Raw genomic sequence first — 72,089 nt, 5'->3', positions numbered from 1 at the left:
CATTACTTATTGCACACAACAATTAAGTCAATACATGCAGAAACCGCTCCTTCATCACATGAATGCAGATATTCACATACTCAAGTATCTCAAAGGCACATTGCATTATGGCCTTTATTATCCTCGTGCGAGCAACATCTCCAACTTTTCTCTACAAGGCTTCTGTGACCGTGGTTGAGGAGGATGCAAAAGTACAAGAAAGTCACCAACAGGTTGTTGTTTGTTCCTTGGTAATTGTATGATTTCTTGGAAATCAAAAAAACAATCCACTGTTAGTAGATCATCTGCTGAAGCTGAATACAGAAGCATTGCTTCTACCTGCTATGAGGTTCAGTGGATCACTTTTCTTCTCAAAGATCTCCATATCCCCTTCCAATTGCCAATTAATCTTTCTTGTGACAATCAAGCTGCAATTGCCATAGCTAAAAACCCTGTTTATCATGAAAATACAAAACATATCGAAATAGATTGCCATTTTGCTCGGCATTGTGTTGACAAAGGCCTCACCCTTTTGACTCATGTTTCAACTCATTATCAACTTGCTGATATTTTTACCAAATCCCTATCCTCTTCACAAATGTCTGTTTCTTTGTCCAAGATGGGTCTTCTTGCTCTACCATCAGTTCCATCTTGAAGGGGGGGCTCTTGGAGTTATAAGTTTTAAGGTGGATACATGCTAGTTACTATACTCCTGGATTCACCAAATTAGTTATCTTTCAACAGAATTCTGTTACAGCTCTTATTGTCAATTACCTTTTTGCTACTCACCTTTCTCTTTTACAGCACTATATTAGTTGTCTTTCTTCTTCCTGTATTTTCTTAAGTTGTATTGTTGAGATATTCCTCACATCAATTTTATATTAATCACTTTTGTTTCAAGGTGTCAATTTGCAGCCTATTTTTTTTTTTTTTTTGTTGAGATAAGAGGCTAAATTATTCCTCTAAAGGGTGGAACTTGGAGCGGGAGATGGCACAGCACATTTGGATCACCCCTATCTCTATCTTTGTTCATTTTCAAAGCTTCTATATAGAAATAACTTCTATTTTGTTATAAAAAAAATCTATCCCAACTTGGTAATAACTTTATGACCAAACTTTATTAACTAATAACTTCCCAATTATACAAATAAACCGGTCACATTTGATCAAATTACATATATTAATGAAATAATTGATTTGCATTAAATTTATAGAACATAGACTAAAATACCATTTATCTCTTATTACTAATTCTCATTTTTTATGTCACTCATTAAATTAAACCACTCTTTATATATTGAAAACTTAAAATGACAAGAAATGCAATTAATATTAGACTCACTTCTGTCATTTATTAACCATAAAGAAGGTATATATACAAAATACAGTTGAAGTTATACTTGAAGTCTAATCTTAGATTTTAAACTAGGATCAAGCAACTAATCTTATCTTGTGAGATACAGAAAATATCTAATAAAATACACATAAAATATACATAGCTAATAATTAATAAGGGTAAAATAGGAAAAAGTTATCTTTAAAACTAAGTATTTTTTTTGAATGAAATCAAGAAAGGCCGACTTGGTTTACGGACATTCCAACTATGTTGGCACCCCCGACCGTCAAGAGAACCAATCCAAAGAATAAATAAATAATAAAGAAAATTTAGTGAAATGTGACAATTATTTTGAAATAGAGGGAGTAAATAATTTCACAAACTTAATTCCTCGGTGATGTGTATTAACTACCTCTTTTAATTTTGATTTAATTAAGTTTATTTTATTTTGTTATTTTAACATAATGAGTGTTCTTAAATTGGTCTTAAAAATCGATTGATCCCTAAAATTATAAAATGTGTTATTAACATTTTGAACTTGTTTATAAAGTGTGTTATTAACATTTTTGGTGACTAACTTTTACCTGACATATTTGAATATTATCATTTTGACAGATTATTTATAACTGTGGTAGTAACCGAATAAATATTTTAGACATAATTGATGTTTGTAAGATCACATGTGATAATTAAATAACAAGTTAAATAACAGTGCAACAATCTGTTTAAATTCATGGTTACGGGTAAATCTGCACTTTTCCAAAAACGTTAGAAGTTCAATGTATAATAAATGTAGATATTGAAAATATAAAATATATGAGATTAAATGAGTTTTGTTATGTTTAGAAGTTCAATGCATGATAAATATATATATTGGAAATATAAAAACAACATTCTAATGCATTTAATGTTTATATACAGCTCAGCATCTCCAAATTCAAACACTCTTCAAAGTTGTTAAAACTTAACACATCATCTCAAAATATTTTATTTTAAGGCAAAAGCTAACTGACGCCCCCGGGGCGCTTGATAAGAAATATATTTTATTATTTTTTAAATTATTTGTTATAATTAAATTAATTCCCCTACTTGATTTTCTAAATTTTGAAAGTAAAATGCTTGATTTGAATGTCCTCCCATCCAATGAAAACATAGTTGCGATCATGGGGGAAGATCAGAATTTGAAAAATTCATTACATACTTCAATTCTAGTACAACCTCCAAATAATGCAGAAGAAACTCATGATCCGAATTTTTGGGTTATTATTTACACAATCTCCAATTCTTCACTAATTTCCTCTAATTTTAATACTTGGTTTTTTTAACTTTTTAGAGCATAAGTGCATGATTTGAATAATAACTAAATTAATTAAAGAAGAAGAAAAAAAGAGCTGATATTAGAGAAAAGTAAACGTTAGATTTGTAGAGAGAGAAACAAGAAGAAGAAGTGGTATAAATGACACCTAAATTACCATTAAATAGACTACCCAACCATATTTAATACATAGAGTTTGACTAATTACAATGTAAATCATTTAATGTGTATTATATAAAAAATAATAAAATATATTTCTTATCTAGCGCCCGGGGCCCCCGTTAGCGGGCTCGATTTAATAAGTATCATTTTATTAAACTATCTAGCTCCACAGGAATATTCACATGTGATCAAAACCGTCTAACTCCAATGGTTAAACTCTATAACCACCCAATCATAATAGATCCACCAATTAATTAAACCAATCATATTATTTTAAAAATAAAATATATATATAAATAATCAAAAGCTCAATAAACATTGAGTGGTTGATAAAAGCTCAATATATTAAACTCACTCCAATAGGAGAAAGTTTATTTAAGGAGTATAATGAGTGGTTCACTGTACTCCATTGGAGTGTAAAAAAATTGGTAACATTGCCATAATCATTTAAACCATTTTTGTTACTTCAATGCAATTCACTCTTTTTTTTTTTTATAGGAAATGCAATTCACTCTTTCAAACATTATCAAGTACAAATTCCTCTCTAAACACCTTACATTAGAGATATTCTAAACGCTGCGTATATCAAAATCGAAATACATATCACTTAAAATTTATGAAAGCAAATTTTGAGTAAGCCACGTCTAACCAAGAAGTCGTTTTTGCCTTGCCACTTAACCGCAATTCTTTTTGACCGGTTTAGGCTTCTTTCGAAAACTGATTCAAAACCTCCTTATATTGTGCAAGCTTTTATTCTAAAATAAATCTCCAGTAGTTTTTGATTTATAAGAAAATCTCTAATTAGGCCTTAAAGAATATGATAATAAATTTGAAGGCTACGATACTAATTAAACCCAATCCAATTCTATTTGGGAGTCTTAATTAATTCTGCTGAAACTAATTCCTATACTGAAAATATTTTATGATTGTATAAATAATTAAGTAGACCGTTACCTACTCTAATTAGGACTATTAAAAAAAAAAAAGCTATATATAACCACATCAACCTTATACAATTACACACATCAAAATCCGTTTTTAATAATTCAGGTCTACAAGTCATAATTACACAAGAAGATGAAGAAAGTAATTATTATTGTCATGGTTGTGATATTTCTCCTTGCAGGTCTAGCAGCTGCTCTACAAAATAACCAGGAGGAAGAGACTTTAACGACGACGTATGGTGATTTGCAAAGATGGCGAAGAGGCAAAGCAGGCGGTGATAATATTTATCAACAAGTTTTGAACCCAAAAGAAATAAATTGCTTGAGAAATATAAAGATGGAAAAAAGTTGCCCTTATCAGATTGTTTCTTCTTATTTTTCACAAAATTTCAGCTGAATGTTGCCGTACGATTGAGGATATTAAGGAGTGTGTTCATTTTCAGAATAATTCTCTCTTTGCTCGTACTTTGAAGGGGTATTGCTCTACCCATGCCCCTCCTTCCGATTTAATTTGTTAATTATTTTTAGGGATCAAATTTCTATTTTTTTCAATTATCAGTCCATTATTTTTTATTAAATTTAAACTTTAGGATGATTTGCATCTCAATCACATGAGTCTAATAAGTTCGGATCTAACAATGAATATTTGGCCATTTAGAGTCCAGATAAATACTACTGTAGTTTAATAATCATTTTCTTACTTATTTTTTCTTTTATGTTTTATTATGTGGGTAGTTTTTTTTCTTTTTACAAATTCAATTTTAAGGTCCGTATCTTTCTGCTGTTAATGGATAATTATTTACTATTTATTTGTTATGAATTATTATTATTATTTTATAAAAATGCGATATATATATGATTCCATTAATTATAAATTATAAATACAACACGAAAATAACATATACAAACTACAACTAGTATAAGATCTACAAAAGAAAGAAAATAGGTTACAAAGAGCCATAAAAAGACTACAAAGAAGAACAATAAAATCATAACAGGTACAAATACAACAAACATAGAAATCATATCATTCTCTTAAGTCAAATCTCGTTAAAAAGTCGCTGTAATTCATGCTTCACCATTTAGGCTCTTCCGGATATTCAGATCTGAGTCTTTTCTGTTTTTACAACCACGTAGATCTATAAATCTACGGACAAGATGAACATTTTCCGCTCTTGCTAAGATCGAAAAAAAAGAGTATAACTAACATGTGTAGATCTGACAGAAAAAGAAATTCAAAAAAGTATATAAATTTCAAACTAACAAGAAAAATAAAATTTAAAGTTAAAAACGAAGACTAAAACATAAAATGGAAGAAGGAAGAATGAAAACTAACTAGACCTGAAAAAGTGACGGTGATGGAGACAGCAATGACGAGATCTGAGAAGAAAGAAAAGCAAAAGAGAAGAAAAAAAAAAGAGTAGAGAAGCCTCTCTCTCTACAATAGATTTAGAGAGTTAAATGTAAATTGTCTAATATGTATAGACTTTTAATTAATTAAATTATAAAAGGAAATAATATAATATAAAAATAAATAAAGCAAACCTATGTTTTTTTTTTGTCAATGGTACACAAACAGTAGGCCATGTTTGATAAAATAACTTTTTTCAGAGTAAAATTAGAAGATTTGACTAGTCAAACCTCTAATAGTGGTGTTTGGTGAAAAAATATTTGAAAAAGTATTAGATTTAAAAAGTTAATTTTGAAAAAACTGATTTTAGTAGCTTTTCAATTAGTTTATTGCTCAATCTCTTTTAAAAGATATTTTTATTCCTAATTACTACTTGTTTTTTAACTCTAAATAAATATCTTATTATGTTCTTATTTATTATTTTACACAAATAATTATTTAGAAATCAATCATTTACGAAATCACAAGAATACAGATATGTTCATAGGAATCTAATTATAATTAAATAAATTAAAATTAAATTAAAGTTGCAATTAATACTAATTATTAGTATATTATTAAACTAAATATGTAATAATCTAATATTTAGATATACTGATATAATGTTATATATATGCCGGTAAGTGTATAAGTAATATAATTAACGTATAATATGTTTACTAATTAGGGATGACAGCGTAGATATTCAGTACTAGAACTCTATATAAAAAGATTCAGGAAATGTGATTTAAGAAAAAAACACACTAATAATATAAAATTAGGAATTGATTCAGGGTTTATGATTTATGATTTAAAACTTTAAATGTTAATTTTTTTTAATTTTATTACAATTTTTAATTTTTAATCTCCGAGTTTTTCTTCTTCTTTCTCTTTTTATCTTTCCACTCGCTGTGTGGAATTCCCCAAGCGTGTTGGCTTCGATTTACACACAAAAAAGGATTTCATGTATCCTTTAAAATTCAGCCGTTCAAATTTTTCAAATATTTGTTATAATTAACTCCTCTTGATTCCTTTTCTATGTTTATTTTTTCTCATATATTTTAGGGTTAATTACAAATAGATGTCATGTGATTACATGATTTGCAGATTGGTACATATGGTATTTTTTGCTACAAACATAATCATGTGGTTTGCAAAATTTTACATATTTTTTTTCAAATTTGACTAATAACAACCTCAAAATGAAAATTTTCAAGAATGAAAGTTGTTTAGTATTATATTTAGGCTTAATAGGTATCCAGCCCCTTAAACTTGTAACTTTTTTTCACCTGGCCCCTCAACTTAGGAGACAACCTCTCAACCCTCTCAACTCTCCAAAAACATCACATACAACCCCTTAAACTTGTAAAAAATTTTCACCTGGCCCCCTCAACTTAGGGGACAACCTCTCAACCCCCTTAACTCTCCAAAAATATCGCATACAACCCCTTACACCCCTATATCCGGTCAAAATATTGACCCATGTAGAAAACGCGCTTGACTGTTGACCACACCAATGCCACATGTCATTTTTTTCTTAAAATTTTCCATGTAAATCCAGTAAATTACCCCATAATTTGGGCATCCGTAGAGTCTTCTTCCTTGATTTGCAGGTTTCCACGAAACCTTAAGTACAACATATTCACCACAAAAACATGATTCATGAGTACCACCATGAAATCGGTTTCAAGAACAACACAAGCCCTAACCTAATTGACAAAAAAAAAAGAATTATCTCAGAAGAAGAAAGAGGCAAACCAGAAGAAGAAGAAGAAGAAGAAGAAGAAGAAGAAGGAGAAGAATAAAAAGAAGAAGGTAGAGGAGGAATAAAGAAGATTAAGGAGATGATACTTACTGTTGAACTTGAATCGGAGACCGATCGGAGACAGAAAAGAGGTGAATCGAAGGAATCGGAAAAGAGGAAGGAAGGATTTCTGAGGAGAAGAACGTTAGGGATTTAAGAAGAAAGGGGATTTTTTTACCGTTTAAGTTTCTAATTAGGGAATGCGTATGCAGTGATCTGAGCCCTTGCCGAAGAGGTCTGATGCTCCGGACTTTCGTCTCTGCGCCGGGAAGGGTCCCTGTGGGCACTCCGACGATCAAGACAATTAGTAGTTCAAGAGTGTATGTTAATCAAATGAATGAGAGTGAGAGTATATTACCCGTCCTTATTTCCTTGTCTGAGCTGTGTATTTATAGAGTGTGTTTGGGCCTTGTGGCTTCTAGTCACTCTGGACTCTTGGGCTCTTGGGCCTTTTGGGCCCTTCTTGATATCCCGAATCATGTAGTCCCCCCGCCGAACAGATATTTCGAGTATTTTATGCGAGGTAATTGGGATGCCAACGGTTTCTTGCTTAGATAATGGTGGACAACTGTATGATAAGTTCCTCGGTTTAATTAAAGAGACCTCTGGGATTGCTGCATGCGTTTTTTGTTTATAGTGCAACATTAATTGCACCTGTAATTAATGCCTCCGCATGCGCCGTCAATATTTCTCGAAAGATGCGCGGTGCCGGCGCCCCCACTATTTTTGATATAAATAGCAGAGGAGGTATTTACAAAGTTCCTTATTTCTTCCTCAACTTTTCGTCTGGAGAGTATTTGTCGTTGTTCTTTCTGTGGATTCTGTCTGCTTCCTGCATTCTTGTTGGTCCGCCTTCGTTCGTTCGTGCTAGCTGCGTTTTCGGTGGTCATCTGACCATCATTGCTCTTCGGGAGATTCCTCACGACATTTTGCCGTAACTCTTTCTTGAAGGTTAGTCCTACCTTTTCCTAGCCTTTTGTTTTGCGTTTTTTATTTTGCCTTTTCTGGGGAGGGGTATTATGTCAGAGGGTTCTTCACGGGGAGCCCTGAGAAGACTGCCGCCAGTTATTCCTGGTGATTTCACGCTTCGTGACGCTTCGCGGACGCCGACAGTAAAGCGAAAAAGGCGAGCGGAAAAAGAGGGTGAAACTAGCGCAGTGGCCGGTGAGGCGAAGAAAAGAAAGAAAATTGTCGCTCGTCCGCCGCCTACCATAGAGCGGCCTGCCGGAGGTGCAGCTGCCGGCATTCTAGAGGTGACAGTGGTTGTGCCGGAGGGTCTGATTACCGAGCAGCGTCCCTTGGCCGCGATTTACGATGAAATGCACAAGAGGTTATGGACTCGATCTCCCGGGATTTCTAATATCGATGGTAGGCGCTTCGAGAAAGCAGAGCGGCCTAAGAGACCCGAATCCTTATCGGTGGACGATGCGTATAGTATAATTGTCTCAGCGGACCTGCCGGCAATATCTGCGGTATATCGACTCGGGGAGCCTTATGAGTTGGTTGCGCTAGGCGAGGAAGATCGAGCTCACTCTGCGGGTAGGGCAAACGAGCTTATCGTCTACGAGGAGCAGTTAGAATCGGGGATGCGGCTGCCGCTTCTTCCTTTTTTCATGGAAGTGCTGAAGGAGTATGATCTGTGCCCCAGGCAAATACATCCGAACGGATGGAGAATGATGGTGGCCTTCTACTCCTTGTGTCGATCAGCCGGTTATCGAGCAACTGGTTTGGTTTTTCGTGAGTTTTTTAAACCAAGTAAAGGGCGCCTATCTCAACATGTTACTTTCTCCCACCAGAAGTTCAAAGTGATCGGTGGTTTGAAAAATAAAGTACCCGAATACCGGCACCGCTATTTCCTGGTGAGGAAACTCGATGGAGATTTTCCTTTTAGGGTAGTGTGGAACGAAGACCCCATGAACTCCAGTCGATGGCTGAAAACCCGCCCGAAGCTGCCTTTCGAGGAGAATCTGGTGAAATACTTAAAAGAGCTCCCATCGGATAAGGATCATAAAAAGGATGTAGATGAGTTAGTTCGTCATTTCTTGGCCGCCGGATACTACATCTGGAACCAATGGCGGATGGCTCAACTTGCGGGTTGGTCGGTTGCAGATTTTGAGAGATGGAAAAGGGGATATAACTTCAAGGCTGGAGAATTGGCAGAACTGGAGGCAATCTCGGTGAACGTGGCCGTTGTAGGTGAGGGGCTAGGGTTTTAGACTTGCTTTGTGAATTTCGTCGTAAATACTGTTTTCTTGTATGTTTGGAATGCCTTAAGTGTACATTTTTCTTCTGTTTTTGCAGGTCCAGGAGATCCCCATGTCAGTATGGACTTTGATCCCAACGAGTTTAGTGTTGGTCTGGAGACCACTGACGAGGCGTTCGGAGGAGCTTCGGGCTTTTTGGCTTCGTTTTCCTCGCTCGAGGATGCGAACCAAGTGGTGCAGAGTATGGGAGGGGTTCTTGATGCGCAAGAAAATGTTGATGCAATGGTCGACGTCCCGCAAGGAGTGCCAATGAGTGATCCAACCGCCAAGGAGACCGAGGGCGATGTGGAGGTGATCGTCGTCGAAGAGGAAGAAACCGAGAGCCCGAACCATGGGGTGCTTGCTCGAAAACGGAAAAGGGATACGGGGAAATCTGTCGACGAATCTGGGGCCGGGGAAGAGCCTGTTTGGAATGATGTAGCTGGGGCCAGCGAGGGTGCCAAGCAGTCTTGCACTGATGGCGGGACCGAGCTTTCTACTGATTTGTCGGATCGGGTGGGAGATCATCCGGAAATGGTTAAGAGGATGGAAACAAAAATCTCCAAATTCAGGGACTACGTCATGAATTTGTCGGTTCATTCCGATATGATGACCTCCGAGCTAGCGCGGGCGATGGCTCGTGTTGTCAGGGTTCCCGGGGAGCACCAACGGATGGAGGGGGTGTCAAAAATGAACTTGGGTCTGGAAACCTTATCGGCGCTTGGTGTGGTGGGTTTTTCTATCTCCATTGTTTTGCCTAGATTTAGCCTTCATGATCACGGAATTGACTTGTGTTATTTTATGTAGGCTATCCAGAATGCAACCAGGGTGTTTGACATGTGCGTGAACGACGATCAAATCTTCCGTGATATGGAAAACGCTTTGCAGAAATCTGTTGACGAGCTGGAGGGTGCGAGCAAGAGATTGGTAACATCCGGGGAGCTTCTGGAACGTCGCGAGGCCGAGATCACCGTTTTGTCCGAGAAACTGAAAGTAGAGATGGTCGGTCGAGTGGAACTCTCCAAGAAGTTGACACATGATGCCAAGGAGATCCGTGCTTACCGGGCGTTACTCAAGATGGCCGTTGTGTGGACTCGCCGGGTGTCAACACATTTGAAGGAGAAGGTCGGACAAGCGGATATGCTGGTGATGGAGAATAACAAACTTAAGCAAGAGTTGGAGGTTGCTCGGAAAGAGGCGGCTGATCTACGCGCCTTGGCAGGTCAACGTGAGGAGAAATTGGTCAAGATGGACCGTATGATTCTGATCGCGGCTACTTATTCTGCCGGGTACGCGGTTCCTCCGGAGGTGATCTTCACTCCGAACGTGTATGATAAGGCTGCTCAGTCGAAAGCTATGGAATTCTGTGCTCGTTTTCAGAAGAAAAAATAGTTGATAGGGTTGGTTTCTAGCTTTTTGCTATTTTCAAAGTTTGTAATGATTTCCCGTACAATCCGAATCTTTCTTGTGATTTTGTGGTATTCTAATGATGCATTTTGCATTTTGATTTGATTTGAGTTTGTTGTGATATGTCTTTCAGTCTTTTCTATCCTTGCTATAAATGGGGGCCGGCTTTTTGTGAATCTTGCGTCTTTCCTCTTTTTTCTCCTCTTTTGCTTAACTAACCTATTCGGAGAATGTCGGTTCGGGACATTGTTGATCCAGCCCGCGTGTTGGAGGTGCAAAAGGCAATATCGGCGATGCCGCATCCCTACGTTTATTGTCCGCCGAGTGAGGAGCATGATTTTGAACGGAAGGTTAGATATTCGTCCCCTGTTTGGATGAAACGGGACTCACCCTCTCAAAGAAGGAAAGTGGAGAGTGAGAGCTTCGTTCCATATACTGGATCTGTCACCGATTCCTGTGAGGTAGCTATTAGCGCGCTCTCTTCGACCGAAAAGAAGATCTGGTCCCATGAAGGTATCGGGTATCTTCAGCCTGATGAGACTGTCGCTCCGGTGCTCAATCCGCATCCCTCCTGGATAAAAAGGCTTCTGGCTGATGAGATGGAAAGGGTGATGAACTTGCCTCATGAGACGGAGTACCGGCGAGTAGGGTGCCATGCTTCGCCGACGCATCCGTATGGTCCGACGTTCGTTGATCCTGTCAAACCTCGAAGTGTGGTTTTTCTGGAGTTTGCTAGGCAAGGTAGCCTCGGTCCCGTCCCTGCTAACCTTAACCACCGTGTTACACACGTGGGAAAAGCATGCTTGTATCATAGGCAGAACGGCCATAATACGGATGAGTATGTGGACTGGAGAGCTATGCATCAAGATTTGATGGATGAGGAAGCTATCCCAAACCCTAACCGTCCTCGTTCTTCCTGAATGAATGCTAGATCTGTGTATGTGTTGTTTTAGTCATAGATGTATTTGTAATGGCTATGTTTGTAGTAGGAGCGAGCTTGTTTGATCCCCAAGTTAATATGTTTGACCTAGTTGCGTGTTTGTCTGTTTTATTTGATTTGTTTAATAGGACTTTTCCGAAAATTTACCTTGAGATCTTTGATAGTATTATGATGCGGAGAACTTTTGCGCAAATAGATAATCGTTATGGATATGGGATGTGCTTGATGACTCTGAAAGCGATCGAGATGCTCTGCTCGCTGTTAGAGCTTTACATGAGCGAAGAGCGTGTTAGAGCTAAGAGCGAAGAGCGTGTTAGAGCTCTGCTCGCTGAAAATCATCAACAATATGGGATTTATTAGATGATACCGAAGGCGTTCGAGACGCTCGAAGAGCCTTATGATAACATTTGAATGTTATATGAGCGGAGAACGTGTTAGCGTTCTGCTTGCTGTGAATCGTTAACAATATGGGATTGTTAGACGATATCGAAGGCGTTCGAGATGCTCGAAGAGCCTTATGATAACATTTGAATGTTATATGGGCGGGAGAACGCGATAGAGTTCTGCTCGCTGAGAATCGTTAACAATATGGGATTGTTAGACGATATCGGAGGCGTTCGAGATGCTCGAAGAGCCTTATGATAACATTTGAATGTTATATGGGCGGAGAACGCGATAGAGTTCTGCTCGCTGAGAATCGTTAACAATATGGGATTGTTAGACGATATCGGAGGCGTTCGAGATGCTCGAAGAGCCTTATGATAACATTTGAATGTTATATGGGCGGAGAACGCGATAGAGTTTTGCTCGCTGAGAATCGTTAACAATATGGGATTGTTAGACGATATCGGAGGCGTTCGAGATGATCGAAGAGCCTTATGATAACATTTGAATGTTATATGGGCGGAGAACGTGATAGAGTTCTGCTCGCTGAGAATCATTAACAATATGGGTTTGTTAGACGAAAAAACGAAAGCATCTTTATTAATCATAATTCTCCTTACAAGCTATTGATAATACTTCTTCAATGTCTGGATATTCCAGCTATTGTCGTAGACCAAACCGTTTAAAGAGGCAATCTTGTAAGCTCCATTATGGAGAACAGTGTCGATCTTGTATGGTCCTTCCCATGATTGGCCGAGCTTGCCTTGAGCTGATGGGGACTGTGCTGCTGCGGCGTCTCTGAGCACAAGGTCTCCGACTTGAAAAGTGCGGAGGCAGACTCTCCTATCGTGATAACGCGCTATGTTCTGCTTATGGGCCGTGATATGCAATAGAGCATTAAGGCGCTCCTCCTCTAGTCGGTCGCTGGCATCTGCGAGCTCCGCGCTGTTGTTGACTTCTTCGAAACTGGTCTGTCGGGGGGAGCAAAGGATAACCTCAGATGGTGCCATTGCTTCTGCCCCATAAGCGAGGAAAAAAGGAGTGCGTCCTATTCCCGAGTGAGGGGTGGTGCGGTAAGACCATAATATTGCCGCAATGTGGTCGGGCCATGCCCTGCCTTGGTCGGATAGGCGCGTTTTGATTCCTTGCAGGAGCGTCCGGTTGCTTACCTTGGTGAGACCGTTGCTTTGAGGGTGCGCCACCGATGTGTACCGTCCTTTGATGCCCCATTCCGCACAAAAATCACGGAACTGACTGCAATCGAACTGCCTCCCATTGTCAGTGATAAAGGAGTGAGGGACCCCGAATCGGTATATGATTGTTTGCTTGAGGAAACCGATCATGTTATCGGCGGTTATCTTGGCAATTGCTTCAGCTTCGATCCATTTGGTAAAGTGATCGACTGCCACTACAACGAAACGCTTTTGTGCTAAAGCCATCGGGAAAGGGCCGAGCAGGTTGATGCCCCATACCACGAATGGCCAAGGTGTGATAATGCCTTTGAATGGAGCCGCCGGGGCGTGGTGAGTATTGGCGTGTAGTTGACATACCTGACAACTGCGAACTAGACGCATTGCATCGGAATCCATGGTCTGCCAGTAGAGCCCCTGGAGTCGGGCCTTCTTCGTAATTTTTCGGGTGCCCTGATGCGAGCTACAGACACCCTGGTGAATTTCCTTAAGACAGTGATCCCCCTCCTCCTCGAATATACAGTGCAACCAGGGATGTGTGGCGGATTTTCGATAAAATAAGCCACCATGCAATGCATAACGCCAAGAACGTCGGACCACGAGGGACGACTCCATCCTATATGCAGGGAGTGTTCCATCCTGAAGATATCTGATAATAGGACTTCTCCATCCCCCAGCAACCGCGTTTGCTGAGTCGATCTGTAGCGAGCTTTCGATGCGAATAGCCGGGCCCCGGCGATCTCGATGAAGATGTGCGGGTCCTTGGACTGTTCGCCTGCTGCAAGAGCGGCGATAGCATCCGCCTCTTCATTCTCCTCTCGCGACACTAGTATGAGGTCAAAGGTTACTCCTTTGGTCTTTAGGTCATCGATCAAGGATGTGGCAAGGGCCAAATACTGGCACATAGTTGGGTCCTTCGCCTTGTAGGTGCCGCTGACGTGGCTGACGACCCGCTTTGAGTCCGAGTATATTGTCAGCCGTCCGTTCACTATTGTTTTCGACAGTCGAAGAGCTGCGATCAAGGCCTCATACTCTGCCTAATTATTTGTTGTTGGGAAATCGAGTCGGACGGCGTACCGCATGTGGAGATTGTCGGGTCCTTGAATGGCTATGCCAGCGCCTGCCCGTCCTGGAGCGCAGGACCCATCGATGCTCATAGTCCAGACGTCGCTGGTGCGAGCTGTTGTTGTCATGGGTTCGGTGATTTGCGAGCCGGTGAACTCGACGATGAAATCGGACAGTACCTGAGCCTTAATCGTCGTTCGGGGCTCAAACCGTACGTCAAATTGGGAGAGTCGAATGAACCAGTTGGTGATTCGACCGGAGACCTCTGGTTTTTGGACGGCCTTTTTCAGCGGATAATTGGTTCTGACCATAATCGTATGTGCTTAGAAGTATGGTCTCAGATGCTCTGAAGCTTGAGTTATGGCGAACAGAGACTTTTCAACCTCGGAGTATCGGGTTTTAGCTCCTTTCAGCACCTTGCTCAGAAAGTAGATCGGGTAAAGCTCCGTACCCTCTTCCTGAGCTAAAACGACTCCTACTGTTTCATCGACGATGGTGAAGTATAAGTGAATGTCTCGCTCTGGTCTTGGCACTGACAGTAGTGGGGGTGTGGCGAGGAAAATTTTGATGGCGTTGAACGCGGCCTGGCAGTCCGTAGACCACCTAAAGGGATGCTCCTTCTTGATTGCTTTATAAAAGGGCAAACACCGCTATGCCAAGCAGGAGATAAAACATCCCAAAGCGATGATCCTTTCGTTGAGTCTTTAAACCCTCTGCAGGTCGCGCGGTGGCTCCATCGCTAAGATTGCCTCGATCTTTGTGGGATTAGGCTCGATGCCCTTCTCCGATACCACGCAACCTAGGAACTTACCGTTGCGAATTCCAAAGAAACATTTCTCCGGGTTTAGCTTAAGATTGTAGGCTCTGAAATTTTTTAACACCTCCACCAAATCTCGCGGATGGTCGTCCTCTTCGGTGCATAGGACCACCATGTCATCGATATACACTTGTACCGTCTTGCCAATGAGATGGGTGAACATCTTATTTATTAAGCGCTGGTACGTGGCTCCCGCATTCTTTAACCCGAAAGGCATGACATTGTAACAATATGTGCCTTCATGCGTGATGAAGGAGGTTTTCTCGGCGTCGGCTGGGTCCAACGGGATCTGCTGGAAACCAGCGAAGGCATCAAACTGAGACAAGATCTTGCGACCAGCAGTTTGATCAAGGAGCTGATCTATGTTAGGCAGCGGATAAGAATCCTTGGGGCAAGCTTTATTAACATTTGTAAAATCTACACACATGCGGTATTTTCCGCTGGCTTTCTTTACAAGTACAACATTAGAAAGCCAGTCCGGATAGTTGACCTCGCGGATAAACTTTACAGCTAGGAGTTTGTCAATTTCTACCTTTACTGCAACCTGCTTGTCCTTCGTCTGCACCCGCATCTTCTGCTTCAAGGGTTCGATAGAGGGGTTGATGCTCAGTTTGTGTACTGCTTATTCAGGCGAGACCCCCGTGATGTCTTCGGTGCACCAAGCGAACACATCCGAATGCTCTGTCAGGACAGCCTTGATTTCACCGGCCAAAGGGGACGCGAGCCTGGTCCCCATTTTCACTGTCTTGTTGTCCCCGAAGACACAGTCATCGACCGGCTCGATGGGTACGAGATTGTAACCCCTCATGTCCATCAGGCCATCCTCCAGGTAGAGCATTGTTCGAGGCTGAGTCGCCTCCCACTGCAATCTTTTGGCCAACATGCGATCTCCCTGGATGGTGATCCTTCCATGCTGAAGGGGCAAAGTCAAGCATAATCCGGAGATATCAATCGTGGCTTTCAGGGCGGCTAGCAAAGGCTTGCCGATGATGGCGTTGTAGGCCAGGGGGATATCGACCACCACCCATTCTACGGTGTCCTCGATTTCCTCGACCCTTTCGGTGAAGACAGTCGGTAATGCGATAACCCCCTTCACTGGCACTTCAATTTCTGAGAGGCCAACCAAGGGGAAAGTCCCGGCCCGGAGGGCAGTGCGAGTATTCTTCATCGCACGGAGTGCTGTCCAGGTGAGCAAGTTCACCGAACTTCCCGTGTCTACTAGCACTCGGTGTGTTTTAAAGCCGACGATGTTGATGGTGACAACAAGAGCCTCCGAATGGCTGGTCCAGAGCGGTGGGTGTACCATTAGGGTTTGTCCGACTGCCTTCCTTTTACGGGAGCATTTTGGCGGGGCGGAAAGTGATGGCGCGCCCTGCTCCGTGATCCGCTCAATCTCCTTTTGTAGTTGATAGCAGTTCTCCGTGGAATGTCCGAAGGATTTGTGATATTTGCAGTACTCTTTTTTCGTACGGGTCTTGCTCTTGTCGCCGGATGGAATTTGCTGTGTGAACCGGCGAGGCTGGCTCTGAGCTGCGTAATGCACCTCCTTGCCATGGGATCGATCTCCCCTACGCTCCAAGTTTGCCCGCTCGGTTCGAGCCGGAAAGGGCATTGGGGCCTCCTTGTGGGTTCGGGCCTCCTCTCGTACCTCCGGCATTAGTCTGCCTTTTTCCTGCCTGTGTGTGTCTCCCCTGGCCTTGTCCCTGTCCGACTCCTCGTACCCGGTGGGTCGGTCGCAGTCATCATACCTGACGAAAGTTTGTGCCATAGTCATGAGTTCTTTGAAAGATCTTGGCATCTTCCGGAAACATTTCTGCTTTAGAGGCTCGCATGAGGTCCCTTTTGCCAGGGCGTCGTGTGCCACCTCCAGGTTGAGGCCCTTAACTTGCGAGGCCATATGGTGAAACCTTGAGAGGAAATTACGCAAAGGCTCAGTTGCTCGCTGCTTGAGCCCGTTGAGGTCTGAACTGATCTTCCTAACCTTCGTCGCCGCGGCAAACCGGGAGAGGAAAAGATCTTTCAGGAGATCAAAAGAGTTAATTGATTCTGGAGCAAGTCCTCGATACCACTCTTGCGCACTGGACGAGAGCGTGGTCGGAAAGACCTTGCACATGATGTCCTCGTCCTTCGAGTATAAGTTGATGGTGCTCATGAATGAGGCTACGTGGTCGTTTGGGTCCTCGGTCCCTGAGTACTGGGACAGTCGGGGAGCTTTCCAGTCCCGCGCATTTTGCTGGAGGTGATGCTCCCTCCCATCACGCCCCCGAGGGCCCTTTTATCTAGAAAACGCTGGATTTTTAGTTCCAACAAGTCTTCGCTATTCGTGGCTGAAGTCTCCTCGCGCCGCGCTCCGCCCTCGCTGGCCGCAACGGCCCCGGCTCCTCTTCCCGCGATGACCACTGGCCCCGCGGCCTCCCCTGGCAACATTCCTTCTTTTTGTATTTCCACCGCCTCTTTAAGGTATTGCCAGATTTTGGCGTTCTCCTCCTGCAAACTCCTTTGTTGGTCTATGATCTTCATCTGAGCTGCCGTATGAATCGCCTGGGTTGTCTGAAAACCTTGGATTGCACTAAGGAGTTGAGTGGTGTTGTAGGTCTCTTCTTCTTCAGGGCTCACCTCCTCCATCAGTGGTCCTAGGTTTCTGGGGGAAATTGGAATGTTCGGGGTCGAACGATCGGCGTGCGTTATGGAGCTAGTCGCTCCCATTTCGGGTACTGTAGTCGGGGCAGATTCAATAGGGGTCTGCATTCTGTTTGAAGCTCCGAAGTCACTTGTACTCCACGCTCACCACACCAAATAATTAGGGAATGCGTATGCAGTGATCTGAGCCCTTGCCGAAGAGGTCTGATGCTCCGGACTTTCGTCTCTGCGCCGGGAAGGGTCCCTGTGGGCACTCCGACGATCAAGACAATTAGTAGTTCAAGAGTGTATGCTAATCAAATGAATGAGAGTGAGAGTATATTACCCGTCCTTATTTCCTTGTCTGAGCTGTGTATTTATAGAGTGTGTTTGGGCCTTGGGGCTTCTAGTCACTCTAGGCTCTTGGGCTCTTGGGCCCTTCTTGATATCCCGAATCAGTTTCTAAAGCCAATCTTCACGCGCTTTCTAATGAGTGCAATCCTAACTTATTCCATGTCAGAGCCACGTAGGCGTTAAGGGGCTATATGTGATGTTTTTAGAGAGTTGAAGGGGTTGAGAGGTTGTCCCCTAAGTTGAGGGGGTCAGGTGAAAAAAAGTTGCAAGTTTAAAAGGTTGTATGTGATGTTTTTGGAGAGTTACGGGGGTTGAGAGGTTGTCCCCTAAGTTGAGGGGGCCAGGTGAAAAAAAGTTACAAGTTTAGGGGGCTGGATACCTATTAAGCCTTATATTTACTGTGAAATCATATTTTTTATTTTTCAAAATCATCATTTTTAGAGTTTTCTCTCTCTAAATATTAACTTTTTCTCTCGTAAAAAAACACCACCTAAATAAATGAACTTAAACCTAAAAAGTTGAAGAATTAAAATTGTTTAAAATATCATTTAACTCTTGAGCATTTTCATTTTGAGGTCGTCATCACCCAAATTTGGCAAAGTAAAAAAATGCAAATCTATGTAACCACACGACATCTATGAAGGGAACTTATCTCTATGAATAGTCACCTCAAAGAGTACAAAGTACATAATCACTTTTATTTCACTCTGCTTTCTAGTCATTCACTTACTCTTAATAACATCACTAACTTAAGTATCGGAAAAAAGGACATCATATTTTGGTCCAACTCTAACAATTTGTTAATCTCATCTGATGTGTATTGGAAACTGTCTTCCAAACTTGCGTTGTAGATTGGGAGACATCACTTTCCATTATCCGACCATGAATGAACTTATTCTCATTTAAGCGGAAATGGTCAATCTCCATTATAAATAGAAATTTGTATGAAATATCTTGCGTTAAAAAAAAAAAAGTAAATTATAAGGAATTCCCGTTGTGAATGAAAATTAATATGCAATAACTCCCGATCCGTAACCTGCTCCAATGCCATAATAAGCTATCGGTTGCTATTGTCTCCAACAATATTGGCCAATCCACCATTTATTTCACATACATCGACTTGGGGAAGAGTGTCAATAAATGTAATAAGATTTTGTGTTGGTGTTTATAACATTATCTCTTCTTTTATTTATCTTTACTTTCTTATTTTGTTATTTTACATTATAGTCTGAGCGACGTTTCATCACTAGGGTTCGAGGAGGAATCCCACCACACGGATGTACAGAGGACAAGCCTTCCCTGATCATTTTTTTTATGATAAAAGACCATTCCTAAAACTTGAACCCATGACCTTTCGATCACACGACAACAACGTTCACCCTTACACGGAGGCTTCCTCTATTTTGCATTACATTATAGTCTATATAATATAAAATTTGAGAGCATATATTTAATAATTTCGGAACAGTGAGAAGCTAGTTGTGTTTGTGCTATCAGAAGCAAATTATAATGTTTGTCAACATCTTACAGGCACCGAGATATTTTCATGGCTGACTGACTGACTTAAATACAAATAAAGCAAAACAAGCTATCATAAGTCAAATTCCACACACCTACCTACTTTCATTACTTCTAATTAAGTTTTAGTTAGATAAGATTACGCATTCCATATTGGGATTAATATATTTTTATTGGCTTTCTGTCTGTCTGTCTGTCACATGACGAAATCCCAAACTTCCTCCTTTTCTGAAATGCTTGCGTTACTATCAACATCATTCTTTATTTTAAAATATTAGATTTTGGTGATTCATATTAACTTCCCAATTCGGATTTTCTGATTCTTTTGTCAAAGATTCTTTCTTTCTTTTCAATTTTCTTCTACAAGGCAAGAAATTCTGTTTATTTACTTCCTTCAACATCATGAAGCTCTTTGCTTTCTTGATTATTGCTCTTAGTTGCTTTAAGTTGCTGAGGTTTACTTGGGGGAAGTTGGTTCAACAAGAAGGTAAGTCTGGATTCTACTGCTCTTTCTCTCTATACTACATTGTGTTGCTTTAGTTTAGTTGTTACCAGAGAAAGTGTGGCGTTGTGGGAAGAAATTTCAACTTCGGATACTGGGTTGATTGGGGTTTTTTCAGTTTAGTAAACCACTTGTTTGGTCATGACAAAATTTAGAAATGGGGAAAAAAAGTAAATTGAATTTTGGTTTTGGGGATTTTAGATTTGAGTTTCTGCTTGAGAGTTGAGTAAACGTGAGGAAAATGGAGGAAATAACAGATTTTGATGTTTGATTTTCTTCCGGTTGCAAATTAGATGGTTTACAAACGTTACCTTTCAAATTGACAGTCAGCTCCATTACTAGGGTTGCCTGATCTGGAATCATCTTTTATCTTTTCTGTTGCCTTTTCATGTTTTTTCTTCCTCAGTGATGAAATGGGATTAGCTTCTTCCTTTCCAATTGAATCATTTTCTCGTCTTCTATTATTACTTTCTGCTGTAGTTGTTTAATTTGTTCCATGTTCTATTGTTGTTATGGCGTGCTCTAACTGGGAGTGGATTTAACTGGCTCTTCAAACAACCTAAATTATTTTGTGGTCCTTTTATTGCATTCCAACCCATTTTCAGTTCATAGAAATGTGGAGTTCCTGAGTATCATATGGCAACATTAATCTAATGTTTGATGATCTTTTATATTTTTGGATGATGCTTAGTTGATGCTCTTGAAGAAATCACACGGACAATGGGTTCTACATACTGGAAGTTTGATGCTGATTCTTGTGAGGTTAAAATGGTTGGAGTAACACCAGTTCCACCGAAGAACGCAGAGCACAGCATAGAATGCAAATGCAACAATGCTAATGATACTGATTGTCATGTCGTAAGCATGTATAATTCCCTCATCTTTTTTATTCAAGGTTTTGTTGTCAATTAATCTTGCATAATGTGATTTTTTTGTAGGATTTTGGCTTATTGCCTTTATTATTTTGTGAATTCAATTTCCTTTGTATTTTAGAGTTCTCAAGGGATTCAATCTTCCCGGGGTTCTTCCTTCTCAACTTTTTAAGCTTCCTTATCTCCAAGCAATGTAAGAGCATCTTGAAATGTTATAATATCTTAGTTGATATTTCGAGTTCAACTTGGTATACTAAATTTTGATAGCAAAACTTCGGTTGCATTTCAATTAACTTTCTTTTTCACTTGTAGTGATTTTGCTTTTAACTTCCTCAACGGTTCTATTCCACGTGAATGGTCTTCAATGCAATTGACTTCAATGTGAGCACTTGCCAACTAATGCAAATCAGTATTGACTCCTCAATCATTTATTTGACAAGTATATTTCTTCCAGCTCTCTTCTCGTAAACCGCTTGTCAGGGGAGATTCCGAAGGAGTTGGGAGATATTACAACTCTCATATATCTGTAGGTTCCAAACTTCATTTGGTCTTTAATTATTTCTCATTTCACGGTGATGGAAGTTAAATGGATCTGAACATGACATCACAACAATTTTCTTTTGGTTTTAAAATCTTCCTACGTTCCCTCTTTGCTCCAAAGAAATTGATTGGATGTGGTACTGTACTTGTTATCTGTTGTGTACTCGTTAGCTTTAATAACTTCTACTCTTCTCATTCCTCTTTTTTTGGTCTGTAGAGGCCTTGAAACAAATCAATTTTCTGGGATTGTGCCTTCTGAGCTTGGGAATTTGATCAACTTGCAAACATTGTATGACTCAAGCTCCTCTTCTTGATTTGTAAACTTTACATTTATAAAAGCATTGTTTAAGGAAATGGTGAATCCTAATTATACCTTGGTGTATTTTCTTCTTTCAGAATGCTGTCTTCCAATCTGTTGACTGGAAACCTGCCAATGTCCTTTGGTGGACTAGTTAATCTAACAGATTTGTAGGTCTTTACGACATTGTTATTTGGTGTAAAAATTCTTAATTTTCTCTAGTTAACAATTTTTTTTTGCACATTGCAGGAGGATAAATGATAATAATTTTAGCGGAACCATTCAGAACTTCATAAGGAATTGGAAAAAACTTACCAGATTGTAAGATGCCTTTTCTTTTCTTTTTTTTTTCCTTTTTTTAAACTTCCCCTTGTTCCTTTTCAAACTTATAAATTTTATGATTTGTTCCTGTTTTAACATTGAATCATTGAAGAGAAATGCATGCAAGTGGACTGGAGGGTCCAATTCCATCAAGTATTTCTCTTCTGAATAATTTAAGTGAGCTGTAAGTCCAAAAGACCAACCAACCTTGTAGTCTGGTTTGCAATAATAATAATGATAACTTCTTATCATGAGCTGCTATTCTGCAGGAGACTTAGTGACATGAAAGGACCTAGCCAAAAGTTCCCAAATTTAAGCAGCATAACTGGTATAACAAGATTGTAAGTTGATTTGGTCAGGTTGACGGTCTTTTGAAGGTATCAACTGCCTATTCTTTTCATTCATATGGTGATCTAAACTGTATTAGTTATTTATGCTAGGGTTTTGAGGAGCTGTAACATTTCTGGGGAACTCCCTGCCTATATCTGGGCAATGAAGAATCTCGAAATGTTGTAAGTAAGCCATTTAAAGTTTGGTTGATCAAGTTAGCAATTTTATTCTATAAGATCATTTATTGTTGATAGATGGAACATGCCCTTTAGTTTCTTGAGTATCTTGAAATGCCATGCTGTAAATCTGCTTCACAGAAGGAAAGAGGCTGCCTATATTAAGAACTTTGAGCAACATTGACCACTTCATCTAGATCACTACCTTCCTTGTGTGAATGTTGGCAGAAATGATTATGGCTATGTTCTAGGACTGCCTTGGACCCTTAGAAAGAAAAGGAAGTGGAGTAATTTTGGCCTAGAAAGACATGTAACGTTCAATTGTTGTCAGTTAAGTTCAAAAAATGTTAAGCTGTAGAGGCATTCTGTGAATAAAGTCCTGCATCTCTTGCCCTGGAATAGATAGTGTAGTGCGAGGGACTGAAAATGCTTTCCTGTTGAAACATCGATGTCAATGATATGCAGAAGTTTTCTTGTACGATCAATTGCTAAAGAACTTGACAAAGGGTTTTATTAAATGGATACTATTTGTAATTAGATGCTCAGGCCTAATATCTATCTGATGTCTAGAGTCTATCCATGGATTATTATTTTTTTTACATTTCAATACCAATAAATGCATAAGAGTAACTTTTCTTGTCCACTTATTGAATACTTTTTGCTTTTCCCAGTCAAATATTTCACTATTCCATCTCAAAATTCTTAAAATTCAAGGATTTTTTTAACTCTTCCTAGATCCAATCAAGGGTTTGTTTAATTTCCATGTTACCTTGGCTTTACATTGTTTCTTTTTTTTCCCTTGTCATTTTTCAAGCCTTCTTCCAGGTTATAAACATCATAGATTTCTCTAGTAATTAGCACATAAAGTAAAAGCAATAGTTCCTATCATTTTGGTTTCCTTCTCCCACATCTCAAGTTTTAATTAATAACTTTAGGAGCAAGTAAAAATATACTTCAACTGACATTTTTTTTTTTATTGTAGGGATGTCAGTTTCAACATGTTAGTTGGGAAACTTCCAGAAACCGTAACTGCAGAACGTCTGCGATTTGTGTAAGCGTGTGGCTCAAAGTTTGTTTGTTCTCACTTAAACTTATATGGATATTTCGGCAAAAGATAATAATTTCTTAATATCTAAAGAAACATATTAAACTTGCTTCTTGATAAGACAACTGCAAAGCTTCAATACATAGCAGTAAATAACATACGACTTTTTGGGGGCATAAAAGGTGCTTGTAGTGCTCAAGAGATTTTTCTATCACTATGTTCCTTGTGGTGTTGGGCTATTCAGTGAAATAGATATATACACACACTTTTATGAGACATTTTCTAATTATTTTCTTATCGGGTCTATTTGTGATATAGCACACTAATGATATGTTTGCTGGTTTAGTTTCTTAACTGGCAACTTGCTCAGTGGAAATGTGCCGGAGTCGATCTTGAGGGCAGGAAGTAATGTGTATGTATCTTATTTGGGAAATTATTTCCTACACCGATCATTTTCTTTTTCTATGCATTCTTCCTATTTAACTTACTGCAATGCATAGAGAATCAAAGATTTAACAAGCATAGGTATCATATGGTCCTATAAATGAAAAATTACCTTTTAACTGGTATCTTTCTATCCTTTTTCTTTTATCTTGTTCTGTTTTTAAATGTCCTCATTTGTTCATATTTTGTTTCCATTTATTTTTATTATTATGAATGCCAAGGGTAGGCTACGTAAGCCAATGGATTAAATTCAAATATTTAAATTGTGAAGCCCGCCTCAGTATTTTTTTACTTTCTTAAGATGTAAAGGTCTTTGCACGTATGGCTTCAGTTAGAAATTATTTTAGGAAGTAAACAACCATAATATTTATTTTATGTTTGTATACAGCGAGCCTTGGCGCAATGGTAAAACGTTGTTGCCGTGTGACCAGAGGTCACGGGTTCGAGTCTTAGGAGTGGCCTCTTGCCAATTAAATTGGCAAGGGAAGGCTTGCCCCCAATACACCCTTGTGGTGGGACCCCTCCCCGGACCCTCGCTCAGCGGGGACGCGTAATGCGACCGGGCCGCCCTTTTTTATACAGTGACCTTTCATACAACAACTTTGCATTGCAAGGCCCAGGACGACCCGCTTGTCAAGAGAATATGTGAGCATAAGTTTCTTCTATTTGTGCTTAATGCTTCTGACTTCATATGGTTTTGGATCTAAAGAATTTGTCATCTATTTGTTTCACTAGGAACCTAAATTTGAATTTATACCGAAGTTCATCAGCATTCAACAAGTCGTAAGATGCTATTTTCTTAAATATCCTATTCTTTGTATGTGAGCTAAGATAAGAATTTGGAAGGAGTTGGGCTTTTTAGTTTTTGAACCATGTAAATGTGCTGAACTTTTATAATTTATACTTGATAATAGGTGGCAACTTCATTCATGTGCAAAGACTTACGAATGTCCTCAAAGTGAGTGGATAATGTTCTTCTGAAGTTTACAATTTATTATCAATGCTTTATCCTTTTTTCTTTGCTAGTTTATTTATTTATTTCTTTGGTGGCAGTTTCTAGTTGTTTTCATGTTAACTGTGGTGGTAAAGATGCAACAATCAAGGAAAACAAAACATCCATTTTATACCGAGGAGACGTAACAGAAGAAGGTGGTACAGCAAAACTTTATGTAAATGACCACAGCTACTGGGGATTTAGTAGCACTGGTGACTTCATGGATGATAACGATTACCAAAATACTCGTTATACAGTTTCTCTACAATCTTCAAACATTTCCCCATTGTTATCAACAGCACGCATCTCGCCAATATCTCTTACTTATTTCCATTACTGTTTAAAGAATGGCAAGTACTTGGTAAGGCTCCACTTTGCAGAGATACAATTCACTGATGACAAAACATATAACAGCCTAGGAAGGCGCATGTTTGATATTTATATACAGGTATGCTGTCACACTTACGAAATCATCCGTCTATGAAGTTCTAAACACAAATTGATTGGACTACCTTGTCACAGGAAAGGTTAGAAAAGAAGGACTTCAACATTGAAGATGTGGCTGGTGGTGTCAGAAAACCTTTAGTAATATCAGTACCTGATGTCAATGTGAGCAATAATATCTTGGAGATTCGATTTTATTTTGCTGGCAAAGGGACAACAAGGATTCCTAATAGAGGGGTTTACAGTCCCCTTATATCAGCCATCTCTGTTGCATCTGGTTAGTCTTCTTTATAATATTGTTTCTCTCTTATAATTGTTTTAAGTGCATGCTTTCTTGAATGTGGGAAATTACGTGTATTTCCTTAATTGTTGACAAGTTCCATTACTGTAAACCCGCACTACTATACTTCCCTTCTTCATTGCCTCGTGCCGTCCCCCAAAGTTGCAAAAATGACATAGGAGTCTGATCGGGTGTCTGCTATTACCTTTTAGAATGTACCTACTGAAGAACAGGGCTATAGATCTTCTAGCTCAATAGTTTAGCTCCATCTTGGTCAGAAATGTGGTTGAGGGTTCAATTTCCTTTCCTGATCCGCCTAATTTCTCTCTCTATTGCCTAATAAGATTTATTGTTTAATTGGCAGATCTGAAACATTGTTCAAGTGGTGAAAACAGTGGAACTTTAGGTATTATTGCTGGAGTTATTGGAGTGTCATGCCTTACTTTAGTTGCAATGGGAATGTTTTGGTGGAAATGCTATTTACCAAGAAAATGGGTTAAACAACAAGGTGAATGCTTTATCTGTGGGGATTGTTATTACACTAATCCTTTATCTGTAGAATATTTCTCGGCAAATCGTTTAAATTGTCACTTGCTGAATTCTAACTGTGACACTTCTAGCACTCAACTTCCTTAGCAACTCTTTGTACAGATCAAAATTTGCCAACAGGGACCTTTTCCTTGAAGCAAATCAGAGCGGCTACTGACAACTTTGATCCTGCTAACAAGATCGGAGAGGGTGGTTTTGGTCCAGTATACAAGGTATTTGGCTAATGATTTCCATATGCTTTATCAAGCTCTTAGATTCCTTTCTTTTTTCAACTATGTGGGATTCTCAGCAAGGTTCCAGTGCAGGGTTTATTGCGTGATGGCACGGTGATAGCTGTGAAACAACTCTCTTCTATCTCGAGGCAAGGAAATCGTGAATTTTTGAACGAGATAGGAATGATTTCTTGTTTGCAACACCCAAATCTTGTCAAACTACATGGATTTTGTGTTGAAGGAGACCAATTATTAGTAATCTACGAGTATCTGGAAAATAACAGTCTCGCCCGTGCTTTGTTTGGTGAGTCTGTCATAACTATATACTCCCTCTAAAACAGTTTTAGCTATATTAAAGCACTAACATATTATCTGATTTATATGAATCATTGGTTAAATTATTTTTAGATCATAAACAGAATCAACTTAAACTGGATTGGTCCGCAAGGCTGAAGATCTGCACTGGGATTGCCAAGGGCCTTGCTTTTCTCCATGAAGAATCAAGACTTAAGATTGTTCATAGAGACATTAAGGCTACTAATATACTGCTTGATAGGGATCTGAACCCTAAGATATCTGATTTTGGATTGGCTAGGCTTACTGAAGAGGAAAAGAGCCACGTTAGCACCCGGGTTGCTGGAACTGTGTTAGTAACCGTATTTTTTAATAGTCACCCCGAATAATCATCCAGTTTTGTGGTATATTTTGTTAATTTTATGCTTGATGTACAATATGCACTATGGGGTCACCTATCGGATAAAGCAGACGTTTACAGTTTCGGAGTTGTTGCATTGGAAATTGTTAGCGGGAAGAACAATAATAACTTTTTGCCAAGCAACCATTGCGTTTGTCTTTTAGATTGGGTATCATGCATTATCAGAAGTCATAATTCTTTAATGCTTATTGCAGGATCTTTTCCTAATCTGAATATCTGAAATATACATATTACGGGCCTGCTATTTGCAACAAACCGGATACTTGGTTGAGCTTGTCGATGAGACGTTGAAGTGCAAGTTCAATGCAGAAGAAGCAGAAACAGTGGTTAAAGTAGCTTTGCTATGCACCAGTGCTTCTGCAAGTCTTAGGCCAACCATGTCTGAGGTTGTGAACATGCTTGAAGGCCGAACGCCTGTACCTGACACGATTCCAGAACCGAGTAGCTATGCGGAAGATATGAGGTTTAAGGCCATGAGGGACCTACGTCAACACACTCAAAGTACAAGTGAAACCCAAACTCAAAATTCAACCACAGTGCAAACATTTGACTCTTGCTCCACATCAGAGAATGAATTTTTTGCAATCAATCCAAAATCAGGACCTCAAGCGATTCCTGGTTACTAATTTAGTGTTTGAAGAGCCATTGATTAACACCCCAAGGGAACCTGGGGGTGTCAGTTCAATCCCTGTTGTCATATTGAAGTTTTGATGGTTTTGTAATTTAATATAGTGAGACTCCATCTATAACTGTATATATTTTTGGCAGGAATGTATTAGCATTGTATAAATTTTGTTGTACAAGTAATTAGTTAGTTCTTATTATTACCATACGAAGATGAGATTTAGTGATAATCTTCCACAGAGCACTCATTTTACAGAACTGATTATTGTTAGAGTTTGTTTTTTTGTCATTTTCAATAAAATTACAAGTAATCTTGTCTTTTCATTTTCCCATCCTGGAAATTTCAACTCATTTGCAGTTCTCATCAAAGCAGAAAATTCCATGTGATGCTTAATCATTGGTTGCTGATAGTGGCTTGGTCAAAGAATGACAATGTGCTAAAAATTACATACTACCTCCATTTCAATTCATTCGAAAAAATTTGATTTACATTAAATTTACAAAAATACACTAAAATACCATTTATCTAATTTTATTAATAATCCTCATTTTTTTTTGTATCATTTGTTAAATTGAATCATTTTCGTACATTAAAAATTTAAAATGACAAAAAATGTATTAATATTGAACTCATTAAGGTAAAATAGAGAAAAGTTATCTTGAAAACTAAATCTGACAAATAATACAAAATAATAAGGAATTTCATGTATTATTTTCGTGATTAAAAATAAACTGATATTTCTGTCAGATTTTGTCACTAATACTAAATCAGTTATAAATTCTCAATATACCATAATTACCCACGAAAATTTACATAGTTTTCTTTATTTCTCTAAATCAGTCAATGACCTTTTGTGACTCCTCATAAATCCTCCCTGGTTGCTGAGTCTAAACTCACTAGTTGCTGGTAAACTCAGTAAAATCCTCGTAAAGTCAATCAATGACCTTTTGGCAACCAATTATGCTCAAGAATTCCTACTTAGTAGTTGCTAGTACATATTTTAAGAATCAACGGATCGAGCTGAATAGTGAAGTGAGAATGAAAGACTCTCATATTACATAAGCTAAAGGATTAAGGAATATATTCATCCACTTAAAGATAGGGAAATGCACAGTGAGTGCTGAAAACTGATGTTCTTAAAAACCATATTCAACTCCATATGAATGGATCAAAAGATATTCGATTCCAGACCTCAAACTTATGAAAATCTGATACAGAGGAATTCAATCAAAACAGGAATCAATTCATCAAGTGTTTAGAGATGAAGCAAATCAGGATTTCCTACAAATAGACTATCAAAATGTTTACAGTGAGGTAGGGCTGTTCTCAAGGGCAATCAAATTCACAATCTTATACAAAGATGAACACGGCATACATTTCAAAAAAAAAAAAAAAAGTATCATCCACTCAGCATACAGAGCCAGTCTCAATAGATTAATAAATCAATAGAAACAACCAGATTTCATTGTTTAATCATCAAATGATTAAAAAATCAAGATTTGATAGAATTGGTTCCTCAAAGTTCCAAACAAAGACATCAAATATGGAAATCAAAGCACATAATTTTTTTTTAAAAATAAAATAAAAAAGTAGACCTTGGATGAATACTACAAGTGGCAACGCCATCCACAATATTTTCCACTTGAACTCCATCTTCTATAAATTTCAGGTCCACTTGAAATGCAACCTCTAAAAACAACTAAGCTTGTTTGCAGCAGTGTAATAGAAGTTTGAGACGCACTTGTTTGTAAGCATGACATACATACAGCTTTCCAGACATTACCTTGGAGAATGACTCTTAAGGGAAATGACAGCCAAATGAAGTACTAAAAAGTAACGAAAAAACAAGTTTATGCATGCACCTGAACTCCAATAAGATTAGATAATAAATGAAGTTCACTCCTCTAGGTGTTAAGGAGTAATATTCGTAACTCATCAAAGGTTCAACCTCAGAATATCAGAAAGGAAAGCAGACTTGCAATGCTGAAAATGTCATCATCAAGCCCATTTTATACAACATATTGAACTAAACCATCGTGCATTAACAGTCCTGTCAACAATAGAGACATCAATGCACAAATGTTTCGACAACATTATGCGTATATATGAGAAATTAGAAATTTCTGTGCAAACATATGCAGGCTGAGAAAAAATGTCCAAAATCATATACCTCATAGCACATCCATGATTTAATCAAGAGAACTTGAGGAGATAATCTTCATAGTCCTGTAGCTACTGATACCAACAAACAAAAGCACATGAGAATTAAACTTAACAGGATTGGTATTCTAAGAAACTATCAAGAATCCATGAAAACAAAAGTTGATGAAAGAAATACCCAGCAGAGATTGATCATATACAGAGACAATGACAGCAAACAGAAGCCCAATTCATTACAAACTAAAGAAATAAAACGCAAAAACTATAAAAGGGAAGAATGAATGAATGAATGAACCAAACAGAGCAAAATTCATTACAAACTACTAACTTAACCAGCTGAATTCAGTGAACAAAATCGTTACAGATGGAAGTGTATTCTTATGATCTCAGCAAGAGAAGTAATCCATCTGACACCAATATTCTTTTTGAATTTCTAAGACTAATCTTCTCCCTCTGTTCATGGCTTGCTGGGGTTAATTCCAGCTCCTCGTCTTTCTCTTTCTCACTTTCACCTACTAACCCTCTCTACTTTTCCTAAGCTCTCTTCATCCACCTTCTGCTCTCGTCCTCCAATACAATAGAAGAACCAGAAGTTCCTAGTGTTTAGGGCTGTAAAAAGAAATTCGAACCCAAAGCCGAAAATTTATGCTTCAGCAACCCACAAAACAATCCTCCGCCATGTGATGACCGCAAGTCACTTGCTGCCACAAAATCCCTAACCCCGTTCCAGTCCTTTAACGTCGTTGAGGCCGCTGAAGATGAAGAACTTGAAGAATCAGCACCATCAGAAAACTCTCCCGAATCTCCCAAAGAATTCTCGCCCTGGGCATCCTCTTCTATCTTCTTTGATTCACGGCGCCGCCGGCAATGCTTCCCCATGAGATCACGATAACCGACAGCAGGAACTCCATATAATTGGGTCAAATCAGAGCCGTCATTCACCATGGCGCCGACATTGAGAACCCCTTGAAATTTTCCGCAAGGACGTACGATATGAATAGCGACGAAAGAGGGAGTTGAGACTTGTTTAATGGAAGAACTGAAAGGCATATTGCTGATGAGAAATCGAGCAGTGCCAATCAGAGGGTTACGCAAGCAGCCAACGGCATAAATTTCAAATGAAACGCCAGAAGTTTCACGAGAAAGATACTCCGGAGTAACTTTGAAAAGGAACTTGTCGTTCCAAGTAGGATTCTCGCCGCCGACTCTGTCAATTCGGGTTCGGAGCTTTGTACAAGAATCGACCCAAACGACTGCGTAAGTTTGCATTTGGAGAAGCTTTGAGGATGGCGGCTTAAGACCTTGAGCAGAGATTAAGTTGATCTCCAGAATCTTGGTCTCCATGTGAGATATATATCGTGTTTCTTTCTTGATCTTTCTTAGAGACAAAGACCGTTGTAAATTGATCAAGAAAAGGAAAAGATAGAAGAAGGGATTAGTGGAATAAAGGAATCAACCAGACGGCGAGGCATGGTGGCTGAAACCGGCGATCCGAGAAAGAAACAGAGGAAGGGATCAGAAAAATGTGAGAATGGTGAACAGAGTGAGAGTGAGAGTCCGGTTACACGGGAGTGAAATCTGGAGAAAGAGGATTTGCGTTGAGGAAATGACGGAATTAACCTTGTGACGGCCTGGCCTTTCAGCTCTCAGTTGGCGGCTTTCTAAGCACGTGGTAGATAGCATAGGATTGGCAGCTGTTCTGTTTTTTTTTTTTGGAGTAACAATAATAAACGCAAGAATTGGTTACATTACATCCAACTACACCTGATCACGGGTCCGGGTCCGGGTCCGGGTACCCATCCGCCTGGCCGTCCAAACCCGTCTTTCTTGGATCCGGTTTAGACAATGAAAATTGATGTTAGGTCCACCTCAGTCCAAGCCCGCTAAGCCCGCGTATTTTTTGAACAGGTTTGGAATTAATAAAAATAGCACGGACCGGTCCGTCTATTAATATTAATTAATTTACATATTTACATATTTAATATTTAATTTTAAGTATAAATTTTATTTTTTATAATTAAAAATTATATGATTCAAAAAAATAATTAAAAATTATATATATTTTTTAGGTGGGTTTATATGGGTTGGACTTGAGATTTGATTTTTAAACCCGAGTCCGGTCTGAACCCGTCTAAATTAAAAGCGGGCTGGGCTGGGTTTGGACTAAGCAATTTTACATAAAAATCCGGTTGGTCCGGCCTGAGCCCGACCCATGAACATGTCTACATCCAACATAGTCACGACACTGAGTCTAATTCGAAAGGATTTGGATGATTAAAAGAAGCTTTGGCAAGGAATCAACAATTTTATTAGCATGTCTTTGAACAACCGAGAGACGAAAATCAGGACAGGCAAGAGCTAGGCAAGTGTTTGTTTACTCTATTTCTATTTCATGTTTGCTTTTTTTACGAGAGTTTCAGATGTTTGGTTAAAAGCTGTTGTTTAGTTTATCATACGTGAAAAATTGCTTTTGAATCTCTGCTTTTTCAACAGCAACCGCAAACATTAAACCACAACAGCAGATAAAACCTATAAATAAAAAAATTTAAAAAAATATATAAATTTTTAAATAAAGGTAGGATTCAAACATTAAACTCCTTAGTTATAAACAATAATGTTTTACTATTGCACCACCATTTCACTTATGATTATTATTAACATTTAAGAATACATATAAGTATATCAATTCAGGTTGGTTTGAGTGGTTGTCTCAAATTGTTTAAGCTAAAATCTCGAGTTTGAGTTCTAGAACTCTAATTAGAAAGATATCTGACGAGCCTCGAACCAATAAATCGAATAAACTATAATATAATATAATTATATATAACTTAAATAATTAAAATGTTATTTAACATATTTTTATTTTTCATATTTAAATAAATATCTTAAAAGTTTTATTCTATATATTTTTAATTAGTATTTATTTAAACTTCAATTTTAACAGTCTAATAAATTATATATATCATAATAGTTTATTATATATATTTACATGTTAATAGTAAAAAAGAATAACTATTTTTTTTAATGAAAGAATGAGTATTATAGATCAAAATAAATCAGATGTCAATAGGTTTATAAATGATAAAGGGACAATATTGGTTATAGTCAATATTGGAGATGACAAATCTAGTCTAGCTGCCTCATCCGCCACTCGGTTTGCCGTCTTGCGCACAAATCGAAACCTGCAGCGACGAATTGTTTCCGAGATAGTCACACAATCAGCTAAAACAAGGCCTTTTTTTTGGTAGAATCACAAGGCTTATTTTTAACTCAACAACAACAATAAAAAAAGATTTCCTCAAAAAGAAAAAAAGAATAAGAAACGGATAATATATATATATATATATATATATATATATATTATTTCATTAGATTAAAAAATACAGTTATAAAGACCTCTCACCGATACAGGCAACAACTAGTACAAGATCGATAAAAGAAGAAAAAAGACTACAAATAGCAATAAAACAAAAAAGTACCAATACAATAAAAATAGAAATCACATCATTCTCGTAAGTCGATTCCCGTTGAAAAAACGTTGTAACCTACACTTCATCATTTAGGCTCTTCCGGATGTTCGGATTTGAGTCCTTTTTTATTTTGCAACCATGTAGAACTATAGATTTACGGACAAAATGAATATTTTCCGCTCTTTTTAAGACCGAAAAATAAATAAATGAAAGAAATATAGTTAATAAATATAGATCTGACGATGTTTAATAAGAAATATAGACTTTAAATTAATCTGCAAGAAAAAATAGATCTGAATCTAAAAACTAAATCTAAACATAAATGAGAGGATAAAGAAAGAAGACAAGCTTCATTCTTCCTCCTCTAAATGTAAATGTGGTCAAAAAGTAAGATCGAAAACGTTGAGTGACAATGACGGTGATAGGAAACTGAAAGAATAGGATATTTGGAAAAGAAGAATAGGTAGAAGAGCTGCAAAAACTAGAGAGAAGTCAGCACTTCTTTCACTAGCCTAGTGCCAGATTATGCCTTTGATAACATATATTTAGGGGTGGGCAAAAAAACCGGTCAAACCGGTAACCGAACCGAAAATCGGTAATCTGAACCGAAAAAAACGGTTAATTAAACCGGTGGTTTTTTAATGGTTAAAAATATATATAGGTACCGGTTTCGGTTTCGGGTTAGAGTTTCAAAAACCGCGGTTAACGGTTAACCGAACCGTTTAATAAATATAAATTTTTAAAAAAATTAATATATAATTATATAACATAGATTATAAGATAAAAAAAAAAGTCTTTAACATAGATTATAACCTATATTAATATAAATATATAATATAAATTATACTTGAATGTAAACTTGATGGATTAATGTTGTAATAAGTACTTTGATGAAATATTATTTACATTTCTTTATATTTTAAATGTAAATTTGATGGATTGTTTTTTAGTTCGGTACTTATGTTTGAATTCTGAACTTTTATATGAATTCATTTCGTTTGAATTTTTAAAATTATGTGTATTTTAATATTGTTTAAAAATTTAGGTTTGGGTAAAAATTATGGTTAACCGTTGATTTTTGGTTAACTGGTGAGAATTGGTTAAAAACCGTTAACCGAAAAACCTAACCGAAATTAATGGTTAACCGGTTGTATGGTTAACCTATTGATATGGACCGGTTTCGGTTTGGATGGTTAAAAAACCGTTGATAACGGTTCGATTAATTTTTTTTACCTAATGGACCGATTAACCGAACCGTGCCCACCCCTACATATATTAATGTGATAGTGTTGGGAGTTTTTTTCCTTTATGAAAGATGGTAGAGGGGTTAATTTTAGTCCTTATTGCGATGTCAAGTAGCGTATCAGTTTATTTGTAAAACCGAACGTTTTTTTTTAATTAAGGAACCAAATGGAACAATTTAGTTTATTTTAAATCCAGTATTAATTCATTTAGTTCATAAAAAAAAAGTATTAATTCATTTATAAAGTTGATAAAAATTGATAAATTCACCCAAAAATAATTAAATTTATCTCAACTTCGATTTTACCTAAACTAATTCTATCCATCAACTTCGAGTCATTTTTTACCCTTTCAAATTTATTTTTCGGTTTCTTGACATCAAAACTGAAGAAAAATTCTCCGGTTTGGTTTGGGGAAAAGAAGCATTACCATGAGAATAGTTTGAAACCCAAGATTGATTGTAGTGAGAAATTTCGTGGTAATAAGCATTATTCTGTTTTTAGCGAGAAAAGTCCTCCTGCTTGCTTGCAGAACTTTCCACAACTCATTTTCATTGCATTTATTATATGAAAAGTACGCAAAACTGAAATTAAGGCTGAGTGAGGCAATTAATTTGATTTGACATATGAGAAATCAAACTTCACTTTCAAAATCAAAATCACTATATTCAAATACATGGACTTTGTATTTGGATAGAAATAAATAGAATATCTTATTTTTAAAGTGTAATGTCAAATATAACCTTCTAATTATAGTACTAAATAATACAACTACTAGTAGTATATACCACTTAGCTAATTAAGTAATTAACTAATGATTCGAATGTTTCTTAATTTCAAATAAGGTTAATATATGCGTTATCACAGAAAAACAGATATACCCTTATATTAAATAAATCCATAAAACTACTCCTAAACTTTTCACAAACCTACAATTATATCCTAATCTAACAGACTTGTGATATAGCATAAACTGCGTGTCCTTTTAATTTGATATAAGAGCATACCCCTAATTGACAAACTAATAAAAATCATATCTTTTTCAATGAATAAGCAACTTTTATTGAATATCAGTAGAAAAAATTGAAAGAAGCATAGGAGGGGACAAACCCACTCTCCACGAACAGAACCAGACTCAACTGCTCAAGCTAAAGAATGAGCAGCTGAGTTCGCTGATCGTTTAACAAAAGAAATGGAAACATTAGACAATGCTTTCAATATACAAATACAATTCGAGATAACCTCATCAAAATAAGAGAAACCGGTAGAAGCTTTGGAAATCGCTTGAACCACGTCCAAACAATACGACCGAACCTCAACATTATTAACATTCATATCCTTCAACCACGATAAAGCCTTATGGACAGCCATCGCTTCAGCCACAACGGGTTCATATAGCCCCTCCAACAAACCATTAGCCGCAAAAATAAACCTACATGTATCATCCCGATAGATAAATCCAAAAGAACAATAACCTTCTTCCACAAAAACCCCCGCATCGACATTACAAACCGACCACCCAGGACCGTCTTAAACATTTTTTAGGCCCTGTGCTAAATAAAAAAAAAATTAGACCATATTCATTAAAAAAATTTAATACGTTCATATAATAACAATATTTCTACAAAATGAAACACCAAAATACTTTTAACTTGATTTTTAATATAATAAATATAATAAAAATAATTAAATTAGATATTGTATAATAATAATAAAAAATTGGACTCGTAAGACTCTTAGAGCGTTAATTTTCTGGATAAGTTGACATTCACTTAATTTTTCACTTAATAATTAATAACAATAATTTATTTAAATTTGTATAATTATAAAAATTGGGCCCCCTTAAATTTGGGGCCCTGTGCGGGTGAGCTCCTTGTACACCCCTCTCCTACTCCCCTGCAACCACCCTGTAGCAGGACAAACCCACCGAACAGAAGCCGGACGCCCAATCGATTGAGAAATGCTCCGAGACACCCGAACTGCCAGCCATTCCTCCCGCTCTCTAATTGCATCAGCAACAATCTGGTCAGCTTGATCAGAACTCCCTTGCCAGGCCATTCGATTTCTATTCCTCCAAAGAGCCCATAATATATAAACAGCCCTGCCAATTAACCTTCCATCACAGCCACCACTCCCCGACGATCCCAACATAAACCAATTAAAACAAGAATCAATACCATTCATCCTATCATCACCCGGAAAAAATACGCCAAGCCAGAACAGTCACCCCACATAATTGAAAAACATGATCCTCATTCTCACCTAGTTGCTTACAAATCGGACAGAAATTCCTAAGAATACTATGTCTCCAAGCTAGATTAGACATCGTCGGCAAGCAGCGAGAAGCTAGTCTCCATATAAATTTTTTTATTTTTGGCGCAACCTCTACCCGTTCCAATTAACATTCGGTTGAAAGGACAGAAGCGTTGAAGAATTCATAGCAATTCTATAGCCACTTCTGATAGAATACTCACCATTTCGTTCCATAATCCACATCCACCCATCCTCCTTATTCATATCTCTACGCGGAATTGACTCGATAAAAGATAAAAGAGTTGCAGTTTGATTTCTACTTTGGCAACATAAAAAAATAAACCTGATAAATGATATGACGATACTTTGGTAATCGAAATGATGATAATAGACTTGAAAGTCTGAAGGGTTTTCATTGATACAGACAGCTCAGTGAATATTATTATCAAAAAGATCTTTGAGAACCTTAATATCGGAGCAGAAAAGTTGACCACAAGCACAACCCCTTTTGTAGCAATTAGTGGACATACATTACCTCTCCTAGGTAGTGTTCACTTATAAGTCGAGATTGTAGACTTTGGACCCAAGTGGAGAAGCACATCTGAATTCCTTATAGTAGACACCACTCTGCCTCATAATGTCCTCTGACTAGCTCAGCAATGTCCTTGTCTATTTGACACCTAGCCTGCCACATTACAATAGAGGAAGGCATAGCCATTGCTCAAGAAAACCAGTTATTAGCTCACCAGACGTGCATGACATTCTTGAACATGAAGCTTCAGGTAGAGGATGAAAAAGAAAAAGAAAGAGAAAGAGCCGAACTCGTAGGCTCCCTAAAAACAGTGTGGTTAGTAGAGGGCAAACCAATTCGTAAGGTACTAATTTGCACCACAAATCTTAATTATGAAGATTAGGCTAGGTATTAAGTAAGTAAGAGGTATGTAGGTCTTTATCAAAATATTTTAAAGCTTCCCTGATCTGTAATTCGGTCTTAATCGATCCGTTTCAATTATCAGTGGATAGTAATTCAAACCCAACTATAATTCCAACACACACACATGTGTGTGTGTGTGTTCGATTTTCATCTTCTTAATATTGAAATATACCTAAATTCATAATCGATTTCAAACCAAACAAGTGAAAAATCTGAATTGATGTAGTTCGATTCGGTAGTCGGGTTTTTACCGAATAATGCATACTGTTATCAATATGCACTTCAAACGTCTAATGACTTCCCGAACTTTTAAGATGATATTTTAAATTTAGGACTCTCTCTATTTGGCCAAATGATTCAATTGAGTTTTTTTTTTTTGAAGATATTTGATTAACAGGTGAATTTATTTAAAGTCATCTACTACTGATCTTTTGAACTTGTTTAAAAAGACATAGTAAACTTGTTTAAAGTCACAATTTTGGGTTTCTTTTTTTTTTTTTGGTAGACTTGGAAGGCTAGAAGCCCAGAAACAGCAGAAGAAAAGCAGCAAAAAGAAAAAATCTAAACATGAAAATAGCAACTAAAAGACTAAGTATCTAAGACTCTTCGTGATAGTGCTCGGCCACTATTATCGGCGAAGAGTATATCCTGGAGGCCTGCAGGAGGCCTACCACACTCGTGATAGCCCAAAGATAATGCACCTGCGTAGTTCGCCAGCCAGTCAGCTGCCTGATTCCCTTCTCGAAACGTATGAATGAACCGGATATCCCAAGCCTTATCCCTTAACTCCACACATTTGAGGATAAGCCAAGAGAGCGGATGATTCGTTCCCACTGAATTTTTCATAAATAACAGAGCTGACCTCGAATCCAGTTCGATAATCACCTTGCGATATCCTTTCTCCCAAGCAAGCACTAGTCCAAAATAGAGTCCCCATAACTCTGACAGGATTACCGTGCATATTCCGATATTAGCCGCGAAGCCTCCCAACCAAGCGCCATTATGGTCCCGGATCAGACCTCCCGCCGAAGCAAAACCGGGATTACCTTTACTAGCCCCATCCGTATTTACTTTCACCCAATTCATCTCGGGCGGCTTCCAAGTTATCCATTTCTCAATTCTGACCCAAGGCTGTTTCAACATCAATATCTCATCAGCTCTTTTCACTTCCCTTGCTTTAGAAATCACAAAATCCACCTTTGACACTCCCGCTTCCTTTCCCTCGAACACCCAAGCGTTTCTCCATTTCCAAATCCACCATAAACAAAGAGCAAAAACAATATTCCACTCCACCCCATTTACTTTAGTAGTACATAATATGTTCGTGTTAAACCAATCCGAAAAAGAAGATCTGAAGAAAATAGCATGATAACCGCTGGGCACGAGCTGCTTCCATAAATAAGTCGCACGGTCGCAGTCCCTTAACACATGTAACTGTGTTTCTCTCTCTCCACAAATCGAACAACTCGGGTCAGCGGAGATATGCCGTCGAACTCAACAGCTTGGGTTTCTATATACTCCCTTCAACTTGTCTAAATCTTTACTTTATTCTGCCCACATAAGATTTAAAAAATTAATTATATAACTTTGAGCAAGTTTATACAACTAATAAAAAAATTAAAATGGTAAGCAGATAATTTAGATATGGATGGAGAATCAATATATAATGGCCCACACTTTAATTTATTTACCTACCTGAAATGACTAATTAAGTCAACCCAAGTCTTCTACTAAAAGTCTACAATTAATATGATATATATATATATATATATATATATATATATATATATATATATTAAGCAAGTAATATATTAATTTCCAAGAAGAGTATGAGGTTGTTAATTCCTGTATTTCTTATGTGCATTATGCAGCCTACAACTGAGGCTCTTCTTACTGCCAAGAACGAAGGTAATTAATGAAATTAATATATAATCTTTTTTGAATCAATATATAATTTTTATTTGTTTTCTTTTGTTATATATATATATATATATAGCGGATGCACTACGAGAAATTCGCAAGGAGTTGGGCAAACTAGATTGGAATTTCGGTGTAGATCCGTGTAGTAACGAATCGAGCTGGAACACACCAAAATCCAAAAACACTAATTTCAACAATAGTGTCATCTGCAATTGTATATATCCACCGAATGACAACTGTCATATTACTAAAATGTAATATTCTAAATTTCAACCTTTGCTTAATTTCAAGCATAAAATGGATGATCGTGCCATAACCTAATATAATTATAGCTTAATTTTGTAATAATAAAAAGATTTCTCAAAGGGCAAGATCTCGACGGTGTGCTTCCTCCATCAATTGTCGAGTTACCTTACCTTACGACACTGTATGTTATATTTTCAACTTCATTCATTCATTTTCTAATTAATATTACTGAAAATTAAATTATATTTTGTTTATACTGCAGTGATCTCACTCGTAACTACCTTAGTGGAAATATACCTTCTTAATGGGCTTCGACGAAGTTGGAATATTTGTAAGGAGATGGCTAATTAAATTAAATTAAACTTAATTTTGTTAATAAATTAATCTATATTTATTAATTACGTACATGTCTATCACCGTGAACCATTTATCACCGAGAACAATTTTTTTAATGGAAGTGTTCCTTCTGAGCTCGGAAACCTACCTAATTTGGTCAATCTGTTAGTGCCACCAATCTTTCCTTTTACAATCTCACATTCGTTTTTGTTAATTAGAAATTTAATTTTATCGATTAAACAGAGAAACAAATTATAGTAATATTTACGATAATTCGGTTAAAAAGATTAATTCCAAGAATCATGATTACAAAATTTATGGAACACTCTCCTAATCTTAACAACTCTTTTTAACAATTTTGTTTTATAAATATTCTATTACAATTTTAGAATAAATCAATTTATTGGCTAAACATAAATACGATAGTTCAATTATTGCTAGTTTTTTTTTAACTATTTGATCTTACAAATAATTAAATTTATTACTTATTTGTTTATAGATTAAATTTAATTATTGTTTTGTTTATTAAAAATTATATTCACTTAAATTTTGTTGAATCAATTAAGTAAAGGTTGGTTCGTTGTTTTTTTTTTATAGAATATTAGATATTATTAAACCAATAGTGAGAAAAACACCAATAATACACATGCCCTACTTAGGTTATCCCGATCATAGTTCTCCTTATCACTCACATGATTTTTAAAGAACATTTGCAATCTAACACTATTATTTATATGTCGAATTATTTTTTCGGAACAAAAACTCTCGCCAACAAAATACTGCCGATTGCGTTCTCTCCAAGTCCAATATATAGCTACCACAAAAGCAATCCTTCTAATACTTTTGCTTTTAAAGTTTTACCCTCTGCTTTCTTACAAAGCAACTAACAATCTTTCTTCAAGAATTTATTCTATTAGGGATTTTGCACCTCGGTTTAATAATATTTCACACATGAACAACTTTTGCACATTTAAAATATAGATGAGGAATAATTTCTTACTCCTCCATGTACAAGCCACACCTATCATCCAGCAACAAATTTCACTTCTTATATTAGCTCTAACAACAAGCTTGCCTTTAAGGATCAACCAAGCAATACAACTTTGCTTTTGATGCGGGATTTTCCCAATTATATATAATAATATATTTTTTTAATTTTTTTAATATAAATATATTAGTTAATTGGCCAAGCTAGATTTAGAAATCAGTTCTTTTTAGCTTGCCCAACATGATATAAATATAACACGAATTATACTAGATATAGACAGGTTAATTAGGTGTCAAGTCCGTTGAGGCCCGATCTAAGCCCAACCCAGTTCATGAATAATTCTATTTGTTTTAAAGTTTAAGGAAAGGAAGCATTAATTCTTTTCATCGAAGTCTTCTAACGTGATTATCCAATTTTCATTTTCCCTTTCTTTACTACCTTGCACATTTGTCTCATAAAATTTTACTTTATTCTCTATTTTACTTTTTAATTTCCATTTGAATTAAACGGTAAAAAAAAAAACCACATATACATCATTAAGAGTCATTCATCCCTTTTTCGTTGAATTTATTTTCACTAACACAACTCAAAATTGAATCATTACTTATAATTTAATATTTAAGAATTGTTTCATTTTTAGTTTTTGTCTCTCTTTGCAGTATTCTTAATGCCAATAATCTCTCCGGAGAGTTACCGCTAGCTCTTATTTATTAGAATAGTATTTATTCCGTATCTGTATCTATCTGTAAAGATATCACTTAACTAAGTTCCCTATTCTTTAGCCTAGAATATAGGTTTAGTCTTTGACTATTATGTGAACTGTACTGTGTATATATTGGTTCTACACATTAATAACAATCAAGCAACAATTCTAATTGTTACATGGTATCAGAGACCAAACCCTAAACCTACCTTCTTCCATCTTTCTCCTCCAAAAACCCTAATCCTAGTTCGGCTGCCGCCGCCGACCCTCTCTACCCCTCCGACCGCCGCTGTTTCTCCTTCCACTCCTATTCACAACCGCAACCATGACAAACACCTCAGCTAGCTCCACCGCCGAAACACCCCAATCCGAAAAATCCCACACCAACAATACAAACCCGGACAAACAGAATTTCACTCATCCCTCCCTTACCGTTTCAAATATCTCAACTTTCATCAAAATCACACTCGATAATGAAAAAGGACCCTATCCCACCTGGGCTGCCCTGTTTAAGCTTCACGCCACGGCCTTTGAAGTCCTTGATCACATAATCCCCTCCACTTCCGCTGAATCCATGATCAATACAAACCCTGCACTATGGTCTCGCATCGATGCCGTTGTTCTCCAATGGATATACAGTACAATTTCCCTTGATCTCCTTCAAACTATAATTGTACCAGACACCACCGCCGCCAAAGCTTGGACCCGCTTACAAGAAATATTCTCTGACAACAAGCACTCTCGTGCTCTATTTCTTCAACAGGAATTCTCCAAAATTAAATTGGATGATTTCTCAGACATCTCCTCCTACTGTCAGCACCTCAAGTCTATTTCAGATCAGCTATCTAATGTCGACTGCCCTGTTACTAATGATCAGATGGTTCTACAGCTCATTTCTGGATTAACCGATGCATACGATACTGTCGGAACTCAAATTCGGCACGGAGATCCTCTCCCCACCTTTCCCAAAGCTCGCTCCATGCTAATACTCGAAGAAACAGCTCGAGCTAAGAAATCTGCCCCAACCACGGACACAATTGTCACACCCGACCCTAGACGACCTCAATCGACATCGGGCGTGAAATAGAAAGATTGTAATCAACACTTAGGAGTCTCCAATTTATCCCAATATCATAATATCATATATATTACAATTGAAATACCAAAGTTCTAACCATAAATCAAGCCTTAAATCAACATAATCAAGTAAAATCTGATATTCACATAAAAGCATAATCAATAGCTTCATTTGAACCGTAAGTTCACAATAAAAAGCAAAATCATGAAAAACCCTAATTTTACAAAATTCCTGCATAACCCTAAAATATCAATTTCTGAAAAATCTTTGATATATATTTATATATATACATAAAACTCAAAATATAGTTGATAGTTACTTACCTTGGCTACTAATTGAACCGTTCAATTCTCCTCTAAATTCTGTCTAAGACATTTCCCTCCACGCACTGCCGAAACTCAAAAACTCTTCGGTTAGGACTTAGATCCATACATAAAGATGCTATGGTTTCAATTTCGAGTGATTCGGATGGTCGAATCTCCGTAAATCAAAGAAACGGTGAAGAAACGGTTCGGAATCGATAAATCTGCAGAAGAAGCAGAAAGAAGAGAAAAAGAAAAAGTAAAGATGATGATGGTGGTGGATCATACGGGAAGGTTTGGGATATATATCCCAAATCTGGAAAATATCCCTTTTGGTCCTCCATCTTTATATAATCTTTTAATAATAATTACCCTAAACTTTTAATTTACACCTAAACGCATCGAATTAACTCCAAATTTTTCCTATAACACCAAATAAAAATCACATACCCCATAATTATAATATATATTAATATCTAGATATAAAGTCTAGAAATTTAGACACGGACGTGACAACAATCACCCTTACGGCAGCGACATCCAATTCCCAGAATCAACCACCTCCCTATCAGCCCACGAGGCCGCCTCACTACCGTGCCGCCCAGCCTTATCGCGGGGGCCGATATCATGGCCGATCAGGCCGCGGCAGACACGGGGGGCGTTACTCATCGCGCCACTCTGGCTCAGGGTACCGCCACCCGCAGAGTCCCTCCTGGACTCCCTACTCACCATGGCCGCCGCAACAGCCCTGGGCTACACCGCCATATCCATATCCGACAGGGTCTTGGGCTCCTCAACCGACCTCCGGACATCCCTCTCAATAATGAATCCTTGGACCACGACCTCCTATGCCTCAAGCACATCTCACCGTTGCCAATCCACCGTATGTTCCAACTGATATAGCAGCCGCTATGCACACCATGACCATCACACCACCTCCTGATCAGTGGCACATGGATACAGGAGCTACATCTCACATGACGGCTCACAAAGGTACGCTCACTCCTTATTTTCATTCGAGCCTCAATAGTAAAATTATTGTCGGTAATGGTAATTGTGTTCCTATTTGTGGTTCTGGTAATGCAACTTTGCCTACTAAATATCAGCCATTAAAATTGAATAATGTTTTGCATGCCCCTCAACTCATTAAAAATCTTATTTCCGTCCATCAATTTACTGTTGATAGCTAAGTTTCTGTGGCATTTGATCCATTGGGTTTCTCTGTGAAGGATTTACAGACGGGGACACTTATCATGAGATGTAATAGTACGGGAGATCTCTATCCAGTCATGTCTACTTCCTCCGCCTCACCAAAATTTCATTCTGCACTTACTGTTTTGTCTTCCGATATTTGGCATAGTCGTTTGGGCCACCCCGGACCACCGATTTTGCATACCCTGATGAATAAAGATTTGATTTCTTGTAATAGGAATAAGAATGTTTCTGTTTGCTCTTCTTGTGTAAATGGAAAACAAGTTAAATTACCGTTTCAGTCCTCTTATAATTCTGCTTGCATGCCATTTGATCTAATTCACAGTGATATCTGGACATCTCCTATCTTAAGTTCTAGTGGTCATCGTTATTATGTGATTTTTTTAGACAACTATACAAATTTTCTATGGACATTTCCACTGGCTCAAAAATCACAAGTGTTTTCTGTTTTTCTTAATTTTCGTACCTTTGTACGCACTCAATTTGAACGTGACATTAAAGTTTTTCAGTGCGACAATGGGGGCGAATTTCAAAATAACTCCTTCCGTCAATTCTGTCAAAATCATGGCATTCAATTTCGATTTTCATGTCCGTACACTTCTCCTCAAAATGGGAAATCGGAACGTACAATTCGGACCATAAACAATGTTATTCGCACAATTATGAATCATGCCTCTGTCCCGTTTAATTTTTGGCATCATGGTCTAGAAATTGCTACTTACCTACTCAACATATATCCTCACAAAGTCTTAGGCTATGATTCACCCACAAAAATTCTATATCAACGGGATCCGTCTTACTCACACTTACGTATATTCGGGTACCTATGCTTCCCACTTATTCCCTCTCCGTCTCGTCATAAGTTAGAGGCACGCTCCTACCCGTGCATCTTCCTCGGTTACCCATCAAATCACAGGGGGTATAAATGTTTTGACCCGTCTAAAAACAGAATCATTGTTTCACGACATGTCGTATTCGACGAATCTAAATTCCCTTTCTCACATACACCAACTGATAGTCATTCGACACACTCATCTCCGAACCCGTCCGACGGGCTACTAGCCCATGTCGCCATTCATTCCTACCCATCAGCTCGTCATTCGTCCGACGCCCCAGTCCCATTTCCTTCCGTCTCGTCTAACACTAGTCCTGCATCCCCTAATTCTACATCGTCACTTCCTTGCGTTCCGTCCTTTTCTATCCCCTCTATTTCGTCAAAACAGTGCGACTCGCCCTCCCCATCCATGTCGTCCGTCGCTCCCGTGTCGTCCCCTTCATCTCCTGGCCCCAATTACAACAGTCCACGATCATCACTAAATTCCCCAGAATCCATCAGTAGCTCTACTCATTCCTCTCCTCGCACAGCTTCGACTGTCGCACCTTCCGTCTCCGCCATTCCCCAGCCTACCGCTCACAAAATGACCACACGTGCACATCACGGAATCCACAAACCACGTCGCATGCTTAATTTATCCACATCAGTATCCACTGACATATCTCCCATCCCCAAAACACCAGCCCTTGCATTGCATGATCCAAATTGGTCACAAGCCATGACTGATGAGTTTGAGGCTCTTATAGAAAATAAGACGTGGGTACTAGTACCCCGTCCAAAAAATGCTAATGTTATTCGTAGTTGGTGGATTTTCAGGCACAAGACTAAATCTGATGGCACGTTCGAAAGGTATAAAGCACGACTAGTGGGCAATGGGTCAGGACAATTGGCTGGCATAGATTGTGGTGAAACTTTCAGCCCTGTGGTTAAACCGGCCACCATTCGGGTTGTTCTCAGTATTGCTCTTTCCAAAAATTGGAATCTTCGCCAATTGGATGTGAAAAATGCTTTCTTGCATGGCAACCTCAGTGAGACAGTTTACATGCACCAACCGTTGGGATTCCGTGATTCGACACATCCTGATCATGTCTGTTTGCTTCAGAAATCGTTATACGGTCTTAAGCAGGCCCCACGGGCCTGGTACCAATGGTTCGCCACCTATGTCACCTCCATGGGATTCGTCAACAGCATATCAGATCACTCATTATTTGTCTATCACCATGGCACAGACACAGCTTATATCCTCCTGTATGTTGATGACATTGTCCTGGTTACCTCTTCTGACAAACTTCAAACTTCAATCTTCTCCAAATTGAAATCAGAATTCGCAATGAAAGACTTGGGCCAATTGCACTACTTCTTGGGTATTTCTGTCACTCACTCACCAGGGTCTCTATTCCTGTCTCAACGCAAATATGCGTCGGAAATAATTGCTAAAGCTGGTCTCGAATCTTGCAACCCCGTTAATACTCCTGTAGACACCAAACAAAAGCTAAGCATTTCTTCAGGATCCACCTACCATGATCCAGCTGAATATCGAAAATTAGCAGGTGCTCTTCAGTATCTTACACTCACAAGGCCGGACATCTCCGTTCAGCAAGTCTGCTTATTCATGCATGATCCAAAGACATCACATATGGCAGCTCTTAAACGAATACTCCGGTACGTTCAAGGTACCCTTGATCTCGGCCTCACTCTCATCGCATCCTCTCCTAGTCAGTTGACATCATACACCGATGCAGATTGGGCGGGTTATCCCGACACTCGTCGATCCACTTCAGGCTACTGTGTATTTCTCGGTGATAATCTCATATCTTGGTTAGCTAAGAGACAACCCACGCTATCTCGATCAAGTGTAGAAGCAGAATATCGTGGAGTTGCGAATGTGGTATCCGAAACTTGTTGGATCCGGAACCTCCTCCTTGAACTCGGTTGTCCCATTCAAAAATCCACCGTAGTATACTGCGACAATGTCAGCGCAGTTTACCTCACAGGTAATCCAGTTCAGCATCACAGGACCAAACATGTCGAGATGGACATTCACTTTGTTCGGGAAAGGGTTGCCAAAGGTGAAGTCCGAGTTCTTCATGTCCTGTCTCGGTATCAAGTCGCTGACATCTTCACCAAAGGACTGCCTTCTCCTCTTTTTGAAGATTTTCGCTCTAGTCTCAATGTTCGGCCTCCGAACATATCGACTACGGGGGAGTATTAGAATAGTATTTATTCCGTATCTGTATCTATCTGTAAAGATATCACTTAACTAAGTTCCCTATTCTTTAGCCTAGAATATAGGTTCAGTCTTTGACTGTTATGTGAACTGTACTGTGTATATATTGGTTCTACACATTAATAACAATCAAGCAACAATTCTAATTGTTACAAAGTTGACCAAATTAGCAGAATTGTAAGTTCGTATTTTACATTATTCTTTATTATTATTATTATTATTATTTAATATCTAAATGAGTCTCATTAAACTTGCAGTAGGATTAACGGGAACAATTTCAGGGAAAAAATACCAAGTTTTATCCAGAGTTGGAAACAACTGGACAAACTGTTTGTGCATTATTTCTCTATCTATCTAGTTTTAAAATTTTAATTAAAAGGAAACTATATAAATCAATTCTTATCTTTCAAAAAAAATAAATATAAATCAATTCTTAAACTGCAGTGCTATCCAAAGTAGTGGTTTTGAAGGACCCATCCCCTCAAGCATTTCTTTCTTGAATATTAATTTAACTGAGCTATGAGTTAATTACCTTCTAATAATTAAGCTATCATCTACTTAATTAATTGTAATGTTTAATTAAAAATTATGTGTATGTTGTTTATGGTTTAGGAGGATAAGTGACTTACAAGGGGGGGGGGGGGGGGGGAGGGAGGTTCTTTTCCAGACTTGAGGAATCTGACAAAGATAAAATATTTGTGGGTCATTTTGATGCAATATATAAAATAACTAAATTTAGAATTACTAATTATTACATATATATTTTAATTGCAGGGTGTTGAGAAACTGCAATATATCTGGACGTATCCCTGACTATGTGACAGAAATGGCCAACTTGAAAATATTGCAAGTCTCATTTTTAAAAGCATGAATACTTACTGATAAATTCATTTTTATTTGTTAATATTAACTTCTTTTTTTATATATATTTTAATTCCAGAGATGTCAGTTTCAATATATTATCTGAAGATCTTCCAACAGATTTCACAGGTTTAACAAGCCTGGAGAGCATGTAAGCATTCATTGTCTAAATCATATATAATTAATTACTGTGAAATGACAATAATTATGCTGCTCTTTGCATAGGTATCTCACTAATAACTAGCTGACAGGAAACATCCCAGACTGGATCATGGGCCGAAACAGTCGATAGTATGTCCTTTATAACTTTTCTTCGAGGAATCACTTTGGTTAGCATAATTAAGGATTCCTTTCTGTAGGAATTTTCTCTAGATCACTTTTTCTTGGTATCCAATCATACGAAATATCAATATGCTTCAGTATTCTTGTTTAAGTCCACATGACACCTTCGTGTTGTCACGATATCTATATATCAACGTTGCTGTCGTGTTCGAGTTTTAGGAGCGGCTTCTTGCCAAATAAATTGATAGGGGAAGGCTTACTCCCACTACACCATTGTGGTGGGACCCCTCCCCGGACCCTCGCTCCGCAGGGACGCGTAGTGCACTGGACCGCCCTTATATGCTTCAGCTGATGAAATGTACTCTCCACATGTTGACCAAACCATAACTTGAAAAATTACATCATTCTGACCGATAGGATTATCTGAAAGTGTCGTAAATGACCAAAAATTGTCTCAAAGCCTCCTAACAACATTTTCACCTTGTTGAATGTAGAATTGACCTCAACAATTTAATATACATCCTTTCTATTTTTGTAATTAAGAACTATTTGTTTATTTCTAGTTTCTACCTTTTTTTATGGACAAACAAATGGATATTAAACTTCAATCGTATGGTATAACCAGTTTTTGAATGTATACATATTTGTACATATATAACATGTTTGTTAATAAATTTTGTTTGCAGTTCAATAGATCTTTCTTATAACAATTTTACTAGAAGTTTCAGGCCAACTACTTGTCGAGAAACATTGTAAGAACGAAAAACAATTAGCTTCATTACATATTTTCTACTTGTATATATTAATTTGGTTTCTTCTTCATCAGGAACTTATTCAAAAGCTCTTCGGGATCGAACAACACGTGTGCTTTGATAACCTTAATTCCATATGGTTCTTTCTTGATGTATAGATGTTTGTTTTAACATGCATTATCTTACTTTTCCAGAGTGGGTGTGGACTGCCTGGGTGGTGTTAGTTGTTCAAAAGGTTAATAAATTATTTTCAAAACAATATACTATTGTACATTATAAGTTAAGAGTCATTTAAACTTGGCCATTAACACATAGCTAGAAATCTTGTATATGTATGTAGTTCAAAAAACTTATGTGCATATAAACTGTGGAGGAAGAGTAATCACGGTTGGAAAATTGGGGTATGGTGAAGATGTAGAGCCAGGAGGTGCAGCAAAATATGTCCCCATGAACGCTGATTGGGAAGTTAGCACCACTGGACATTTTTAGGATGTTAATGCTACTTCATTAGATTACATTTCTGAAAATGTGTCGGTGTTATCAATGGAAAACTATGAATTGTACACAAGAGCTCGCCTTTCTCCTCTATCTCTCACATATTATGTGCATTGTCTAGCAAATGGTAAGTATAGTGTCAGCCTTCACTTTGCCGAGATAATCATTAGGGATAATCGATCATTTCACAGTCTTGGAAGACGGATATTTGATGTCTATATTCAGGTAATTAATTAATTAATTGTTTGTTAGATTGATCAGATGGAACATGTTTTGATTGAATAAAATATATAATTGTGGAATGTAGGGGATACTTATGTTGAAGGATTTTGAGATAAAAAAGGAAGCAGGTGGAGTTGATAAAGTGATAATTAAGGAATTCAAAGCCATATTTAATGATGGGAATTTAGACATCAATTTTCGTTGGGTTGGGAAAGGGACAACAACTTCCCCAAGCAAAGGAACTTATGGTCCTCTCATATCTGCAATTGATGTCAAGTCTGGCATGTCCATCTTATTTTACCTCTTAATTACTTTAAATTAAAGCTACCTTCTGGATAACTAACTTGACATACATATAGTTTCTCCATCTCATTTTGTGCAGAGTTCAGCCTTCCTAATGAAAGCATGAAAAAGAAATTAAAAGTAGCGGCAGCTGTAATTTTGCCATTGTTTTTTACTATCATCGTTGCAAGCATTGTTTACTGGAAATGTTATTTGGGTGGTAGGACACAACTGGAAAAAGGTAGTCCATATCATACATACAACGTACTTTTCTTTTTTTATAACTTAACAATTGAGTTGAGTGTCTGTGTTTCCTTAATTTGACATGCAGAACTAGCAACGTTAGATTTTCAAACTGGAATGTTCACCTTCAGACAAATCAAAGCTGCCACTGATAACTTCAATCCAAAAAACAAGATTGGTGAAGGTAGTTTTGGACCTGTCTACAAAGTTAGTACATAATCATTCTTTTTTGTTCTTATTCTCTACTCAACTCAAGCAATTACATTAAAATTATATATGGTTACAGGGAATATTAGTAGATGGCACTGAAATTGCAGTTAAGCAGCTTTCTTCAAAATCGAGGCAGGGAAATCGAGAATTCGTGAACGAAATAGGCCTCATTTCTACTTCACAACACCCAAATCTTGTTAAATTATATGGATGTTGTGTTGAAGGGAGTCAATTACTGTTGGTATATGAATACCTGGAAAACAACAGTCTTGCACATAATTTATTTGGTGAGTTTCATTTCCTCAATCCAAAATAATGCATAAACTTTTATTGAGTTATGTTTATTGACTATATAATAGGTGAAAGGGAAGGGCAGGTGATAGTACTGGACTGGCCAACTAGGCATAAGATTTGTGTTGGCATAGCCAGAGGTTTGGTATTTCTGCATGAAGAATCCACCTTAAAGATTGTCCATAGGGATATAAAAGCAACAAATGTACTTCTTGATAAGGATTTAAATGCAAAGATATCCGATTTTGGATTGGCCAAGCTTGACGAAGAAGATAACACACATATCAGCACCAGAATTGCAGGAACTATGTATGCTATTACTAATTACCTTTTTATTTTTACTCCATTTAGGTATTAAAATTCAATGTTTGATCATTATTGTTATTACAGAGGATACATGGCACCAGAATATGCATTATGGGGTCACTTAAGCTATAAGGCAGATGTTTATACTTTTGGAGTTGTGGCATTAGAAATTGTTGCAGGCAGTAGCAACATGAAACACGGACCGAATAAGAATACCATTTGCCTTGTAGATTTGGTAAGAAAAAGACAGGGTTTTTAAGGGTTACATTGAGTTAAAATGGATTTTAGTTGTTAATTTTTGGCATGATTTATTCCAGGCACTTGTTCTAAAGCAAGAGAAGAATCTAATGGAGATGGTTGATCCAAGATTGGAATGTAAGTTTGATGAAGAAGAAGTAGGTAGAGTGATTGAGATAGCATTGCCATGCACTAATGCATCAGCTGCACTTAGGCCTACGATGTCTGCAGTAATAAGCATGCTTGAAAGCCACATTGATGTTTATGAACAACAAATGGATACCACTTTCTCTGGCTTTGGCTCTGTCAATGAATTGTCTTCTGCAGCCATAAAGAAACAGTATGACCAAATTTTGATGCAAAACAACTTAACTGAAACTCGGTCTGTTGCTCATTCATCAGATGCAATATGGGCATCAGCTTCATCATCTACTTCTGGTTATCAGGACCTTTGTCCATTCAATCCGAATTCTATCCCAGCCTAACTAGTTTATGCATTACAACCATCAAGGGCCTCCGGATGATGAGTCACTCGTTTAGTCCTAAGAATGCGAGATGCGTTAAATATTTCACATTAATGTGACATTAATAACAGTGAGACAATGTACCTTTTAAGGTGGAGTTAGACTCGAAGTTTTTCAATATACATATTCTATTGCAAAATCCTGTAAAATATATAGGTGCTAGTTTGAAAAGAAACAACAGAAACAGAAGACAGAAAGATGTATACTAAAATGAAATTTTTCTTTGAGCTGCTAGAGTTGAAAAATAAGTGAAGCTATGTTCTTTAATGAATGAAACAGAATAAAGTTTCAGATGGAACTTTTGTAATGTGTCAATAAAATTATGAGAAGAATAGGGCCAGAGGATGTAGCCTCTTGGGCTAGTAATTGCAAGTACTGTAATGAACAAAAGCCCAAATATAAGGTGACTTTGGATTGGGTTTTTAAGATTATTTAATGTTTATGAATTAAGAACAGTTAGTTCAGATATCATTATTAGAGATTATATTATTCATCACTTATCTGTATATTCAAAATACTTAGTGACCTATTCTTAGCCTAAATTATAGGAGTAGAGTTCCACTGTAATGTGGATTGTTTAATGTATATATTAGTTTTACACATCAATAATAATTACGCACTTACACAAACTCTTATATGGTATCAGAGACCAAACCCTAATCCAACCTCTCTTTCTTCTTCCTCATTTGTGCCGCCGGCTACCCTCCTCCCATCGTCGCCGCAATGACAAACTCCGCCGCCTCCAATACCGGCCCTAACCCTACTGAAACCGCTGCCACAGTTACAGCCAACATCGAAACACAATTCCTCACTCATCCCTCTCTCACTGTCTCAAACATCTCTACTTTCATCAAAATAACCCTAGACATGGAAAAGGGACACTACTCCACCTGGGATGCCCTTTTCAAACCTCACACCAAAGCCTTTCAGGGACTTGATCACATCATTCCAAACCCTGCCACTAACAACTCCGCCACCTCTATACAACAAATCAATCTCGACTTATGGTCTTGCATTGATGTTGTTGTCCTTCAATGGATTTACAGTACTATTTCTCTGGACTTACTATGTCGCAACCGGAATTTTTCCAGGTGCGAGCGCCGGACATTTTTACGTTTTTAAACTATTTTTTAAGAGTCGCCACCAATCAAAATTAAGGTGTGATTGGACGTCGAAATTAGGTATATTTTAATGGATAAGGGGGTCTGCGAAATAGAGATTTTAAGTTCGTTTGTCGGTTACGTATAAGGAAGAAAACTTTGAGTAATCACCCTATCCCGTCCAAAAATTGGTACTAAAAGATGTGATTTTTATATTAAACTTATTTGATTTATTCTATTCGTTTTCTCTTTATTATATATATATATATATTTATAATAAAGGTGTATAGGTTTGGACCATTTAATTTGAGTTAGTTACATTTCATACCCCTATAACATAGGCGTATAAATTGGAGCCATTTCATTAATTTTAATTTTATTTTGACCGGTTCCATACCCCTATAACATAGACGTATGGATTGAGCCGTTTTATTTTAATTAACTTGATTTTGACCACTTTCATACCCTATAGCATAGATGTATAAATTGAGTAGTTTAATTTTATTTTGGTCCATTTCATACGACGAATTGAACCGTTTTAAATTATTTATTTATTTTTACTTTGATCGCTTTCATACCCTATAGCATAGACGTATAAATTGAACTGTTTGTATTATTTTAATTAATTTCATTTTTTACCGACTTCATACCCCTATACATAGGGGTATAAAGTAAGTCGTTTTATTTTGGTAAATACTAGTTTTAAATAAATAAATAACTAAAAAAGAAAAGAAAAAGGGAGATGTATGGATAAATTCGGGTTCCCAGCCTTCTTCTTTCTATTGTTTTTTCTGTTTGATGAATCCGGTTGGATTCTCTGCCTGGTTATTGCTGATATTGTTTTCTATTTGATAATTCTGGTTGAATTCTCTCCTTTTACTACTGGCCTTGCTTATTGATGTTGAAAACGCCTTCGTTTGACAGGGTTTTGAAGTTTACAGATTTAAGAAGTAAATATGAAGAAGAAAAATAGGAAGGCCCCAATGAAGGAGTTGTGAAGAGGTGAAGATGAAGATGAAAAAATTAGAGGAGAGGAAGGTCTACATTGAAGAAGTCCTCAGACCACTCTCCCCCTCTTGTCTGCTTTTTGGGCTCTCCAAATAGAGAGCCAACCGACCTGATGGTAGTGTGGCGTGGCTCTCTAAATAGAGAGCCAACACACTTGGTAGTTGGTGGCCAAGCAGTGTGGCGTGGACTGCTTTGGCCACCAGGAAATGATATATCCATTTAATATTATGTATTCTTAATTGTATATTTTTTTTGTGTTCTTTGGTTTAAGAACGAGCCTGCTAATATTGGACTTCCTAGAATGGGCCTCATCTTTCGGGTGATTAACTGGGCCTCATCCTTTGGGTGATTAACTGTAGTTTGGAATTTATTAATAAAAGTTCTATTTCAATTTATTTATTTGATTTTTATTTGATTTTAATTCTAAGAACAAGTTAATTAAATGTTTATACTCTAAGCATGAATTAGCATGTAGGTTCTTATTATTCTTTTTAATTACATGTTAATTAGTTACATTTCTTCCATATTTAACTAAAGAAAGAAGTAATATAACCATCCAACTAAGTTTACCACCTATATGAATATATTTTTTCCTTTTTAATAAAACGTAATTAAGAACAGTTTATTGCAAACATCAATATATCTAGTAAAATATCGGTATATCTAGTAAGCACTTGCAATGTAAATATTTATGAGATAAATTGGTTAAAATGATAAAATTATATAAAAAATGAAAATTTACCCCGGACAAAATGGGTATCTACATACTACACACAATTATTAAAATTGATTCTACTGCCGCCACTGTTTGGAGCCGCCTCCATGACATCTTCTCGGATAACAAGCACTCTCGTGCTCTTTTCCTTCAACAAGAGTTTTCCAAAATCAAGCTAGCTGACTTTTCTGACATATCCTCCTATTGTCAACATTTCAAATCCATCTCCGACCAGCTAGTAAATGTCGACTGCCCCATCACCAATGATCAGATGGTACTAGAACTGATATCTGGCCTAACCGATGCATACGACACTGTTGGCACCCCAGATTCGCCATGGTGATCCCCTACCCACCCTTCAAAAAGCCCGGTCTATGCTCATTCTGGAAGAAACAGCTCGTGCCAGAAAACCAAATCCCCCCAGGACTCTCTCGCCCTCACTGCTGCATTCTCTGACACCTCCCCGACTAACTACCCGCTACAGCGACCCGCTAATCAGATGCACCGCGGAGCTCCATATCACTGTGGAGGCAGACACGAGGGTCGCTACGGCCACGGGCGATGGGGGCGATACAATCCCCGTTCATCGACAGGGTACCATCCACGGCCGACCAACTTTTTGCCATGGGTTCCTCAATACCCTTGGGCGCCGCAGCACCAGCAGCCGTGGGCAACCCCACCATGCCCTTATCTGACGAATCAGTGGCCGACTCAACATCCTTCTAGTCAACATCCACCCAACTCAGGAATTCTCGGACCCCATCTAGCCATGCCACAAGCACATATCACAGTAGCAAATTCCAACTATGCGCCTACTGACATTGCGGAGGCAATACACACCATGTCCATCACACCACCCTCCGAACAATGGCATATGGACACAGGAGCCACCTCCCACATGACAGCCAATAGAGGTACGCTCACGTCTTATTTTAATACGAGCTTCAATGGAAATATAATTATCGGTAATGGTAACTCTGTACCTATTTGTGGTTCTGGTAATGCTTCTTTAGATACTAAACACCATTCGTTGAAATTAAATAATGTTTTGCATGCTACTAGGTTCATTAAAAACCTTATTTCTGTTCGTCAATTCACTGTTGATAATAAAGTTTCTGTGGAATTTGACCCGTTGGGTTTCTCTATGAAGGATTTACAGACGGGGACACCTATCATGAGATGTAATAGTACGAGAGACCTCTATCTAGTCATGTCTTGCTCACCTACCCCTTTTTCGTCTCCGTCTGCTCTCACTGCACTATCATCTGATCTCTGGCACAATCATCTAGGTCATCCAGGCCATATTATTTTGAACAATATTCTGAATAAAAGTTTGCTTTCTTGTAATAAGATTAGGAATGATTCCATTTACTCTTCTTGTGTTAATGGAAAACAAGTCAAAATACCTTTTTACTCCTCGTAAAATGTTGCTGTTGAGCGATTTCCGCAAGTGCACGGTTTCGTTTGTAGTAATAAACAGATATCGAACGCACAGGGAACGCTTTTTAACGAAAACTTATATTAATACAGTTAAAATACGACTTAAGGTTTATTTAATAGATAATCATTATTTGAAATTGGTTTTGAGATTGATTTAATAAGAATTAGGTTGGAATACATGTAGAATGTTAGAAATCAATTCTGTTTTAAATATGAATTACAAACAGGAACGTTTAGTGTTTAAAATAAGAGATTAATTGTATTCGTTTGCATTAAGCAAAGAAAACAACTTTAAACTTTGTAAAAATTATAAATGTGTAATAACGTAAACTGGTTCAATTAAAAGGCTTTGAATCGCAGACAATCCTCCTACGGTCGGGCAAGATTGCTACCTTAACCGAATTGACTCTTATTTCCGATAAGCTGACTTAACGATCATATCGTCCTTAAGAATGAATTTGCCTAAGTGTTCAACAAAATTTCCTTGTAAAGATATTGAATTTAACTACGTTTTAATGAAAACACCAGAATTCACTTCGGATCATTTACAGAAGTGCTACATAAAAATATATTGAATTGCATGAACTTTATTAGATGAAGTGTGAATTTGATACAAGTTTATAGAGAATCAAAAGCATGGAAGCATTCAAAACGACATTGGAGTTCCGGGTCGTCAATCCTTTCCTCAAACCTCGTTAGAGTTTGTCAGGCTCCGGGGTCGAATCCTACTTAATCTTCTCGCGGAATCTTCGGAATAGAGATGGTATTTCTACTACCAGAATGTAAACTAATTTGAACAGATCTTAATCTAAATGCTACTGTGTTTGTAATTAATTGATAAACAATGTGTGTACATCATATCATTTTTTACAAAATCGAACTTCTAACTCTGAATCGTTTCTGACTCAGAATTTCTGCATAAATTCTGTACTAATCTTTTTTCTAACTCTCCTTGAACTCTGAAATCAAATCTTTATTTATAGATGTTGAAGAGTCATGTCTAAGGATCGTGTCCGCTGTGAAGAGACGTTTCTATCCACCCGAATGGACGCGTTTCTTTGATTTTCAACATGTGAAGGATGTGCTGAAGGAATTTCTGATGTTACTGAGATGGGAAAATCTCTACCGAGATTAGGGAAGCAATTTTTATTCTTCAGAACGGACAGACGAAGTGCCTGAAAAAGGCATGTCGCGACCGAGATTAGGGAATCTCGATCGCGACCCAGAATCTCTACAGAGATTCGGGGTGTTCTTCTCGGTTCTGACTCCGTTCCCGTCCTCCTCGTATCGGTGTGCTGAATTCTTCGTATTTTGGCTCGTAACTTAGGGGGTTTCCTTCATTTTTGATTTGTTTTCGTTCCTATTTGGATTTTGCCAAATATTTAGGTACCTTGCATAAAAGAAACATATTCGGACGTAAAAGTACTCTAAATAGATATAAACAGCACGATTTCATAGCAAAACTGATATAAATATTAATGATATTTTAGGTATATTTTGGGCTTAACAGTTGCTTGTATGCCTTTTGATTTAATACACAGTGACATCTGGACCTCACCCATAATGAGTTCCAGCGGTCATCGCTATTATGTGCTGTTTCTTGATAATTACTCAAATTTTCTCTGGACTCTTCCATTAGCTCATAAATCACAAGTTTACTCTGACTTTCTCACTTTCTGTACATTCGTTCGCACACAATTTGAACGTGATATTAAAACATTCCAATGTGACAATGGGGGTGAATTTAATAATACATCATTTGTCAGTTCTGTCATACCAATGGAATGCAGTTCAGGTTCTCATGTCCGTACACCTCTCCTCAAAATGGTAAATTAGAACGTACTATTAGAACAATTAACAATACACTTCGCACTGTCATGCATCATGCTTCTGTTCCGTTTAGTTTTTGGCACCACGCTTTAGAACTCGCCACATATCTATTCAACATTTATCCTCATAAAATCTTAGGTTATCAATCTCCAACCAAAATACTGTATCAAACTGAACCCACCTACACTCACCTACGTGTGTTCGGTTGTCTGTGTTTTCCTCTAATTCCAACTCCGTCTCGTCATAAATTAGAAGCTCGTTTATTCCCTTATGTATTTTTGGGTTATCCGTCGAACCATCATGGATACAAATGTTCTGATCTGTCTAAACGATGAATAATTGTATGTCGACACGTTGTATTTGACGAATCAAAATTCCATTTCTCCTCGACCTCTTATAATCGCAATATTACACCAACGACTTCTGATCACGGCGACGGCTTACTGCCAACGCCAATTTCTGCCGCGAATGTCCCTTCCGTCCCGTCAGGCACGCCCGTTTCTGCTTCTCGCATCAGTCCCTCACAGTCGTCCCCCCTGTCTGTCGTTCGCCTATATCTTCGACCCAATCCTCCCAATTTGCGTCTGTCCCGTCTGATCAAACACCAACGTCAAACACTTCTCGGTTCTCACAGGTCATGTCCTCGCCAATTCCTTTGTCGTCACCAAGGTCAATTTCCCCTGTTCGTTCACTATCTTCCCCTGCGTCTGAACCATCCCCTACCGTATCGTCCCCTTCCGACATACCAGACCCAATCCTGAATTCCCATGCTCATCCTATGATCACTCGAGCACAACACGAGATTCACAAACCTCATCGCATGCTAAATTTGTCCACTATCACACAATCAGTCCCGTCTCCTATCCCCAAAACACCAATTCTTGCATTACATGATCCAAATTGGACACAGGCTATGACCGATGAGTTTGAGGCTCTTATTCAAAATAAGACGTGGGTTCTTGTACCCTGTCCAAAAAATGCTAATGTTATTCGTAGTTGGTGGATTTTCAGGCACAAAACAAAATCAGATGGCTGCTTTGAACGATACAAAGCTCGACTAGTCGGCAACGGCTCCGGACAATTGTCTGGTGTTGATTGTGGAGAAACATCCAGTCCGGTGGTCAAACCCGCCACAATCAGGGCTGTTCTTAGTATTGCACTATCTAAAAATTGGAATCTTCGACAACTGGACGTCAAAAATGCATTTCTACATGGTGATTTACATGAGACAGTCTACATGCATCAACCATTGGGATTCCATGATCCTCAACACCCTGATCATGTCTGCCTGCTCAAAAAGTCCCTTTACGGACCCAAACAAGCCTCGCGGGCCTGGTACCACCATTTTTCTACCTATGTCACCTCAGTAGGTTTCACCAACAATGTCTGCGACAACTCTTTATTTGTATATCAAAAAGGAACCGACACAACTTACCTTCTGCTCTATGTCGACGATATAGTTCTTGTTACATCATCTGAGACGCTTTCTATACTATTCAAATTGAGTTCGGAATTTGCAATGAAATATCTGGGTCCATTACATTACTTCTTGAGGATATCCGTCACTCAGTCACCGGGCTCCCTCTTTCTCTCCCAGCGCAAATACGCGTCTGAAATTGCTATATTTAAGTTAATTAGTCATCTGCTTACAAATTGTTTAAAATAACATATTGAACCATAAACTTGTTTTAAATTTGCTATACCTGCTTCATCTTATACAAATCTTCACTCTATTATGACACGTAAGACTTGAAGAATTAATTATATAATTTGAAAAAAGATTCCAAATTAAAAGCTAACCAGACAATGGTCCACACATCAATATAGTAATGGTCCACATGTTAATTTGTCTGAAATGACTAATTAAGTCAACCCAAGTCTTCTACTAAAAGTCTACAACTTTTTTTGAAGAGAAAAGTCTACAAATAATATGATATATATACCACTCTATTAAGCAAATACTAATATATACATATACAAGTTGTAAGAAGATGATAATATCATTGTTAAGGAAGAAGAGCATGAGGTTCTTAATTCCTTTATTTCTTATGTGCATGATGCAGCCTACTAAGGGTGACGTGGCTCTTCTTACTGCTAAGGAGGAAGGTAATTAATGAAATTAATATATAATTTAATTTGTTTTTCTATAAATTAATATTGTATGTACTATATAGTGGATGCTCTACGAGAAATTGCCGTTGAAGTGGGCAAACTAGATTGGAATTTCAACGTAGATCCATGCAGTAACGAGTTGAGTTGGAACACGCCAAAATTGAAAAACGTTACTTTCAACAATAGTGTCATCTGCGATTGTACATATCCACCGGATAGCAACTGCCATATTACTGAGATGTAATTTTACTTTATTTCAACCTTTACTTTATTATTTGAAAATTATACTCATTTCTCTCAATTTTACCATTATTTATTTTTTAATGATATTGTTTACATTTTTTTTTATCTTGTATCAAAAGGTATCTGAAAGGGCAAAATCTTGGTGGTGTGCTTCCTCCGTCAATTGTGAAGTTACCTTACCTAAAGAAACTGTATGATATTTTTCAATTTCATTCATTTTTTTTTGGTTTTGCTATTTATCGCCCTTAAATTACTTATCACCACCTTATTTGGACAATTTTGTTCTTTGCGTAAAAAAATTGCAAAGCTGGGAAATTTTTTTTGAGAGAAAATTTCAAAATTTGGCCTAAACAGATAGCGCATCCGCCCCCACCATAGGCCGGGGGGAATGCGCCATCTGTTCCCGCCATGGGCCGGGAGGAATGTGCCATCCGTTTAGACCAAATTTTGAAAATTGAAAAATTCTCCAATTTTTAGTGACGAAAAATATTAAATCGTTCAATTTTTTATGACGAAAAATGAAAAATTCTCCAATTTTTTGTGACGAAAAATGCAAAATCGTCATAAAAAAGATGTATTATTTTCATGAGTTATTTGATAAAAAAAATATAAATTTTAATGTTTCCAACTTGTAATCATTCATTTTCGGGGTTCGGGTTGTCACACATCAATTATTTTCATAATTTCAATTATTGTTGTTCGGGTTCATGATTTTGGAGAGAGAATTTTCAGTTTTAGATCAAAATTATAAGAAAGGCAACAAAAGTCTAATGGGGACGGTGATAAGTAATTTGGGAACGGTATTTAGCAGCTCACTTTTTTTTCCAATTAAAATTATATTTATTTGATTTTTATTGCAGTGATCTAACTCGTAACTACCTTAGTGGAAATATACCTGTCGAATGGGCTTCCACGAAGCTGGAATATTTGTAAGCAGATGACTAATTAACTTAAATTAAATTAAATTACTCTTAATTTGTTAATAATTCCATATTTATTAATTATTTACAGGTCTCTCGGTGTGAACCGTTTAACAGGACCGCTTCCAAAATATTTAGGAAACATCACCTCGCTTGTCTACTTGTACAAAATTAAATTAATAATGCTTAATCACTTTTTTTCCACATTTTGTTAATTAATTTCTTGGATTAATGCTAATTTTGAGCAACAATGTCTTTTTTCAGGAGTATTGAGAACAATCTTTTTAATGGAACTGTTCCTCCTGAGCTCGGAAACCTAACTAATTTGGTTAATCTGTTAGTTCCAACAATCTTTCCTTTCACTTTACTTTTTGTTAATTAAAAGTTAAATTATGATTGATTAAAAAAAAGTTAAATTATGATTTTTATATTACCGGTCACGATTTGACTACGTCAAAGTTAATCGAGAAAAGAAACGATAGGTCCACAAGCTAAGATTGCACTTGAGAGAGAGGGTGGCGACACATATTATGAGGGAGAGAGATGCAAACTTTTTGTGTCTTAAGTTGCCAGAATGATTAAGTTATTAATAAAGAATAAGTTATCTATTTATAAGGGGTAGTTAGGAAAAACTCTAACCTCCTTCCCTTTTAATGGATCTAATTTGCTCCATTCACGGACGGATTTTATATTCAATCCATACTCGAATATTTCCAACGCTCTCCAAAACCCTAAACTCATTTTAACAATTTTGCTTTAATTTTCATTTCCTATTTTCCACAAATTGCAAACAGAATTTTCGCGATATTTCTTGTGTCAGGGTTGGTTCTGATATTTTATGAGCTCTAGGCAAAATAAGAGATAAGTGGTTATTAGTAAGAAAAAAAATTGTACTTAAAAGTTTAAAATATACGCCAATTTTAGTCCTAAAATATCATATTATTTAGTCTCCTTTTAAACTTAAATGAATATTATAACTAAATTTATAATAAAAACTTAATATATATATATATATATATATATATATAGTAAAACAAATAAATTTAGACATTTTGATCCCGGACTCTTGAACGACAACGCTCTTAATCTATATCCAGGGTTAGCCATGTTCTACCTAGTGATTAAAAAAACTGCAAACCGAGCCAAACAATTTCGATAATTCAAAGTCATTTCGTTGCAAATTTCAATGATATTAATTAATATATATACAAAATATATATATAAATTTCAACAATATAAAAAATGAATGTTAAAGAATATAAATATATAAAAATCTGGATTAATTAATAATCTAATTAATATGTTTAAAAAAAATCTAATTAAGATTTTATTTAATATAAAAAATAATAGATTAATTTAATAAAATTATATATTAAATATAGAAATTAGTAAATGATATAGAAAAATTTATTAAATGATATAGAAACCAAAAGTAGAAATTTATATTCTTCAACGAAGAAAAAGTAGAAATTTATATAGAAATTAATGGAGATAAGATTTCTTTTTTGTGGGGTTGTTATAAAAGACCTTTGAACGTGAGCCGGGTTTGAACCAGCCCATTAATATGGCTGTTGGGCTTTACATTCTGCTTTGTGGGCTCGGTTATTTGCCTCATCAGAAATTACTAATATTCTAATGAATATATTACTATATATAATAGTAATAGAAATTAAATAATTTAAAAAATATTTAATAAATTGAAAATACAAATTAAGAAAATTCAAATTTTTTTGAAAGGGTACATGTACAAAAAAAAAAGAAAAAAAAAGGGAAACCTGAGTCTTTTATGCAAAACAATTTAATTGATTTCCGCCTCTACTAAACTTATTTGTTAGTATATGTTTTTAACCATCCGTTTGTTTCAACTGTTCCTGTTTGTTGATAATTGTTGCTGTTTTCTGTTTACTGATAAAAAAAAATAGATATTATTTGTTTTTTTCGACAAAAAGCAACTGTTTCAAAATTTTACCAAATACTTTCTATCACCTATTTAGTATTGAAATGCAAAAAGCAGTTCCAATAAATAGAAACAACCGAGCACTAAACTTATATTGATATTAGCTCTTAGCGTACATTAAACTGTTAGTTATTATTTTTTATTAACTGGTTTAATTAGTTGATTTGATTAGCTGATTGTATAAATTTATTTATAGATTACTTATTTAATAGTTGTTTTGTTGTTTTCTGTCTCCCTTTATTGAATATGCATGCAGTACTCTTAATGCCAACAATCTCTCAGGCAAGTTACCGCAAGCTCTTACTAAGTTGACCAAATTAGCAGAATTGTAAGTTCTTATTTTACACTATCCCATCTAATTCTTTATTATTATTATTTAGGATATTACATTATTATCTAATACATTTTTAGTTTTGTATTTTAAATAATACATTGTAAGATCATTCTTTTTGTTATATTCAAATAGTTTTTATCTATAATATCTGAAATTGTGCAATTTTACATTTTTAACAGCCAATAACAATTTTATCCATAACGTTGATAAGTTAGGCCAATTTAAAAAATATTCACTGAGTTATCTTAGTAGTCAGGAATCTTGTCATCTAAACTTTGTATGAAGTTGATAAAAAAATTTCAAAAAATTCACCAAATTTAAAAATATTAATGTTCAATTGTACTACTAAATCACAAAAAATATGAAATTCTTTTTTTTTAGAAACAATGATTATAAAATTAATGCGGAATAAAGAAGAAAATATCTGTGTGTTATAATGATATAACTGACGTGCCAACATTAGAGGTAAGTTTGCTATTGACCGTCAACATTAAAATTATTTTTGCATCTTAACCATTTATTTATTTAAAGGTAAATATATATTTTCTATCTAAACTTTATCATGTTTACATTTGATACCTAAAATTTATTTTTACACTTAAAATTTATTATTTTAAACTATTATATTTTTTTATTTTTTTAGAAGAAAAAAATTCTCAGCATGTCTTTCTCTCTCCAATCCAATTTTAATAAAAAATATAATTCAAATATTTAGTATATAAAAATAAAAATATTAAAATACTACTACTTCCGTTTCATATTACATGTCTTTCTAGATACTCTTTTTTTTTGTTTCATTATACATATCATTTTATATGATTAGTGCACGTCAAGTCATCTTTTTTTTTTTCTGCTATAAAATGTGGATTTATGAAAATTAATTAGAAAAATAGACTTATTATAGGATAAATATGTAGTGGAATCAATAAATAAGGGGCAACAATGTCTTTTCTCTAATATCATTAATTTCTATACAACTCTCTAAAACGATATGTAATATGAAACGAAGTTAGTATTATTTTAGAAATATTATTCTCGTTTGTATCTAAATTTTAATTTGACACTTAATATTATTATTTTATTTTTATGTACTAATACCTATTAAATGTGTTTGCATTAAACTTGCAGTAGAATTAGCAGTAACAATTTCAGTGGAAAAATACCTAAGTTTTATTGAGAGCTGGAAACAAATGGACACACTGTTTGTGCATTCTATCTCAAATTTTACATTAATTAATTTGTTTTCATTTTTTAATTAGGAAGCAACTATAGAAATAAATTAATTCTAATTTGCAGTGTGATCCAAAGTAGTGGTCTTGAAGGACCCATTCCCTCCAACATTTCTTCATTGAATAACTTAACTGATCTGTGAGTTAATTATTACCTTCTAATAATTAAGATATGTCATTTAATTAATTGTAATGTTTAATTAAGAAGTGTTTATGTTGGGGTTTAGGAGGATAAGTGACTTACAAGCTGGGGAAGGTTCTGCTTTTCCAGACTTGCAGAATATGAAATACATGAAACTTTTGTGAGTCATTTCATTTGGATTTGGATGCAATATATATATATAAACAAATAAAATCAGAATACACTAATAATTATTACGTATTAATTGCAGAATGTTGAGAAATTGCAATATATCTGGACGCATCCCTGACTATGTAACACAGATGCCCAAATTGAAAACATTGCAAGCTTCTCTATCCTTACTGTCAATTCATTCTCTACATAACATATATAGCTGTTAATATTAACTTTATATATATATATATATATATATATATATATATTTTTGGTCTTTAATTCCAGAGATCTTAGTTTCAATAGATTATCTGGAGATCTTCCAAAGGATTTCTCTGCTCTAACAAAACTGGAGAACATGTAAGCATATTAACCCTAACGCACTAATTTCCATCTACTAAATTGATTGATGGCTATATATAAGCGGCTAAATGTCACAAAATAATAATAAGTTAGATGACACACAATAAACTTTATTATAGGTTAGAAGCTAAATAATACCATTGATTTATGTATAGGTATCTCACGAACTACCAGCTAACAGGAGACATCCCAAACTGGATCAACGATCGAAGTTTGTAAGTTGTTTATATTATTTTCTTTCTTTAGGAGTAAGAAGTATTTCTTAATTTCTAATTTCTACTTTTTTTTATGGACAAACAAATAGATATTAAACTTCAATGGTATGGTATAATAAGTTTTTAAATGTATAAATATTTGTTTGTAGTCCAATAGATCTTTCTTACAACAATTTTACCAGACGTTCCATGCTACCTACATGTCGAGAAACATTGTAAGAACTTCGTTACATATTTTCTAACCCTTTTTTGTGTCATTAAATTATATGATACATTAATTTGGTTTCTTCTTCATCAGGAACTTATTCAAAAGCTCTTCGGGATCGAACAACACGTGAGCTTCCATAACCTTAAGTACATTTGCTTCTTTCTGGTTGTATAGATTTTTGTTTTAACATCAGCTTACTTTTCTAGAATGGCTGCAGAGTGCCTGGGTCTTCTCCGTTGTTCAAAAGGTTAATAAATTATACTTCAAAGCAGCATAATCTATTGGTTTTAAAGTTAAAGTTGGGAATTAACATATAGGAATCTTATATATGTATGTAGTACCAAAAACTTCAGTGCATATAAACTGTGGAGGAGGAAAAACCAGCGTTGGAAAAATGGGGTATGATGCAGATGAAGAGCAAGGAGGTCCAGCAAAATATTTTCCAACCAAAGCTGATTGGGAATTTAGCAGCACTGGACATTTTTGGGATGTTTCGGGTAGAATTTCACTAGATTTATACATAGCTAAAAATGCGTCGGCCTTGTCAATGGAAAACTCCGAATTGTACACAAGAGCTCGTCTGTCCCCTCTATCTCTCACATATTATGTGCGTTGTCTAGCAAATGGTAATTATAATGTCAGCCTTCACTTTGCCGAGATCATAATTAGGGATAATAAATCCTTCAGCAGTCTTGGAAGACGGATTTTTGATGTTTATATTCAGGTAATCATTTAATTGTTTGTTAGATTGATCATATAGAACATGTTTTGATTGAATAAAATATATAATTGTGGAGTGTAGGGGATACTTATGTTGAAGGATTTTGAGATAAAAAAGGAAGCAGGAGGAGTTGATAAAGTGATAATTAAGAAATTCAAAGGAATTAGAGTTAATGATGGGAATTTAGACATCAATTTTCGTTGGGTTGGGAAAGGAACAACAACTTCCCCAAAGAAAGGAACTTATGGTCCTCTGATATCTGCAATTGATGTCAAATCTGGTATGTCCATCTTCTTTTACCTCTTAATTACTTTAAATTAATGCTACCTTCTGAATAACTAACTTGACATACATATAGTTTCTCCATCTCATTTTGTGCAGAGTTCAACCTTCCTAATGAGAGCATGAAAAAGAATTTAAAAGTATCGGCAGCTGTAATTTTGCCATTGTTTTTTACTATCATCGTTGCAGGCATTGTTTACTGGAAATGTTATTTGGGTGGTAGGACACAACTGGAAAAAGGTAGTTCATATCATACATACATACAACATACTTTTCTTTTTTATAACTTAAGAATTGAGTTGAGTGTCTGTGTTTCCTTAATTTGACATGCAGAACTAGCAGGTTTAGATTTTCAAACTGGAATGTTCACCTTCAGACAAATCAAAGCTGCCACTGATAACTTCAATCCAAAAAACAAGATTGGTGAAGGTGGTTTTGGACCTGTCTACAAAGTTAGTACATTATCATTCTTTTTTGTTCTTATTCTCTACTCTACTCAAGCAATTACATTAAAATTATATATGATTACAGGGAATCTTAGCAGATGGCACTGAAATTGCAGTTAAGCAGCTTTCTTCAAAATCGAGACAGGGAAACCGAGAATTTGTGAACGAAATAGGCCTCATTTCTGCTTCACAACACCCAAATCTTGTTAAATTATATGGATGTTGTGTTGAAGGGAGTCAATTACTGTTGGTATATGAATACCTGGAAAACAACAGTCTTGCACATAATTTATTTGGTGAGATTCACTTCTTCAATCCAAAATAATGCATAAACTTTTATTGAGTAATGTTTATTGATTATATAATAGGTGAAAGGGAAGGGGAGGTGATAGTACTGGACTGGCCAACTAGGCACAAGATTTGTGTTGGCATAGCCAGAGGCCTGGTTTTTCTCCATGAAGAATCCACCTTAAAGATTGTCCATAGGGACATAAAAGCAACAAATGTACTTCTTGATAAGGATTTAAATGCAAAGATATCCGATTTTGGATTGGCCAAGCTTGACGAAGAAGATAACACACATATCAGCACCAGAATTGCAGGCACTATGTATGCTATTGCTAACTACCTTTTTTTTTACTCCATTTAGGTATTAATATTCAATGTTTGATCATTATTGTTGTTGCAGAGGATACATGGCACCGGAATATGCATTATGGGGTCACTTAAGCTATAAGGCAGATGTTTACAGTTTTGGAGTTGTGGCATTAGAAATTGTTGCAGGCAGAAGCAACATGAAACGCGGACCGGATAAGAATACCATTTGCCTTGTAGATTTGGTAAGAAAAAGACAGTTTTTTTTAAGGGTTACATTGAGTTAAGATGGGTTTTAGTTGTTAATTTTTGGCATGATTTATTTCAGGCACTTGTTCTAAAGCAAGAGAAGAATCTAATGGAGATGGTTGATCCAAGATTGGAATGTAAGTTTGATGAAGAAGAAGTATGTAGAGTGATTGAGATAGCATTGCTATGCACTAATGCATCAGCTGCACTTAGGCCTACAATGTCTGCAGTAATAAGTATGCTTGAAAGCCACATTGATGTTTATGAACAACCAATGGATACTACTTTCTCTGGCTCTGGCTCTGGCTCTATCAATGAATTGTCTTCTGCAGCCCTAAAGAAACAGTATGACCAAATTTTGATGCAAAACAACTCAAGCGAAACTCGGTCCGTTGCTCATTCATCAAATGCAATATGGGCAGCAGCTTCATCATCTACTTCTGGTTATCAGGACCTTTATCCATTCAATCCGGATTCTATCCCAGCCTAATTAGTTTATGCATTACAACCATCAAAGTCCTTCGGATGCTGAGTCACTCGTTTAGTCCTAAGAATGCGAGATGCGTTAAATATTTCACATTAATGTGACATTATTAATAGTGAGACAAGGTACCTTTTAAGGTGGAATTAGACTCATATTCTATTGCAAAATCCTGTAAAACATACAGGTGTTAGTTTGAAAAGAAACAACAGATACAGAAAATAGAAATATGTATACTAAAATTAAATTTTTCTTTGAGCTGATAGTGTTGAAAAATAAATGAAACCATGTTCTTGGATGAATGAAACAGAATAAAGTTTCAGATGGAACTTTTGTAATGTGTCAATTATGAGAAGAATAGGGCCAGAGGATGTAGTAATTGCAAGTTCTACAATGAACAAAAGCCCAAATATAAGGTGACTTTGGATTGGGTTTTTAAGATTATTTAATGTTTAAGAATTAAGAACAGTTAGTTCAGATATAATGTGATGCTAAATCATTTCACACATGATCTATTCAATTTGGTGAATTTTTAATAATTGAAAATGTATTATATGGATAAACTTACACAGAGTAGTAGTATTTCAAGCTAAAAAAACTGACATGAAACCAAAAGCTCAAGTTGGTTCAATCATATAAGCAAATGTTCCTAGATTTGCAACATATACAACACTGATCTATTTCATCATATGACTGTTTGGTTCAAAAGGACCTGATACCATATCATGAAATCGTTTAACCAAGTTAAAGGCTAATCATAACCAGGGGCGGAACCAGAAGGTTGGGGTGGGCTCGAACCCCGGTAGGCCGCCGGAGAATTGAGAATTTTTTTTAAAGTAATGGTGTCTTTTGAGAGAATTATATTAACTCTATGTAGTATTATTTTAATTTTTAAAGGTAGATGAGATGGTTAAGGATGCTTACTTTAACATGTTTAATTTTGGCAAAAAGCATCCTGGGGCCCTGATCTTTCATTGTTTGGTGCATTAAGCCCTCGATCTTTTATTTAGACACATTAAGCCCATGATCTTTCATCATTTAGTGCATTAAGCCCTCGATCTTTCATTTAGACACATTGAGCCATTGATCTTTCATATATGAGTGCATTAGGCCCTTCAGTAAATCAATTAATATATAGGTTTATTAAGGGCATGTTTGGTTAGGTTTATATAACTGCAGCGTTTCGCATTTTCTCTGGACACTGCAACATTTTGGAGCTTTTCACGAAAAGCTCTTTTCATGAACAGTTGTTTGTAGTTACTTGTTATTGATAAAATTACCCTTCTTATTTCCACAAAATGAGCTTCAATTTTAACATTATTTTTTATTGGGTAAATTCCAAAAAAAACCTCTGTGCTTTGATGTTGTTCCAAAAAAACCATTGTGGTTTGTTATTACAAAAAAAAGTACTGTGGTTTGCGCCGTTATCCGAAAAACGGAAAATGGCTTAACGGTGTTAAATTACTGACGTGGCACAATGTTAAGGTTGGAAATTCGAATTTTTTTTATTTTTTTATTTTTTTCTCTCTCATCTTCTTCTTCTTCTCCTTCCTCCTTCTTCCTTCTTCCTTCTTCTTTCTTCTTCCTCCTTCTTCTTCTCCTTCTTCTTTTTTCTTCCTTCTTCCTTCTTCTTCCTTCTTCTTCTTCCTCCTTCTTCTTCTACCTTCTTTTTTTTCTTTTTTTTTTAAGTTTCTGAAATTTCCAGATTTCTAAGGTCTTCTTCCTTATAAGGGCTTGCAGGTTTCGAATTCAGCTTCATGGCAGATTCTACAGTGAGATACTGCGCAATTTGATTGCAATTCATCTACATAAAGAACTATGTCTCCCATTTTGTCTTTCTATTTTGGGGCTTCTTTTCTTTTTTAAATTTGAAAATTCTCTCTGCTTTTTTATTATTCCCAATACAGTTTATGTCTTCTGTCTCTGTTTTGTCCTCTCCACTTTAAAGAAGGCCAATTGTGGGTGATATTCCCAATTTACCCTTTTATAATTGAACTAGATAGATAAGATACAACTTAATTATGGTAAAACCACCTTCAGATCCTTGATTGTTCCTTTTTTAGTGGGTTTAGTATCTGATCTTTCATATAAATATATTAGATTCTTAATCTAATTCCGTTAAAACAAATCTACAGTAAAACTACATAAAAAAAATAGTTTTTGGAATTATTAAAAGAAATCTGGAAAATTCCAGATTTCTGGAAAATTTCCAGAAATCTGGAAATTTTCCAGATTTTCTGACGGAAATCTGGAAATTTCCGAAATTTGGATTCCAGATTTCGGAAATTTCAGATTTCTTTGGAAATCAGAAATTAAAAAAAAAGAATGGAAGAAAAAAAAGAAGAAGGAGGAGGAGGAAGAAGAAGAAGGAAGAAGAGGAGAGAAGAGAGGAAGAAGAAAGAAGAAGAGGAGAGGAGAGAGAAGAAGAAGAAGAAGAAGAAGAAGAAGAAATAAAAAAGAAAAAAAAATCGTTTTTCCAAATCTGGAAATTTCCGAAATTTGGATTCCAGATTTCGGAAATTTCAGATTTCTTTGGAAATCAGAAATTAAAAAAAAAAGAATGGAAGAAAAAAAAGAAGAAGAAGAAGAAGAAGAAGAAGAAGAAGAAGAAGAAGAAGAAGAAGAAGAAAGGGAAAAAATAAAAAAATAAAAAAATTCGAATTTCCAACCTTACCCCTATGCCACGTCAGCAATTTAACACCGTTAAGCCATTTTCCGTTTTTCGGGTAACGGCGCAAACCACAGTCCTTTTTTTTTGTAATAACAAACCACAAAGGTTTTTTTGGAACAACATCAAACCACAGAGGTTTTTTTTGGAATTTACCCTTTTTTATTTTTAGAACATAATTATCGAAAACAAGGTTTTATTGTGTTCAATAAATTTTTAATTTTTTATTTAAATTATTTTTATTAATTTATATAA

General features: G+C 36.6%; 2 protein-coding genes and 2 pseudogenes across 6 annotated transcripts; 3 read left to right on the top strand and 1 right to left on the bottom strand.

Moving 5' to 3' along the window:
- Window positions 1-19,556: 19,556 nt before the first annotated feature.
- Window positions 19,557-27,550, top strand: LOC136232380 (probable LRR receptor-like serine/threonine-protein kinase RFK1). 5 transcript variants are annotated; one of them, XM_066021499.1, is made up of 21 exons: window positions 19,558-19,954; window positions 20,661-20,835; window positions 20,963-21,034; window positions 21,154-21,222; window positions 21,296-21,367; window positions 21,599-21,670; window positions 21,778-21,849; window positions 21,929-22,000; window positions 22,113-22,184; window positions 22,270-22,341; window positions 22,441-22,512; window positions 23,489-23,557; window positions 23,898-23,963; window positions 24,910-24,953; window positions 25,049-25,437; window positions 25,512-25,710; window positions 26,078-26,221; window positions 26,365-26,474; window positions 26,568-26,778; window positions 26,883-27,120; window positions 27,384-27,546. In XM_066021499.1, exons 1-21 carry the CDS (start codon window positions 19,870-19,872, stop codon window positions 27,394-27,396), a joined length of 2,388 nt encoding a protein of 795 aa, XP_065877571.1. In that variant the 5' UTR covers window positions 19,558-19,869; the 3' UTR covers window positions 27,397-27,546. The 5 variants fall into 5 exon arrangements, with proteins under 5 accessions (XP_065877575.1, XP_065877571.1, XP_065877570.1 ...); XM_066021498.1 differs by having other exon boundaries at window positions 26,883-27,525; XM_066021500.1 differs by lacking the exon at window positions 26,883-27,120 and having other exon boundaries at window positions 19,559-19,954; window positions 27,384-27,550.
- A 2,576-nt stretch (window positions 27,551-30,126) lies between these two features.
- LOC136233981 (BON1-associated protein 2) lies at window positions 30,127-31,645 on the bottom strand. Its single transcript, XM_066023720.1, has one exon. It carries the CDS (start codon window positions 31,316-31,318, stop codon window positions 30,578-30,580), a length of 741 nt encoding a protein of 246 aa, XP_065879792.1. The 5' UTR covers window positions 31,319-31,645; the 3' UTR covers window positions 30,127-30,577.
- An 8,024-nt stretch (window positions 31,646-39,669) lies between these two features.
- Window positions 39,670-52,624, top strand: LOC136232996 (probable leucine-rich repeat receptor-like serine/threonine-protein kinase At3g14840; annotated as a pseudogene).
- A 7,865-nt stretch (window positions 52,625-60,489) lies between these two features.
- On the top strand, window positions 60,490-69,512 carry LOC136232994 (probable leucine-rich repeat receptor-like serine/threonine-protein kinase At3g14840; annotated as a pseudogene).
- Window positions 69,513-72,089: the final 2,577 nt, after the last annotated feature.

The sequence above is a fragment of the Euphorbia lathyris genome, chromosome 6, assembly GCF_963576675.1.
Source record: "Euphorbia lathyris chromosome 6, ddEupLath1.1, whole genome shotgun sequence".
NCBI classification, from domain to species: Eukaryota; Viridiplantae; Streptophyta; class Magnoliopsida; order Malpighiales; family Euphorbiaceae; genus Euphorbia; species Euphorbia lathyris.
This window is presented reverse-complemented; position numbering and strand designations above follow the sequence as displayed.

Coding starts and splice junctions, on each gene's coding strand:
- LOC136233981 (XM_066023720.1), bottom strand. CDS start 31,318: ATGGAGACCAAGATTCTGGAGATCAACTTAATCTCTGCTCAAGGTCTT.
- LOC136232380 (XM_066021498.1), top strand. CDS start 19,870: ATGAAGCTCTTTGCTTTCTTGATTATTGCTCTTAGTTGCTTTAAGTTG. Junction 23,558..23,897: donor GCAGAACGTCTGCGATTTGT/GTAAGCGTGTGG, acceptor TTGCTGGTTTAG/TTTCTTAACTGGCAACTTGC. Junction 25,438..25,511: donor TGTTTGATATTTATATACAG/GTATGCTGTCAC, acceptor ACCTTGTCACAG/GAAAGGTTAGAAAAGAAGGA.